General features: G+C 48.9%; 2 protein-coding genes across 4 annotated transcripts; one reads left to right on the top strand and one right to left on the bottom strand.

The window, feature by feature from the left end:
- The first annotated feature begins 6,334 nt into the window (after nt 1-6,334).
- Nucleotides 6,335-35,090, top strand: FHL2 (four and a half LIM domains 2). 3 transcript variants are annotated; one of them, XM_055122348.1, is made up of 6 exons: nt 6,335-6,564; nt 17,306-17,484; nt 27,339-27,513; nt 30,953-31,122; nt 33,317-33,503; nt 34,436-35,090. In XM_055122348.1, exons 2-6 carry the CDS (start codon nt 17,329-17,331, stop codon nt 34,585-34,587), a joined length of 840 nt encoding a protein of 279 aa, XP_054978323.1. In that variant the 5' UTR covers nt 6,335-6,564; nt 17,306-17,328; the 3' UTR covers nt 34,588-35,090. The 3 variants fall into 3 exon arrangements, with proteins under 3 accessions (XP_054978323.1, XP_054978324.1, XP_054978322.1); XM_055122349.1 differs by lacking the exon at nt 6,335-6,564 and adding an exon at nt 6,704-6,969; XM_055122347.1 differs by lacking the exon at nt 6,335-6,564 and adding an exon at nt 6,774-6,905.
- A 4,514-nt stretch (nt 35,091-39,604) lies between these two features.
- CXH2orf49 (chromosome X C2orf49 homolog) lies at nt 39,605-51,761 on the bottom strand. Its single transcript, XM_004617925.2, has 4 exons — nt 51,609-51,761; nt 49,967-50,133; nt 47,067-47,427; nt 39,605-42,993 (listed from the first exon to the last, which is right to left on the bottom strand). The coding sequence occupies exons 1-4, from the start codon at nt 51,705-51,707 to the stop codon at nt 42,937-42,939; spliced, it is 684 nt and encodes a 227-aa protein (XP_004617982.2). The 5' UTR covers nt 51,708-51,761; the 3' UTR covers nt 39,605-42,936.
- Between the last annotated feature and the right edge of the window lie 10,296 nt (nt 51,762-62,057).

The raw sequence follows: 62,057 nt of genomic DNA, 5'->3' as shown, positions 1-62,057 counted from the left end.
ACCAGTGTACACTCCCCACCACCAGAGTCCGTCCCCCGCCCGTGCACCGACTCCCCGCCTTGGGTGTCGCTCTGACCCGCACTGGTATGATGTGGGCTGTGGACAGAATGAGAGAGGAAAGACTGACGCATGCACCAAAAAGCGGGGGAGGGGGGTGCCGCAGCCAAGGCGGCACGTGTCCTCTGCGCCTGTGTCCGCAGCTGCCTGCCCGGGCCTTGGCTCAGCTTCCTCGCCACCCCCCCACCCGTTCAATACCGCCCCTGTGGCGGGGGGACCCGGACGAGGCCCGGTGCACGCGCAGGCCCCCGGCAGCCTAGCGCAGCTGTGCCGCGGTGGCGCGCGCCTCTCTGACGTTCTGGGGGTCAAGGACCCGGTTCTCTGCATCCTGAAGCTCAGCGGCAAAATGGATGCGGAAACGCTCTTTGTCATTTCCCATGGCGTGAAGACCTGCGCTTCGGCAATGTGGACCAAGTGGGGCTTAGCCTAGCCAGAGAGGGTGAATTCGGGTTCGAAATTCCTGCTGTCGATGCGGAAAAGTTTATGTGTCCACAAGAAATTGTAGATTACATTGCAGACAAGAATGACGTGTATGAATGAAATGTCAGGTCCTTTTCCTCACTGAGAAGATAGGAAGGAAGGAAGGAAGGAAGGAAGGAAGGAAGGAAGGAAGGAAGGAAGGAAGGAAGGAAGGAAGGAAGGAAGGAAGGAAGGAAGGAAGGAAGGAAGGAAGGAAGGAAGGAAGGAAGGAAGGAAGGAAGGAAGGAAGGAAGGAAGGAAGGAAGGAAGGAAGAAGAAAAAAGAGCTAGGGAATGCTTTCTGGTGATCCAGAACAGGTTCATGGAGAAACACCAACCTACCATAAAGCACTCACTTTCTCTCTTCATCCCAAGCTAGGCATCTCCCTGAACTCTCCTGCCCCATCAAGGAAGGAAAAGTTAGGTCATTACTGAAAGAAAATTGACAGAACTGAAAGGAACAAGAGAACCTGAATGAACTATTGGAGTTGCTTACGTGGGATGTCGTGATCTCAGATGCTTCTCCCTTTTCATCATCTGGTGCCACTACAAATTATTGATCCACATTATATTATATATTTTTGGGTCAAAACCCAGCGATGCACAGGAGTAATATTCCTGGCTCTGCACTCAGGAATTATTCCTGGCGGTGCTCGGGGGACCATATGGAATGCTGGGATTCGAACCAGGGTCGGCCACAGCCCTACCCGCTGTGCTATCGCTCCAGCCCCATCCACATCATATTTTTATATGTCAGGAGCATTACGATCTTGATGCCTTTGATACTACTGTGTTCCAAGGAGTATCCTCAGTAGTTTAGAGGTGTCATCTCAAGAATACTCCCAACAATTGGCAAAGTATATTGTTAGTCCATTTCCCATAGGGTCAGCCTTGGGGAGAGTTCGTGGTTACTAGACTTCATGGAGGCTCACATCCACACCTGACTCCAGAGAGCTGCACTGCTATAGACAACTACACTTTCTAGAATTTTCTCTCTGCTATTTAACAAAATAATCTATTAAAATGATTATTTTGTCTTCTGCTTTTTAGGAGACATTTTCCTAGAAGGTTTCATGAAAACTTAACTTTTTGAGATTATCTTTGGATATCAACCCTATGGGATGACAGTGATACAGTGATCCTTTGATAAAAGTTTAAAGAAGTCCATTTGTAATTAAGTCCACCATTGCAGTCCTCTTTCCTCTGCTTCTATAATAATCCTTTCCCTTGGTAGTCTATAAATCTCAGCTTAATGAATTTTTTCTTAAAGGAGAATGTGTGGTCTGGGGACATTTTTACTTTTGAATAGATAATACAGTCAATTGCTTAAAATTCCAAATAAGCAGAGTGTACTGGAAAAATTCATCTCCCTTCTTCTGATTCCTGGCCACCAGATTGCCCAAAGAAAACCACCACTATAAGTAAATATTGTCTTCCTCTCTTTGTTTTAGTAACACAAATGTTTGATTACTGTCTACAAAGTGCTCTCTACTTTTCTTTCAGTGCTTGGAGATAAGATACCTCATTCTTTTTTAACAGCGGCATATAGTTGTAATTCTAAAATATATGATAAGGTCTTTGATCTAGGTTGTGACAATACACATGGAGCAAGTCCAATTTTTTGCTTTTGCTAAAAATTCTACTTTTTGAGTAGAATTGTGAACTTTCTTATAGGTCTATCAACTTAATATAGGATCATGCCTGTAAGGGGGAAATGTTGAGTTAAGGGCAGATGGTATTTGTAAAATTGTCATTGTCAAATTCTTCAGGCATTACAAAAGGAGAATATAATAAACTTCCACATACCAGTCAACCCACTTCAATGGTTGCTATTAATCCATGACTTAGTTCACATAGAATTTGTCCTTTCCCACACCACAAATTGTTTTGAAACCACCCCAGAAATTATATTAATTCATTGGTAGATATTTTGGAGCTATTCAGAAAAATCAGTGTTTTGGAAGTGTGTGTCTGCCTGTGTGGGAAGGGAAGGAAGATTTCATTACCAACGCTAAATAAATTAATGACGCATGAAGGTTGTAAAGTCATGCTTGTGTCATATGCCCCAGACCTAATCTTATCTTTTAATAGTTTGTACTTTGACTCGGGTAGGGCGCTTATCTTGCACAAAGCTGACCCGGGTTCGATTCCTCTGCCCCTCTCAGAGAGCCCAACAAGCTACCAAGAGTATCTTGCCCGCACAGCCGAGCCTGGCAAGCTACCCGAGGCATATTCGATATGCCAAAAACAGTAACAAGTCTCACAATGGAGATGTTACTGGTGCCCGCTCGAGCAAATCGATGAGCAACAAATGGGATGACAGTGACAGTGACTTTAACTGGGACTCAATTTACATTCATTCATTGCTCTTGGATTTAGTTTTCTGGGTTTGTTTGTTTGTTTGTTTTTTATCTCTTGGTTTGCACCTTTATTTATTTATGCATTTACTATCCTAAGTAGTCAAATTTGGGGCTAGAGAGAAAGCTAGTAGGGGGGGACGGGGGGGGGGATGGGGTATGGCATTTGTCTTGCCTGATGTCAACCCTGTTCTATCCCCAGCATTCCTCCCCTGAGCCTTTGGGGTAGGGAGGGGGGAAGGGGCTAGAGCCCTGGAGGCCCAGAGGGGAGAAAGCACTGCAGGGGAGCCAGTAATCCCCAGCATGAGTACTGCAGACTCAGAGCAACCCTATCTGCCTCCTCTGGGCCCCACCTGGCTCCAGGGCCTGGGGCTGTTAAACCCAAAATATTACTGGGTGTCTCGTAGTAAGGAAGAGGGACCACTGTTGTGATGCAAAAGCAACGGATTTTATTGCTAGCTGGAGCTAGGGTCCAAGTCCACACTGACAGAGACACAGCAGCTTCCAAGACAAAGACCCTGTCTCTAGTTTTAGAGGGCATGATGCAGCATGTGGTGACATAAGCTACACTCATTCTTTGTGTTAACATGGCACATGGTGATTGATTGAGCCCATTTACTGAGCCCAAGGACTTTTCAGGTGGGGTCACGTTGACTGGTTAGGAATTGTTTGATTTCTTGGAAACGAAAACTGTTTCAGTTCCAAGAACTGAAACCAAGGCCTCGCTGAGTTTTCTTATTTTTGCATTGAATTTTGCGTTGAATGGCATTGCCAATTGCTTATGGTGTGGCTCATTTCTTCAGGGCCTCCTAAAAGACCCTGGGAGCATGGTCCTCACCCCTGTCCCCGATAAAAAATAAAAAAATAACTGGGCAGGTCTATTTCCAGAACTGGATCTTTCTGATCATATGCCCACAGTTCATTTCATGTTACTTGATCCTTCAGGTCTAATGGGGAAACACAAAACTTAATTGCATGATTTCTTTGAAATTAATATACACCGCATATTCAGCATCTGTGGGATACAGGTGAACCTAGCAAAAGTTGCTAGGTTCGTTTTATTAGATTTATTTATACATAGACCTAAATAACTCCAAAAACAAAAATGGAATTATAGGGGGGCTGGAGAAATAGTAACAGCAGGTAAGGAATGTATCTTGCAGGTGGTCTACTTGGCTTCCATCTCTGGCACCCCATGAGGTCCCCCAAAATCCCAAAATCCCCTATCAGAAATGATCCGTGCCAGGAGTAAGCCCTGAGCACAACCAGGTATGACTCCCCTACCCCCCAAAAAACAATTAAAATAAATAAATTAGACAACTCAGTTCCAAAAAACCAAAAAGGAAGGGAAAAAAAGATAGCAGAAAAAAGACAAAGTAGAAACTAATGTTTCATGATATTCTCAATCTGTGTCCAGCCTGAGCACTTGCTTGCACTGGGTGCCAACAGGTGTTGGATCCCCGGCACCCATATGGTCCCCTGAGCTCTACCAGGAGTAACTCCTGAGTGCAGGGTCTGGAATAACCCCTGAGCATTACCCAGTGTGACTCCAAAAGCCAAAGAGATAAATAAATGAATCTGTGTTCTCAAAAGCTTTAGACTAATACTTTGAGAATGACTAAGAAAGCATTCTGTGGTTTCTAGCTACCCCCAACAAATAGAGGCAACTATTAGAGGTGAAAGGCTTCTAGAGAGACGCACCTGGCTCTGACTGTCACGGCCCAGGCCTCTCTACACAGTGGCGGGGACTCAGGTTTTTTTTTTTTGGTTTTTTTTTTTGTTGTTGTTTGTTTAATTTTATTGAATCACCGTGAGATAGTTACAGGCTTTCATGTTTGGGTTACAATCACACAATGATCAAACATCCATCCCTCCACCAGTGCACATTCCCCACCACCAATATCCCGGGTGTACTCCCCCTTTCCCACCCTCCCCCAGCCTCCATGGCAGACAATATTCCCCATACTCTCTCTCTACTTTTGGACATTATAACTTGCAACACAGACACTGAGAGGTCATCATGTTTGGACCGTTATCTACTTTTTGCATGCATCTCCCATCCCAACTGGTTCCTCCAGCCATCATTTTCTTAGTGATCCCTTCTCTATTCCATCTGCCTTCTCCCCTCCGCTCATGAAGCAGTCTTCCAGCTATGGGGCAATCCCCCTGGCCCTTGTCGGGGACTCAGGTTTGAACCCACTTTTGTTCCTGGGGAGGAAACCCGGGAGCTCTGTCCAGCCGTGGCCAGGTTCATTGACCTGCAGGCCTGCAGGGCTAACACCAAGCTGCTTCCAATCCTCTAAGGCACTCGCAGGTTTTGCCACCTGCCCGCTTCCAGTTCCCATCTCTGCGGGCCTGTGGTCCAGGTGTCGGTGGGAGGCTGAAGCGAAGCCATGACAGACGCCATTTTAAGATGAAACTCAGCAGGCCTAGGTTTTGGTGTCCCCTGTCAGAAAGTTCTGACTTCTCAGAAAACATGTCATCCTGGGCAGACAAACCACCCTGTGGCAACAGCCCATCAGAACAGGGGGCATGGGCAGTGGTGCCCAGCCAAGCAGAGAGGGCCCAGGGAGTGGAGTCACAGGACAAGATTGAGACTAAGAATTAATTGGAAACATAGTGTTGGTCCCTGGTCTTAGGGGACAGGACTGGGTCCAGAATTGGAAACATATTGCCAGGTTCCTAGAAAACATGCTGTTATGTAACCAAACCCTATACAAACTACTCTGAATTCAGACTTGGGGGTCTTTGTCAAGGCTCCCCTGTGTTGGATGAGACTCCGACCCTAGATTGAGCTAACCAAAAAGGGGGCTGGCATTTGCATCCTCGTGTCTGGTCTGGTCAATGCGTGAGCGAAACCCCCTTCTGGGACGTATCAGGGGGAGCAAAGCTTCCAGCGCTGGACGCCTGTAAGAGCTTTATGCGGGGGGCCTGGGGTGGGTGAGGGGTGCAGCTTTAAGTGTGGGTGGAGCACGCTCCCTCTTCTGTGTTCCTCGGGCCCATCGGGATAGCAGAACAGCGCTGTTCACTCATTCTTGCGTATTTCGGGTGCGGGGAGCCCCTCCTCTCTCTCCCAAGAAGCCCCCACACTGGCGCTAGCTGGCTGGTACCCTCTGATCCCGGCTTAGAGAGGGCGTCGGCGAGTCCCCCGTGCGTTCCCCAGGCTGCGGACCTCGCCAGCTCCTCGAAGCCAGCTCGGGGGCGGGCTTGGCGGCCCGTAAGCCCACTCCCCGTTCCCGCACGCCCTGAACCCAACGCCCCGCGACCTCCACTCAAAAAAATAAATAAACAAACTTCAGCCCTAACCCGGAAGAAGTCGGAAGGCCGCGAGGAGTCGGGGTTCCGAAGCTACCACCCCGCACCTTCGCTCGGATCCCGCGCCGCCGGCGCCTGGGAGAAGCGCGTTGCCTTATAAGGGCAAGTGACTCGGCGGGGGCGCTGCGGGGCGGGGTCTGGGGGCCAGCTCAGCAGCCCTCGCCGGCGTGCGGCAGTCGCCGGGCCAGCTCCGCGAGAGCTGTGCGTGCACACCAGCGAGAGCACCCCACCGCGCCCCGAGAGGCGGTGAGCGCGCCCCCATCCGCGCCCCGAGAGGCGGTGAGCGCGCCCCCATCCGCGCCCCGAGAGGCGGTGAGCGCGCCCCCATCCGCGTTCCAGAGACTGTGACCGCGCCTCCATCCGCGCCCCGAGACACGGTGAGCGCGCCCCCCATCCGTGCCCCGAGAACCGGAGAACGCGCCCCCATCCGGTCTCCGAGAGACGGTGAGCGCGCCCCCACCCGCGCCCCGAGAGACGGTGAGCGCGCCCCCCATCCGTGCCCCGAGAACCGGAGAACGCGCCCCCATCCGGTCTCCGAGAGACGGTGAGCGCGCCCCCATCCGCGCCCCGAGAGACTGAGACGGTGAGCGGGCTCCGATCCACTGCCCGAGAGACGGTGAGCGAGCGCGCCTCATCCCTACCCGGAGAGACGGTGAGCGCTTCCCCGTCTGCGGCTGGAGAGACCCCGAGCGCACCGTCATCCTGGCTCCGAGAGACGGTGAGCGCGCGGCGAGACTGGCCTCTCCTCTGCGGAGCCCGGGAGAAGGGAGAAGGAAGCCCAGGTGCCTGGGGGCACCCAGTACCCCACTACAGAGGGGGATCGCGCTGCGTCGGGACTTGGCGGGGAGGGAGGGAGCGCAGCGCCAACTCCAAGCGGGAACTGAGCTCCTTGCGGGCCAGGGTGCCGTCGCCTCCGCGGCCCCGCTGCGCCCCCTCGCCCGCCTCCACCCCACCCCCTCACCCCGCTTCCCCGATCCTATCGCGCACACACACCCGCGTCTGCGAGCCCTTCGCGCGCGCCACAACCTCCGAGGCTCCGCGCCCCCCGCTGCCCTGCTCCCTACCCAAGCCGGGAGCGGGCTCGTCCCCAGGGATTGGAGCTGGCGGTGCTTCGGGGTCCCCCTGTGGCCAGGCCAACAGGCCAACAGGCCAACTGGTCTTTGTGAACAGGCTCCTTTTGCGCGCAAGACCGGCTGATTCTTAGATCCCCGCGGCGGTGGCCTGCGCGCCGTCGTCGTCTCAGCGCACGTTTTGTTCGCGCCGCTCGGGGCATTCGGGTCTACAAGGTTGAGAGTGTCCTGGGGGGCGAAGCGGGGCGGGGGTCCCCTCCGCGCGCTGCTGCGAGGGTTTCAGCCGCGACCGATAGATAGTGCATCACCAGGCTTAATCGCCCCAAGCCAGGAGCAAAATTTCCCGCAGCCTTCGCCCTGACTCATTTTCAATAGGGTTTCCGTGGTGTTAACTTTGCCCTGTTTCGAAGTGCTCTTAAGGGGCTGCTGTTAGAAAGGCTCCACTAGGAAAACGAAGGCTTAACTAGGAAAGCAAGTATTGAGGGTTAGGTCCACTGGCAGTAAATCCCCACAGCCCATCCTCACGTAGAGCTGGGATAGACTAGAGCATATCTGGACAGGAACTGGGCCTCTGGCCCGCACCCCCGGGAGCCCTACAGCTTTGACCAACGTTCTTGATTGCTTGGTGCCTTGCTTTCCTCTGGGCTGGAAAGCGGGGTGTGGCTGGACTGTGCTTGCAGGATTGTCGCGAAACAGCTCATCATCTGCAGTGCGTATATCCCTGATAATACCCTCACCTTTCCAGACAAACAGAGCATAGAGATGTCACAATAACCATTACAGGCGGTTTCCCAGAGTCTTGAAAGAACTCTAAGAGCAGACACAGACATCCAGTTGCATAGCAAACACCATGCACTGTGCCCGGTGAAGCGGGGTTCTATTCCTGCCCTGCCCTGAGGCTTAGTTATCCAGAGGCAAGGAGTGTGTGTGTGTGTGGGGGGGGGTGTCCGGAGCTTGGCAGGACTGTTAGATAGTGGGTACTTCCGGTGTGGTTTTATTATGAGAATTTTATCAGTCATGTTTATCACATGAAATTATATTGTGAAGCTTCTTGCTCAAAATGATCCCCTGGAACAATATGCATGGGCTCAGAGCTCATTCTTTCTGGGGACCAAGTTGTCACTGTGACTGGGGGTTGGGGGTGGGGCCCCGGGGACCCGAAGGGGAGAGAAAGGCAAATGAATGGTCCTCTTGTCCTGATTTGTGGATTTCACTTTTAGCCCCTGTGAATGTCAATTGTATGTGACTGGACCATAAGGCATCCAGACATTTGTTTCATGTTTCTGGGTGTATCTGTGAAGCTGTTTCTGGATGAGACTGACAGGGGAATCAGTAGATTGAATAAAGTAGATAACTCTCTCACCCCCTTCTCAACTGGTGGGTGGGTAATCAGTTGAAGACTGCAGGAACAAAACAAGCTGTACAAGTCAGAGTAACTCCCTGCTGCCTTACAGGCTGGGACATCAGTCTTCTGCCATCCCTGGATTTGAACAGAAGGGGCGGAGGGGGATCCTAGAGAGAAAATTAAAAAATAAAATTAAAAAAAAATAAAAGCCTGAGAGAACTCTGCAGCATTTTGGACTGAGCGGGGCTGTTAGTATTTTCTAGCACTCTGACTCACACTGTGATGACAGCTCATCGTGGGTTTTGAGCCTGCCAGCTTTTGTTTTGTGTTTTTGGTTATGTTGCAGGGGTGAGGGACTGAGGGAGGGTGGCCAGGACACCCTGCACAGTTCAGACTAGTCCTAGCACAGTGCTCAGGAGTGGCCCCTGGTGGTTGCCCAGGGAACAATACACTACAGGGTCTGAGGTATGTGTCTTTCCCTTGTACTGTTTCTCCTGCTGAACCTGCCAGATTTTGAACTAGAGCTTCACTGACTGCATTGATCTTCCTGGTTCTCAGGCCCTCAGGCCCAGACAGGAACCACACATGAGCTCTCAGCATTTCCAACTTGCCCCCATGAGGGCCGTCCTCTGAGATTCTTAATGCAGTCAGTGCCTTTGCATAGTGTGATACGTGGGATCATAGACCTGTAAGAGTCTGTATGGAACATTCTGGGCCATTTGCCAGGCCTGTGTCACGTCATTTAGCACATTCTTCCAGAGATGATCAGGGTGTCTTCTTATTGGCATTTTTGTTTCTTGACCTAAACAGACCTTATCCTGGGCCATGTAATTTTGTTCACATGGGTTTGGTATTCAGAAGTAATAAGAGACGTTCTCTCCGCTAAGGAAGCAGCAGTTTATGTGGAGAGCAGACAGAGAGCAGAGTTGAGAGGAGAGCTGGGGGGGAAGTGGTGCACAGACTCTGTCACATTAGATGCATGCATTGCCTCAGATGCCAAAGTGCATTTCAGTTTGGTTGGGTTGCACAAAATGGATCATATGCAGAAAATATTCCTCACTTTCCTCCTTCAGTTTTGCCTATTTAAGTTGAGCTCATCTGACATTCATTCATTCATTCATTCATTCGACAACTATTATTGATGCAGCTCAGCCTGTGTGTTTCCTGCCGGCGAGATGCTGGCAGTCCATGGTGTCAGGTCTGCAGCCCTTTGACGGGAAACACAGGCAGCGTGACATCACAGGGGCCATGAAAGCATCTATCAACAGCCTTAAAACAAAGCCCACAGGCATCAGACCAATTGTCTTCACCCTCTGACGTTCTGGCCGGTGGTTGTTAAGCAGTGGCATTTGCTACCTGAATGCCTGGTGCCAATGAAATGGAAAGTGTTATCAGGGACGCCTACTCAGATGGGATCTGCTTCCAGCACGGTGAGAGGCTCTGCAGGTCGGTCCCTTAGAACTGACTCCCTTAGAGTCTGATGTAGAAAAAACAGGATCTCAAAGACCAGCAGGATGGGACCTTTGCACTGGGTCAGTTCCAAGTAGATGGAAAAATGAAGATCATATTGAAAGAGCTCTATAACCAAGACTCTTTTTGCAGATCTGGCCTCAAGAACCCAGCAGGTTTCCCACAGGGAAGGAAAAACCAAGCACGGGGCATGCAAGCTGGGCCTGCATGCCGAGCAGAGGCTGCCGCATCTCAGGATATGCTTCTGATTTTTTTTGTTTTGTTTTTGTTTTTGTTTGGGTGGACACACCCAGCAGTGCTCAGGACTTACTCCTGGCTCTGTGCTCAGGAATCACTCCTGAAGGGCTCAAAGGACCATATGGGATGCCAGGGATCAAATCCAGCTGTGTGCAAGGCAAGTGCCCTATCCCAGTGCACTATCATTCCTGCCCATGTTCCTGGCTTAAGAGGGAACTTTGCAAGCTCCCTGCCTTTCTTTCTAAGCCTCGGCCATATTGTGTCTCTCTCCTCCCTCACTAACTGCCACCTCTTCCTCTTTCCTTCCTCCCTCTCTCTTTGCCCTCTCTTTTCTGCTGATACATCCCTCTTCCAGAGAGTGATTTTTTGGTTTCTAAAAGACAAAATTCACTTCTATGTGTGAGCCTTGGACTTGGAAAAGAATCATGACTTTCACTGGCCTCACATGCTGGGAGAAAACGCAGCTCAGATAGAGAAGGGACCACCAAGTAAAGGGTGCTAGGAGGACCTGCTCCGGATGGGAGATGCGTGCTGAAAGTAGGCCATAGACCAAACATGAAGGCTACTTAATACCTCTATTGCAAACCACAACACTCAAAAAGAGAGAGAGCAAAAGGGAATGGCTCTACCACAGAGGCAGGATGAGGTGGAGGGGACAGGGTGGGGTTGGTGGGAGGGATACTAGGATCATTGCTGGTAGAGAATGGGCATTGGTGGAGGGATGGGCACTTGACCATAGTATGACTGAAACACAAGTACAAAAGTTTGTGAGCCTGTAACTGTATCTCACGGTAATTCACTAATTAAAAAAAAAAAAAGAGTCGTGGCTTTTAGACAGGCTACACTTTCCACACTTGAGGGCACCTTTGCCTCCCCACATCCCTGGGAAGATGAAGCTAACAGCTTGGGATGATCCAAGCCGCCCCCCCATATCAGAAAACACACCTGAGATTTGCCCCCATGTCCATTGCACAGCCTAAGGCCTCCAATTTTCAAGTACCCTGAGTGTTGAGAGCTTCAAGGGAGAAGCTCAGAGACTGGGAACTTCAGGAACCTGTCAGTTAAAGTCCCCTCAATGAAATGACATGCCAGCAATCACATGCCTCAGCCTGCTGTTATTTAATCCTTTTAGCATTGGGGGTACAGGTCATGGGGGGAGGATGACAACCTTACAGTACCTGTATTGCAAACTACGATACCCAAAGGGGTGGGGGGGAGAGAGAGACAGAGAGAGAGAGAGAGAGAGAGAGAGAGAGAGAGAGAGAGAGAGAGCGCACCTGCCATAGAGGCAGGCTGAGGTGAGGTGGGGTGATGGGAGGGAAATTGGGGACACTGGTGCTAGGAAATGTGCACTGGTGGAGGGATGGATATTGAAACACTATGTGACTGAAACCTAATCATGAACAGCTTTGTAAGGGTCTATATCACGGAGATTCAGTTAAATAAAAATCCTGTAAGGAGGAATCCAAGGATTCAGAACGGGTTATTTAAAAATTTAAAAAAATATATTCAGGCCAGATGGATAGTACAACAGGTAGGGCATTTGCCTTGCACTTGGTCAATCCAGGTTCAATCTCTTGCATCCCTTATGGTCCACCGAGCACCACCAGGAATTATTACTGACTGCAGAACCAGGAGTAAGCGTTGAGCATTGCTAGGTGTGACCTAAAAAGACCGAAAAAAAAAAAAAAGGAAGGAAAAAGAAAATACTTACAAAACCAAGATGCACCATTTTCATCTGAAGAATGATTTCAGAGTGAATTCCAAGACACTGCAAACCTGGGTAGAGTCTTTCTCCCTCAATACCATCTCTCCTGAACCTGCAGTGCAGAATTGGGCTCTCACACAGTAAGATCTTTCCAGAAGCTTCCAGGCAGGGTAAAGAGCCAGATAGGTGCCATTGCATACAGCAAGTTCAGGTTCTCCATGAAGACCCCCACATACACGCTTTGCCTTTACCGTCTATTAGTTCATCCCTGCTGGTTCACGCCTACCTCCATGCCTCTGGCCCTGGGCCCTGGCCTTGCCCCTTCCTGGCTTGTCCTGTCCCAGTGCAGCTACAAGTCCTCTAAGTTGCTACTCTGCCCGCCCATGGGGTTCCTCTGGTCTCCAGCTTGCATCTCTGTGGCAACTTTATCCTCACCTAAACCTAAGGTCAGTGTCTTCAGGAATGTCTTTATCCTATTTGTCCATGTGTTTTCCAGCTTCCATAATATCCGATCCAGTTCCAGCTCAGTAAGTGCCTTTTTTTTTATATTTTTTTAAATTTTACTTTATGTTTTTGCTTTTTTGGGTCACAACCGGTGATGCACAGGGTTTACTCCTAACTCTGCACTCAGGAATTACTCCTGGTGGTGCTCGGGGGACCATATGGGATGCTGGGAATCGAACCCAGATTGGCCTCGTACAAGGCAAACGCACTACCCGCTGTGCTATCGATCCAGCCCCAGTAAGTGCTTCTTGACTGAAACAATAATTAGATCTTGTCTAGGACAGGGATCCCCAGTGTAGGGTGAGAGGTTTTTCCTTTGATGGAAGAGGTTTAAGATTAAAGCTTAAGATTGATTGCATAACTTCAAATGGGCAATTTCTTTCTTTTTTTTTTTTTAGTGAAGATAAGTTTTATTGAAAGAAACTTACTTAGAAAGATGGGAGAAGAGAAAGAGAGGAAATACATGTTCAAGAGAGATCATGGGCATCTCCAGAATGAAAAAAAGAAAGCAAACAAAGAATCATAGAGATAAGCAAACTAGATGTGTATTCAAGGGAGAACACGGGCTTGAAGAACATGCCTATATGCCACTTTTATTGCTATTTTATTGGGTAGCATGCAATTAATGAAGATTTTTTTTATTAAAACACCTTGATTCCCTAAAGGAGAGAGAGAGAGAGAGAGAGTAAAAAAGGAATGCGCCTGCCACAGAGGTGGGGGGGTAGGGAGGAGGGGGTATGGGAAGGGAGGGATACTGGGAACATTGGTGGTGGAGGGATGGGTACTTGATCATTGTGTGACTGAAACGTAAGCACGAAAGTTTGTAAGTCTGTAACTGTGCCTCACAGTGATTCATTAAAAAATTTAAAAAATGAAAGAAGTAAATAAAGTATGGGTACCCCCCAATAAAATAAAATAATTTTTTTAAAACGCTGTGATTTACAAAGTGATTGATAGTTTAGTATTAGACGTACAGTGTTCTAACACCAGTCCCGTTAGTAGTGTCAGCTTCCCTCCATCCGCGTTCCCAAGTTCCCTCCTGCCCCCACCCAGGCAGCCTGCCACCTTGACAGGCACATTTTGAAGTGTGGTTGTTGTCGTCTGGATCTCATGTTTTCAGTGTCGTTGGCTCGAAATGAGATTTGGCTATAGAGCCACACCACTCTTACATCGCGGATACCCTCAAGGCCCCTGCTCCCTGCTCCCTGTTACTTTCTTTCCTCATCTTCTTACACCACCCCCCCAGTGTCCTTCCTTCTCTGTGCTCCTCCCTATACTTTGGGGCCAAAGGTAATCTAGGTGTCCCAGCTTTCCGTCACCTCGTTATTCTGAATACCCCAGGTAAGTGAGATCATCTTGTGTTGGTCTTTCTTATCCTGGCTTCCCTCACTTAACGTCATCTCTTTTAGTCTTGTCCAGATTGCAGCAAATTGCACAAGTTTAATTGTTCCTTTTAATTGTTTCATCTGCAGAGTGTTTCATTTTTATATATTCATACCATATTTTCATAATTCATCCATGTGTTGTTAGACACCTAGGTTGAATGGGTTTTGAAACGCTTCAACAGAGTGGGTGCTTTCTCATGCATGTATGAGCGATTTCCTCTGCCTCCCGGGGTTAGGGCATCCTAGATATTTCTGAAAATCCAGAAGAGGATTTTCTCAAATGTATCACTTCTGCTCCTGATTAGTGATGAGTGCTTGTTTTCCACCCTGACCTGTTGGTTTAAGCAGAAAAACTCTATTAACCTGGAAATCTGGCTGACTTCTCAGAAAAGATAGGTTGCACAAGATCCGTCATCACAAACGGTTCAGCAGACACCAGTAGCCAGTCTGCAGAGCTACATGCTTCTTCCCAGCCAGACCCCCAGAGCAGGCAGTTGTCATGGCACGTTCTTGCTGGCCTCAGTTTTCACACACTTTGAGCTCTCCTTGCTCTACTGGTTCTGAGCTGGCTCCTTAGATCATTTCTGTCCCGCTTCTGTGAACTCGGAGAAGAGGGAAAACCCAGAGAAGAGCTGTGTAAGCATTATGATATTCACCTTAGAAGAAGGTCTCTTTTTCTGAGCTTCTGAACAGGAAGTGGTGCTGTCTAGAGAGTATTGCTATGGTCTGTGGCACACATTCCTTCCAAGCAGTGTTCTCCAAAGCCACATGTGGCTACCCTCGGATTTTGAGGTTTTCTTTGGGGGTGGAGGGAGTTCACCCAGCATTCCTCAGTCCCGGCTCTGCACTGAGTAATCACTCCTGTGGTGGTGCTGGGAGGACTATATGAGGTGCAGGGATCGAACCAGGATGAGCTTTAAGAAAGGCAAGCACCTTAGCCACTGTTCTATGTTCAGCCCCCACCCTTGGATTTGAAAGGCAACTATGCTCACCTCTGTACCACCAACGCCTCTTACCCTTGGATTTGGATTGGGAGTTTGTTTTTTAATTTCTGAGTTTTTCAAATAAGCTCATATGAAACTTCTTTTTCATTTCTACACTTGTGCTTCACCATTTTTTAATCCACAAAATGAGCTCAGTGTCAAAAATAATCTCAGGAAATGTTTCTAGTTTGAGACTTTCTACAATGTTTTGGTTCAGTCTCCTTTTGCTGTTCTTATTTCAGATTCTCTAATCACTCCAGTCTGTGTTTACTAAATAGAGAGTAAGCCTATGATTTCACAAGTAAATGGCAACCTTTACTGAAAAAAAAATATAGGTGCTGGTATGACAGGTTCCAAGGATAGACATTTTGGGGGGGTGGGGGGGAAGAGAAGGGGGGAGGGTGAAGGGTGGTGTTTTGGGTCACACCCACGTGTGCTTAGGGCTTACTCCTGGCTGAGTACAGACTCAGGAATTATTCCTGGCAGTGCTCAGAGGTCCATATGTGATACCAGGATTCAGAGCAGGATTGGCCTGAATTCTACAAGGCGAGTGCCTTGACTCTTGTACTTTCTCTCCAGTTCCAGATAGACACATTCAAGGCCAAGAACTTCAGAGTTACAGGGAAGTGTTGCATCTTCTGCCAGTATAGCTGCTGCAACCCGAGATGACCTTACTACAAAGCATATTTGTATGTTGGACTTCAGAACAATAATTCAAAAGCTCAAGCGCCACATTTTGTGATGTTATCATAGAAATGTCCAGACAGTGTTTTCTTTAACTCCGGAAAGAGTGATTTAGAAGGCTGAGTCTTGCCACATGTGTCCAACTGTATGCTAAAATCTCTTAGATGAAAAAAGTTTTCTAGAAACACAGATAGGATGAAGAATGAATGCCTGAAAGCTGTTCATTTCTTTGCTTACAGCTGTTTAGGATCTAGTTTACCCAGGAGAACAAAATTAATCAACACAATCAAATTTGCTGTTTCTGTAAACCAGACCATAATGTTTAATCTGCATCCTAGGATTTTAGTCTGGACTTCACTCTTAAATGGTGGGAAATTACTGAGGACTGAATCAAGTTTAATTAGAATTGGTGAGATATTACTCCTTCCAATTTTAGCAAATGGTCACTTGAGAAAATATTGCTGAAGTCTGTGATTTTATGGCCATAAGGGACTCATTCCTTCTGGATCCTTCTAAGACATTTTTGTAGGTTAGGCTGCAATCAAGAACACACCTTCTCTTGATTTCCTCTACCCACCCTCATCCTGACTCCTTAGATACATTCTTGCTTATCTTAGAAAAATGCTGTGTCCCTGGCCCAGTGACACATTTCTGTTCCTTTTTGGAAGGTACAAGGTGTAACCTGGAGAGGACGTGGACTATGGACACTGCTCTCCCACTGAGTAATAATTCTTTCTCGTAGAAGCCAAGCTTCCCTTTACCCTGCTCAGTGCCCAGGCCACAGAAGATGGGAAAAGTGATTCACCCTAAGAGATAGTCCTATTCATGCAAAGGGAGATGGTGCCTCCGACGCCAACTCAGGGTCAAGGGGCATGTTCTTTCACCATCTATCTTGGGTTCACCCTTGCCGCTGCAGTTTCTTACTGTTCCACGAGTCACATGGGAAACCTTATCAGGAGATTTCCAGATGGTTTCTATCTTTACCTTTCCACTCGAGGAGGGCATGGGAAGGAAGATGTAAGCAAAGATGTAGACTCTGTCGTACATGGAAAGGCAAGAATGAAGCCTCTGATGCAAACTCCTTACTTGTACCCAGAACTGAGACACATTCAACAACAGTTGGTACTTTCTGAGGAGTAGGCTGCATTCGAACACAACATCACCTACAACTGATTATGGGTGCCAGGAAAATAGTATCATCTGTCATGGCTTGCTCTTCAAGCCTATATTCTTCATTCCCCGTGCATCTTGCTTGCTTGTGTCTATGATGTATCATTGCTCACTTGCATTTTCCACTCTGGAGAAACCCATATTCGCTCTTGAACTCATAATTCCTCTTTCTTCTCCCTTCATATCATCCCTTTTTCTGTTTGCTTGTTTTGGGGCCACACCCGGCAATGCTTAGGACTTACTCCTGGCAGATGTGGGGGACCATTTGGGATGCTGGGGATGGAATCTGGATTAGCGATGTGCAAGGAAAGTGCCCTGTCTCCAACCCAAGCCCCTTCATATCTTTCTAAATAAGTTTCACTCAATAAAAAATATCTGCTTCAAAGAAAATTGTATCTTTTTCAAGCATGAGTTTCTGTGATTGGCCTGGAGGAGTCCGCCTTGCCTTGGCTGAATGACACTCTCATTGGGGTCTGTGCCCCTGTATGTGTGTGTGTGGGGAGGAACGAGGGGCACACAGAGCATGCTCACTAGAACCCTGCTTTTCTCTCCTTTCCAATAGGTTGTGGACACATTCGTGTCAAGATGAATGAACCCTTTGATTGTTACCACTGTAAAGAGTCTCTCCTTGGCAAGAAATACATCCTGTGTGAGGAGAACCCCTACTGCCTGACATGCTACGATACCCTCTTCGCCAGCACATGTGAGGAATGTGGCAAGCCCATTGGATGTGACTGCAAGGTACCCCGCCTGAACCCCTCAGCACCCTAAGATCACTGCTGTGGTACCTACCAATCCTTACCATCCGTTAACACTCTACCTCTTGAACCCTTCAAAAAGCCTTTCTGTTTGTTTTGTTTGTTGCGGGGGTAGGAAGGCACTCCCAGTAGTGTTCAGGGCTTATTCCTGACTCTTCACTCATGGATCAATCCTGGTGAGTCCCAGGGGACCATATGGGATGTTAGGGATGCAACCTGGGTCAGAGGCATTCAAGGCAAACTCCCTCCTCACCATTCTATCTCTCCAGCCCTTACACACACACACAAACACACACACACACACACACACACGAGCTTTTCTGAACCTCTTTTTCCAGATGACTTGTCCCCACCTGATTCCATTGAACTTGTGCAGTGATTTTCCAAATATTTTGGTTTAACATCTCCTTAAGAAAACATTTGTCTGGGGCTGGAGTGATAGCACAGCGGGTAGGGCGTTTGCCTTGCACGCGGCCGACCCGGGTTCAAATCCCAGCATCCCATATGGTCCCCTGAGCACTGCCAGGGGTGATTCCTGAGTGCATGAGCCAAGAGTGACCCCTTTTCATTGCTGGGTGTGACCAAAAAAAAAAAGCCAAAAAAAAAAAAAGCCTGTGTGTATACCCCACACTGTGCCCACTACTGAAAGTCCAGTTCTGTCCCTTGCCTTACAAACACTCCTGCCCATCTCACCTGCAGCTCTTTCTGCTTCCTTCCCGATAACCATTTCTTTGCTTTTGTTTTATTTCTTTTGTTTGGTTTCTCTGGAGACCACCTATGAGTGAAATCATACAATACTTGTTGCTCTGTGTCTGATTTCCCTATGCAATTCCTACCAGAGCTGCTTCTTTTGTTGAAAGTGGGAGCATTTCATCTTTTCCTCATTTCTCTTGGTGGTGGTAGTAGGAGATGAGGGGCGGGGAGCGTGTTGGAGCGTTCCCAAGCAGCATTCAGGGATCATCCCTGGGCTACCAAGGGAGTCAGCCTTTTGAGCTAATTTCCTAGCCCGGGATCCCATATCTGTTTATATCCTAGGGGTATTCTATTGTGTGTATGTAAATCAGATCGTCTTGATCCACTCATCTGTTCTTGGCACTTAGGGCTGTTCCCAGCGGCTCTTACAAGTAGCTCTGCCCTGAACTCAGAGTGCGCATCCCTCTGCATTCAGTTTTTTGTGGTCATTCGACATATATCCACACTGCCACTGTCATCCCATTGCTCATCAATTTGTTCGAGCGGGCACCAGTAACGTCTCTCATTGAGAGACTTATTGTTACTGTTTTGGCTTATCCAATACGCCACGGGTAGCTTGCCAGACTCTGCCACGCGGGCTCGATACTCTCAGCTTGCCGGGCTCTCTGAGAGGGGCGGAGGAATCGAACTCGGTCAGCCGCATGAAAGGCGAATACCCAACCACTGTGCTATGGCTCCAGCCCTGACATATATCCAGGGGTCAAAAACTGGACACTTGGAATTTCTATTTTTTGTGTAGGGTTTGAGGGTTTTGATTTGGTTGGTTGGTTGATTGGGTTGGGTTTCCTTTGTTTGTGTTGCTTTTGTCTTTTGAGAAATCACCAAGCTGCTTTGCATAATGGCTACACCTTTTCGAGGTCCCTCTCCCAGGCATCTAAGTATACCCCTTGTGTTCTACTCGAGTCCTGGTGTGCTTGTTCACCTCCACCCAGCTCCCCACATTGCAGCTTTCTCAAAAGCACCGCTCTCTCTCATCCTGTCCGTCCACCTCATGGGAAGCAGGTACTGCCTGGTAAATATTTGATGAGCGAATGTGTGCTTGAGTGAAACACAGCCAAGTCACAGATGTGCAAACCCACACAGTCACCCGACCCAGTGACACAGCTCTTTAGCTTAGAATTTGCATGGCTCTTTGCTGGAAGGGAGAGACTTGTGCCAAAACAATGAGCACTGGTTTTGCTGTGGAGGATACATCAGTTCCACGGAGCAGCCCCTGGTCATTGGTGGTCACAGGCTTTGAGGCATATTCAGAACTCTGGCCTGAATTTCTTCACATTTCCTCAGTCTGGCTTGGACTGACCCAAAGACACCAGGGATTGTCCATCTATACTTCGGAGATCTCTGGTATCTTCATCTGCACAACAGTACTTCTAACCTGCCTACCTAGTCCTTGCAGAAATTGGTTCAAAATGAGCCAGAGATAGTTTTTTTGTTTTGTTTTTTGGGACACCTGTCGATGCACAAGGGTTACTTCTGGCTTTGCACTCAGGAATTACTCCTGGTGGTGCTTGGGGGACCATATAGGATGCTGGGAATCGAACCTGGGTCGGCCGCGTGCAAGGCAAATGCCCTACCCACTGTGATATCACTCCAGCCCCAAAGATAGACTTAAGGTACTTGCCTTGCATACATCCAACCCAGGTTCAATACCACATGGTCCATTGAGCACTACCAGGAGGACCTAACCACCAGGGCACTGCCAGGCGTGACTCAAAAACACCAAACCAAAGAACAGGAATTGGTACAACAATTTTGCATGAAGCATGAAAGAAACTTCTTTAAAAGACAAGACACACTTCTCAGCACTGTGCCATCAAATATGGTATTTGCTCATGGTATGCATGGTTGCCCTCTACTAGATTAAGAAAATCTATTTGCTCATGGTATGCATGGTTGCCCTCTACTAGATTAACAAAAGTCTGTTTACAAGTTTTGTGCTTTTTCAGTAATGAATTAATGTTTTTTTATTATTTTATTTTTACTGTTTTTTTTTTTTGCTTTTTGGGTCACACCCAGCGATGCTCAGGGGTTACTCCTGGCTTTGCACTCAGGAATTACTCCTGGCGGTGCTTGGGGGACCATATGGGATGCCGGGGATCGAACCCGGGTCGGCCGCGTGCAAGGCAAACGCCCTACCCGCTGTGCTATCGCTCTGGCCCCCTTTTACTGTTTTTCTTTTTAATTTTTTTATTAGTGAATCACTGTGAGGTACAGTTACAAACTTATAAACTTTTGTGCTTGCATTTCAGTCACACAATGGTTGAGTGACATTTTCCACCACCAGTAATCCCAGCATCCCTCCCACCACCCCCATCCCGTCCCCTCCACTCTGCCCCACCTCTCTGGCAGGGCATTCCCTTTTGCTCTCTCTCTCTCATTTTTAAAAAGAGTGATTGATACCAAATGGGATCACTCCGGAATCTGTCCAGTAACTCCGTGGTACTCAGGGTAGATGTCCTTTCTTTTTTCCGTACGCATTGCTTTCATTCTTTTAGGGTTTTCACCCCTCTCCTTTTGTTTATGAATATCAACACATCAATACAGACCAGTTGTGCTGGGCCACAGTTAAGCACCCTTGATGCACATTGCTTATACTGTCCCTTGTTTCTCAGAAAGGCAGGAAGTAGCAAGCGGCCCCCTCAGCTTCTCTCGCTGGGTATTCGGTGGCCATTAAGGAGGGATTTCCATCTTATAGAGAATGAAGGCTTTGCCTGGAGCAGAGTTGAGGATGTACCATGGAGGCTACTGGAAACCAAGCTGCCACTTCATCGTGCCATAGTATATGCTACACAGTAGAGAGCTACAACACCTCCATAGTCCCACGTAAAGTAAAGTGCATAGGCAGGGCTGGAGAAACAGGACAGCGGTGACAATGATGGCACTTACCTTGGAGTTGAGCCCATTTGATCCCCAGTACTACATAAGCACTGCAAGGAGTATTTGTGAGCAGAGAAGCAGGGGTAACCCAGAGCACCACCAGGTATGGTGCCTAATCGACCAGCAGGTCAATCCATAAAATAAAAACAAGATAAAAATGTTCAGACACCTGGCTCCTCTGGGCAAAAACAAAACTTTCTTGCTAGCCTAGTAGTTGAATGTGCTCTTGTCTCCAGTTTGATCTGCGTTCATCTTGCTGTTCCTAACTGACTTTCTCAGCCTTGCCTCATTTTTTCTAGACTGTGGGCATGAACTCAGACACAAGCCATTGATTTCCACACCTACCTCCTCGGCTTGCTGGTGTGGCTATTTGGGTCGATTACCTGACCCCTCTGCACCGGCCTTCACATAAATAAAGTGGAGATAAAACTGAGGTACCCATTTGGTAAGGCCATTGTGAACCCACAGCCAATGGTTGTCTGTGTCATAAACTCCAACCCTCCTCTCTCCCCTTCCTTGTTCTTCCACACACTTTCATTACAGAAGCACCAGTGAACCTTTTAGGGTTCAAAAAATAAGTAATAGGGACAGGAAGGAAGGATTTTATGCATCAGGGGTGATTTTATGAATCAGCTTTGAAGGAGACCCTGTGATAGGTAGCTCATTGCCCTGAACTGCTGCCTGAGGGTGAGGCGTGGATGAGCATTTCTCCAATATGATTAAGTGGAAGGACCCTTGAAACTCCTTCTCCGTCAGCACATACTTTATGAGCAAATTAACAAGAATCCCCCAAATGATGCCAAAATCAACAAGGCTGCTGCAAAGTCAGGAGTTCACCGTCCTGAACTTTTCAACCCAGAGGCAGGGTTTACAGTACATGGCAGTGTGATGTTCAGCTTTGTGGGAAAGAAAGATGTTGACTTGAAACGAGGCTGGGCCATGTCGGGCTTTTGACTCTTTGGAAAGGCTTTCTTGAGTTTCAGAAATAATTAGGTCGTTGACTTTGCGGAGGGAAGCAGCTACAGAAAAAAAAAAAAAGTTTGTTATTTCAGGAAGTCAAGCCAAAGGCCAGGCAGGCGGGCTTTCTGCAGAGGGACTGAGCTGTCAGATCTAGTGCCATTCTCTTCTCTGAAAATAGCTCAGCCCCTGCGGCCTGCCCACTCCCTCAGAAGGACTCGTGTGTGGGTGGGTTGGTGAATGTGCACGCATGCCTCTGTGTGTGTCTGTGTGTGTGTGTGTGTGTGTGTGTGTGTGGTTTACAAAAGTCGGTAGGAATTCTGCTGTGTATGGACAAACTTCTCAGTGAGAGATGAGACTTGATGTTCTAGCTCCACAGTGAGATTACATGCATGTGCATTTCATGTCTATGCAGTCCCTTCTTTTTGTTCTTTATTTCTCTTAAGTCACGCTGGAGCGATAGCACAGCGGGTAGGGCATTTGCCTTGCACGCGGCCAACCCGGGTTCGACTCCTCCATCCCTCTGGGAGAGCCCAGCAAGCTACCGAGAGTATCCCGCCTGCACTGCAGAGCCTGGCAAGCTCCCCGTGGTGTATTCGATATGCCAAAAACAGTAACAACAAGTCTCACAATGGAGACGTTACTGGTGCCTGCTTGAGCAAATCGATGAACAGGACAACAGTGCTACAGTGCTATTTCTATTAAGTGACTCTGAGAAAATGCTGTCATCTCTCTCAACTCTGGAAGGGCTAGAGAGATAGTACAGAGCGACTTGCATGAGGCCAAGCCAGGTTCGATTCCCCAGCATCCCATATGGTGCCTCCTGCCCACCCCACCCCCCGGGAGTAACCACACTGCCATGTGCAGCTCCCAAAATAAAAACAGGAAAATTATTTCTGAAGGGAGTTGAGTAGAAGTGGACCCTCAGAATTAGAAACAAAGCTGTTTGGAGGGTGATAGAAGGACCTCTCAGTGCATGAGAAGCCAAAGGGTTGAAGGTATATCTTGGGCTGTGCACCTTGTCCAGCAGCTGGGACTTGAGCCTCCTCTCCTGGGCACACCTTCAGCCAGCTGTGTGATGTGGATCAGTGGCCTCCCACCATGGAACTTGGTGACTACAAGGAAGTGGGGCACCAATCTCCTCGACTGTTGGGGGATCTCATGAGTCCAGGTGCCACGGAGTGAAACTGCCACTAAATCCTTCTCTGTGCATCCTCACCTTTACTTCTGAGGACTCGAAGGAGCAGGTTGCTGAGAACGTGCTGATCTGACCCTCTCAGAGTGCCGAGCATGGGCAATGTTGAGAATCCATTTCCTCAGGGAAGTTTGGAGTGTTTGGGAAACCTAGCCCAGGGGGATGAGCACGCCAGGGGGGAGTCAGCCGCCCATCAGAGCCCATCAGCTTGGAGAGAATCGGGGGACATAAGCCGCTTCTTCCATGTCAGAACTCCACTCAGCACTCCCAAGACCAAAGTTGCACTGGGAATGTTTCTGAAATGGAAAAATAGAAAAGCAGAAAGGAAATGCTGGGCTTTATCAGACACTGCTTGTGGCATTTTACTGCGATTTATGGCATTTCTGTGAGCACAAGATTAGCCTCGGACTTTTTAAAGGGAGGTGTTCTTTATTTGGTCTTCTCCTTTGTTTTCTTTCATTCTCTGGAGAATTTGGACATGAATTATTAGTAGCTCCAGCGTTTGAAGGAAATCCTCAGGGCCCACATAGTGTGAGCCCTACAAAACAGGATTAAACTAGATGAGACCAGTTTGGTGCTGATAACCAAATTGAAACTGTGTGGAGCCGTGAAAACCAAGTTGAGAAAGGCCACTGATCACTAAGACTTTTATAAATCAGAGTAGGATCAAGAATGCCTATTGAGGCTCATAGATCTAACAAATTGTACTCCAGCCTCTTCACTCTGTGTGTGTGTGTGTGTGTGTGTGTTGTGTGTGTGCGCGCATGTGTGCACGCATGTGTTCTACTCTGTTTCTAAATTCAAGGAAATGTATACTTAAAAGCTTAACACTGGGACTGGAGAGAGTGCAATGGGTAAGGCGCTTCATACTCAGCTGACCCAGGTTTGGTCCCTGGCCCCCGGACATTTCTGGCAGGGCCTCAGAAAGCAGAGCTGGCAATATTGATTGCCTTTCTCTTGCTGTAAAGCCGAGTCTCATGTCCCATGTGTTGTGGGTTTCTTAAGAAGCTAATCCACGAGGAAGCCTTGACATGAATTTATTCCTGTAGACCAGACATCTAGAGAGATCCCGAGAAAGAGAATTCCAGGGACACTTGGGAGCACAATTGATTAGTTAAGAGTTTTTGTATATGATTCTGTGTGGACTGTTTACAGCGAGGAGAGAGAAACCTTCCCACTGCCGTTATCACTGCCTGTTGGAGAATGTTCATGAGTAAATCTAATTTCAGCAAGTGATGCTTTGAAGCAACCATTTTCAACAGGAACTCTGATCTCAATCATAATTAATGCTAACACAATACAGCAGTGGTGACAGAAGCAGGTCATATATCCCGGGTATAGATGCTTTCATTTAAAATTTAGGATAAAATGATTGGGGGACAGAGGTGTTGGGGACCTCAAAAGTGCTGCTCAGGCAGTCCGGGAACCACTTCCAACAATACTTGGCCAGTTGGCCCAGTGGCTGACTTGAGCCTGAGGCTGTGGTACTTCCCAGGCCCTGTGATGCCAGGACCATGTCCTGCCACATGGAGCCAGGGGTCAACACAGGTGGAGCACAAGCTGGCCTGTGCCCTGTCGGCCACACTGTCTCCAAGCCCCTGGAATGTGTTCTTCACATGTTCCAGCTGCCTCATTCATTCAGTCTTCACAGTCATGAATGGTGGCTGCTCTCTCTCCTCTTTGTAACCTGAGCGGCTGCAGAGCTGGTTCACAGCCACACAGCTGATCCAGCAGCAGGGTATTGCATGTGAGCAGTAGGATGAAAGGCATCTGGTGTTTCCAGTGTGTGTTCCTGCATCCCAGAGGGCATTGCTGGCTTCAGCAAAGGTGCACAGGGCCAGCCCAGGCCGTCCAGCACAGTCATGCAGATGTCATTGGCCCCGAAAATCAGGTGCCTTTTGGGACTATAATAGACCCATCCTCAGACCATTTTATCTTATGTAATTGACTGGACAAAGCTTTCAATTTACAGGAACTTGAGTTGGGCCCTCCTTTCCTACTGTATGATATTGGCAAGTTGTCTAACTTTTCTTTTTTTTTTTTTAATTTTTGTTATTGAATCACCGTGAGAATAGTTACAAAGCTTTCAGGCTTAAGTCTCAATCATACAATGATCAAACACCCATCCCTTCACCAGTGCACATGTTCCACCACCAAGAACCCCAGTATACCCCCCCATCCGACCCCCCATTTTTCTGAGCCTCAGTAGTAACATTTACACTTCAAAACAACCCAGTGCCTTGAAGCAACATGGGAATGGTTCCTTTCTCCGCTCTGCGGGAATAAGAAAATCAATACAGGTTGCAACCCACAACTCAAGGCAGTTTTGCTTTATTGCATTGTCAGAATAACTGATAAAGCACAGGCTCCCTCAGATTTCTGAAAACACTCTAGGCCAGGAATGGGGACACAGACGCGGCCCGTGTGCCGAGTCTGGATTCACCTAGGATGAAGGCGCACAGGCATTCTGGAAACAGCAGCGGCCCGGGGCTGAGTCTATCCCGCCCTTCACCTGCTTTCCTTGTGAACGTCAGAGTTATAGCTCTCCTCCCGGCGTCCTCAGGACATGGAGGGCCAGGGAGGTGCCCCGGCATCCTCGCTACTCAGCTGTTCCCCAGCTGTGTCCAGATGACTCAGCATTTGCATGTTCTGAATCCCCAACTCAAACCCTGCGTCACTTGAGCATGCTGCTTCGAGGATCTGGGAAGACAAGCTCCCACCCTGTGGTATTTCAGCAGAGAACAGTTTGTGCTGCGCAGGTTCTGCGTTTCCCACGTCTCAGGGATGCATGAGAGAGTCCAAGAAGGGAGCCCAGCGGGGCCTCGCGCACCCCATCACTTGGCACCGCTCCAGCAGCCACTTGGCAGAACTGTCTCGGGAAGGATGTGGCTGATAGTTCAGACTGCCTCAGTGTGGACGGCAACCCAGGAGAGGGCCCTGCAGACTTGTTCATCAAGGGATTGTGGCTCCAGGACTCAGCAGGGAACGTGAAGGCAGGGGCAGATAGCAAGGCCCTTGCCCTGCCCGTGGCCCACCCGAGGGGGATCCTCACCACCACAGAGGAAAGGGCCCTGGTGGGAAAGATCTCCGAGTGCAGAGCCAGGAGCTCAGCCCCAAGCATAGATAGATGCAGCCCCCAAACCAAAACCAAACCAAACCAGAATCCCCGCTAAGACCTATTTGGAAAATCGACTGCATTCACGGTGAAGCCGCAGTTTCAGAACGTGTGTGCCCTTGAGAATGGACCACGATGTGTTTCCTTTATTTTCTCTTGGCGAGGGTGGTGGCGTGTCCACGCTGCTTCCTCTCTGACTTAGCCCCTTTCTCCCTTTTATTATGTAAACACCATGACTGTCCTGCCCAGCAGACCCCCCTTCTACCCAGCACCTCTGCACCCCCCCACCCCATCTGTCTGTCACATGCAAGGTACACACCTGCCGTCCTGCTCCATCACTTCAGGACTCTCCTGAGATGACTCTAGAGTACCCCTCACCTCCAGCCCCTGCTCCGCCTTCTGCTGCGGGCCTGGCTGAGTCTCGGGCCCCATCCAGCTCCACCCGGCATCTCTCCCACTACTCCTGCCCCGCTGTACATCTCTCTGGGACCCCTGCACCCCTGCCATCGCTGGGCTTGGATGGTCAGGTCCTCACCCTTCCTGCTGCTCCCTGCGGACTGGGGAACTCCCCATGGCTCCGTGGACCTTCTCACCTGGGGCGTCTCTCCAGCAGGGAGCTGGCAGGCCCCGGGCCCCTTGGCTGAGAGTTCATGCTTATTCTCACCTGGAGCCTCTTCATTCTGTTTCTGTCTCTCTCTAACACACACACACACACACACACACACACACACACACACACACACATACACACACACACTCAGACTCACACAAACATCTCAGATCGTTAAGTGTTGCTGCCATTGCAGCAGAGGGAAAGCAGGGGAATCTTATACCTCGCAGTTGCTGGTGAGCCCAGTGCACAAAATACCATCACAGGCTCCGTCACTGCCCCATTGCCCCTTCGATGCCCCCTTCTCACCCTGTTCCCTTGCTCCTGCAGGATCTGTCCTACAAGGACCGACACTGGCATGACACCTGTTTCTTCTGTGCCCTGTGTAAGAACTCACTGGTGGACAAGCCCTTCGCTTCCAAGGAGGAGCAGCTGCTCTGCATCGAATGCTACTCCCACGAGTACTCGTCCAAGTGCCACCTTTGCGCAAAGACCATCATGCCAGGTCAGAAGCGCCACCCTCCCCCTTCACCTGCACAACCTGTCCCCCAGCCATGGCTCAAGACAAGGCGTGGTGCCCTCCTGGGGAGATGGTGAGGGCATCTCCCACCTCACGGAGTTTGCATCTTGACCCATGGACACGTCATTGTGACAGCCTGTGTTTGGCCACAGTGGTTGCTAAGAAGACCACCAAGTGCCCTATCTGTGTCCACTGTTCAGTGAGAGGAGATTGGGGCTGGAGTGAGTAGGGAGCTTCCCTTGCATGTGGCTGAACAGGGTCAATCCCCAGTACCCCATATGGTTCTGCTGAGCCCCAGCAGGAGTTATCCCTGAGACAGAGCCGGGGGAAAGCCCTGAGCACCATCAGGCCCCACACCAAGAGGGTAAAAACCTAACTAGGTCTTGCTAGATGCTTGTGGCTCTTCAGAGCAACAATGCAGAGAGGCCTGAGTTCCTCGCTAGGTGCTGTAAATGCCCACTCGTCCTCTGCCCTACCTGAGCCCGTCTCCAGACCTCGGCCCTGGGGCTCCAGCTTGTCGGCTGCTGCATGCGGAGGCCATTCGTTGAGGTTTTGGGGAGATGCAGGTGTATATTGTGCGGTTTCAGGCAGCAGAGTGTGCAGGCACACCTGTCACGGACACTCACGGAGTCCTGGGGTCCTGGTCCTGGCTTCTGTCTGAGGGATTGTCCCCAGGGGATATTGTGAGAGGCAGCGCTTTGCTGCCACCAGCTGGCAGCTGTGCGTCCTTGCACAGGCTTCCCGAGCTTCTGGGCTGCCTCTCTGCACCTCCCCACCCAGACGCCCTCCTCCCACCAGCCATCGTCCCCACCCGCTCCTCCCCCAGAGGCACAGTGACCTCCCTAAGAACTGGGCCGAAAAGACTGAGCGAGAAAGTGCGAGGGCAGTGGGGGAGGGAGGCGGGGAGGGCGATGAAGTCCTTGGAGGCAGGAAAAGATCCGAGCAACTCCTAGACTAGGACCTGAAATTCGGGCGTTTAAGGCAACTTCCCTTGTTTCGTCGGTCAAACTCTGTGATTTTGAGGGTCACTCTGTGAACCCCCTTCCCTGTGCTCTACCCTACCACCTACTCAAGCATTCGATACAGTGCACCTTTACTTGACTTACTTGGAGGTAGGAACACCCATCTCCCCCGAGCCAAAACGAGTCTAAAGTTCTCGTTAAAAATCTAGCTCCCAAAAAAACTTTACTCAAGTGAAAACTTGACTAAAGCAGCTACACCAATTCCACAAGCAGACGATCCACACATGTGCTGTGTACATACAACTAACTCACCATGTCCCTTTGGGCAGGGGTGGAGATGGATCGGGCCACACCGGGCGGTGCTCAGGATTTACTCCTGGCTCTGCACTCAAAGATCACACCTGGTGGGCTCCGCGCACCCTGTGGGGTGCCCAAGATCCAACCAGGGTCAGCTGCTTGCAAGGCCGGTGCCTCCACTCTTGTACTACCTCTCCAGCCCTTACCATACTCTTACACTAAAACTAAACAAGCCGAAACATCAGGGAGAAGGTGAGAGAAAAATAGGCTTGGCTACCAGTCTGTGTTTCTGGGTTCCTTACCCCTATACCCTCTTTACCAAGCAATCTGCATGTGGCACCTCACTGCTCAAACCCATGCAGTTCCAGGAGACACTGCAGTGGGGTGGGCTGGGGCCCTAATGTCTGCTCTCAAAGGACAGGAAGCTGAAAAACTGGCTCCAAAGCGAATTCCCCTGAAATAATCCTGTGACCTCCTCTCCCCCCTCCCCCACACCCCACCCCTGGACACCACCACCCTGCACATCTTGGCCACATGAGACAGGATGTCTCCTCTCTGTCCCCGAGGCTGTTGGACTTGGCCTTTGACCACAGCCTTGCAATGGGCTTACATTTGCTCTGAGCTAAAATGGGTGTGCAGAGACCATGGCTGCTGCTGTGGGCCTAGGACCCCTTTGTCCCTGGTTCCAATTCGAATCTTGTTCCCATCTCCACCCTTCTGTAGCCAGCCCCATCCTTTAAGTGAGAGCAGCTCCTTTAGAGTAGGCATGTTGGCTGTGCAGCCCAGATGGTCTTCATCACAGCCACGACCCCCCACTACCACTCCGTCACTTCTTGAGCTGAAGCGACCACGGACCACATAGAGGATGGGAGTGCCATGTATTCATACTTGCTTGTGCAGAAGACAACAAGGGACTAGCTGCGGGCTGGACCCAGTGTGTTAGGAGCAGTTTCCTACCTTTTCATCCATTATGCTTCTTCCCCCAAATCCTTAGTTTTAGCTTCACACAGAAGGTGCTCACAGACCTGTCTTGGAAAACTGGCTGTGAATTAGTGAATACTAATACTCTGGATACTAATAATATCAGGCTGAAGCCTGATAGCACAGTGGTAGGGCATTTGCCTTGCACACAGCCAACCCGGGTTCGATTCCTCCGCCCCTCTCAGAGAGTCCAGCAAGCTACCGAGAGTATCTCACCCGCACAGCAGAGCCTGGCAAGCTACCCGTGGCGTATTCCATATGGAGAATGATGCAGAATAACGTCTCACAATGGAAACATTACTGGTGCCTGCTCGAGCAAATCGATGAGCGACAGGATGACAGTGGCAGTGACAGTGACTAATAATGTGAATACTAATACCGTGAAGTGGCTAGTCTGGTCTCCAAAAGAAAGGATGCGAGGGGCATGCAGACTGTCAGACTTTGGGTTTTGTTTGCTTAGGGAGGGCACAATCAGCAGTGCCTGGGGCTCATTTCTGACTCTACCTAAAGAGCACTCCTGGCAATGCTCGAGAGAACATGTGTGGTGCCAGGGATGGAATCAGGGTCGGCTGTGTTCAAGGCAAGTTTCCTAGCCCCCATCCCCTGCCACATGCTATCTCTCTGGCACTTTGACCCAGTGTTTCTTTTTCGTTTTGGAGTTTTGCTTATTTGGGCTATACCCAGCATTGCCCTGGGCTTACTTCTGGCCCTTCACTCAGGCACACAGCCCTGGTGGGGATGGGAAGGGGAGGGGGGCCATATGCAGTAGCAGGTGGAGAACTTGTGGTGGTGACTACATGTGAGGCCAGCGCCTCGCCTCCTGACACTCTCTCCACCTCTCCCTCCTTCCCTCCCTCCCTCCCTTCCCCCCTTCTTTCATGTATGCACGTGTGCCCCCCACCCAGCCAGTCAATTTTATTTATTTGTTTATTTATTTGGGTTGGAGCTCTGCTGTGCGGGTGGGATACTCTAAAATATTAACAATTAGGGTCTGGAGAGATCTCTGTCCAGGGCTGCTCGGTTCCAAAATTGGCGTTCGTGTGTCTCTGGGATCATGGCCGTTAAGGAACTTAATAAGTAGCCGGGGGGGCCATTCGTGGGTGTCATCTCAGGGTCCTGTTGGGTGGGGGAGCGAGCCAGTCATTTCTAACCAAAAAACTCTGCCCTCTCCGGCTCTGGGACAGGTACCCGCAAGATGGAATTCAAGGGCTACAACTGGCATGAGATGTGCTTCATCTGCCATCACTGCCGGGAGCCGATTGGGACCAAGAGCTTCATCCCGAAGGACAATGAGAACTACTGCTTGCCCTGCTACGAGAAGCAGTACGCGATGCGCTGCATCCAGTGCCAAAAGGTAGCTGTGGTCCGCCCTGGCCCCCGGCGCTCGACTCCTCCTTTCTGCAGGGGGCTTGTTACAAGTCTGGCAGTGTTCGGGAATGGGGGTGGGGGAGGAGAGTAGAGGCGTCCCCATGGCCAGGAGACAGATGTGGGCACTGAGGTTGCTTTCAGTCATGATTGAGCTCAGCTGCATTTCTGCCACCCTGCCTTGAGGCGTCTTCCCGGTCTCTGCTTCTGCGGGCGACCTGGTGGTAATGGGAAGGAAGGACTCACACAGTGTCCTGGAGCGGAACTGTCCGTGCTCTGCTTGAACCACCAAGGAGCTTCTAGTTCAGTGAGGAGGGCCAGTGAGACTGGGGGGGTGGGGGGCAGGAGAAAATAAGTGCCGGGAAAGGGTCTGCACGTGGATGGGGTCAGAGATCATCCATCCCGTGGGAACCCTGTGTGGCAGGCTCACTCGCTCACCCAGGCCTTCTGTCCCGCCCCTCCCACGCCCCAGTCCCTGCCCCCTCAGGACTGGCCACTCTTGCAGGACCTCTCCACTGCTCGCTCTTCCCATTGGCTTCTTCTCAAGATCTACGGCAACGAGTTGCTCTTTCTTCCTTTTCCTTCCCCATCTGATCATCCTGTTCAGCGGCTGGAAAGAGGCTGCACTGCCTGGGGGAGCCCATGCTGTGTGTGGGAGCTCACTGGCTCTCACACAAGCCTCTGCCAGCCTGCCCCCCGCCCCCTCACATCATGAGTCAGGCACTCTCTGGGTTCTTGGGGCTTCTTGGGGGGCTGCTGGGAAATGCATCTACTGGCCAGCGTTGAGGACTTGCCCACAAGTGCTCTGGAGCAGAGCACTGTGTACTGAGGGCCGGGCTGGGGCGGGGGACAGGGGAGTTAAAAGCATCTAGGGAAGATTCTCTAAGCAGGGGCAAGTCTGAGTTAGCTGGGTGATGTTTGGGTCACAGGACCATGGCGTCCTGAGGGGGAGAAATCCCACAAGCATACACCAGCACGTCACCGTCCAGCCCAGAATATTCTGCACACATTCAGCCTTTGGGGAGGAATATTGACCAGGAGATTATTGGAAAATAATCACCAGCTGATGGAAATGATGAGTATTCAAAGGAAATCCTAGGCAGTATGCTTTTTGTCTTGGTTTGAGGTTTTGGTTTTTGGTTTGGGGGCCATACCTAGCAGCAGTGCTCAGACTTGCTCCTGGCTCTGTGCTCAGAGATCACTCCTGGCAGCATCTGGAGGACCATATGGGATGCTGGGGGTTGAACTTGGGTCAGCCACACACAAGGCAACAGCTCTGCCCTCTGTGCTGTCTCTTTGGCCCCTGGACACTATCTTCCAGTCTGTCATGAGCTAGTCACCGGAGCACTGAAGGTGTCCAAGTCTCAGTGGACTCATCTCCAAAAGTGAAAACAGTGTCTGCCCTAGGACCCCTCTAGGAGGGCCTGGCGGATGCTGCGGTGCTGAAACAAGGAAACGCCCAGGGTGCAGAGCTTGGGTGTCTCTGCAGCTTCCTCCACTTCTCCTTTCTGATCTGGCTGAGACCCTTTAGCGGCTTCATTCCATTCCATCACCCCTTTCGTTTCCAAAAATAAATATGAAGATGGATGGCAGCAGAACAAAAGCTCAGGGTGAGATTGACGGGGTGCCCCCCACCCCCGTGTGCCCCCTTCCCTCGACAGCAGCTGCAGGCTGGTGTGAGCAGGCAGGCCCTGGTCTTCCCTAGCCCGCTCTTCCTGAGCATCCTCCGGGCCAGCTCCTCGAGTCCGGGGAGGCTTCACCTCTCTCCCACACACAGCGGTGTAGACTGACTCGCGATGGTGTTTAAGAGGCGACATGTGCCCGGCTTCCTAATGAGGATCCACTCTAGGATCCTTTCCCTGACCCTCACCACCCCGACATCACCAGTGATAAATTGGGGACCGCGGGCTGTCTGCAGGCCCAGGGACGACCAGGACCAGGGTCGGGTTCCAGCCTCAACTTGGAACGACCTGATGGCCCTCAACAACACGAGTCCCCTGTGGGAGTGCGAGGTGGAAGGACAGAGTCCTTGGATGGTCCTCAACACCACCTCTGAGTTCTGGGCTGGGGAGCCGGTGTCGGCGGCGGGCAGTGGGGCCGGGGGGGCGGGGCGGGGGGAGTGTCTGGGGGTGAGGACATGTGCACAGACGCTGACCTCTGGGCCGCCCCCACCGCACCCTCAGCCCATCATAACCAGTGGCATCAGCTATCGCGAACAGAACTGGCACAAGGAATGCTTCGTGTGCGCCGTCTGCGGGAAGCCTCTGTCGGGGCAGCATTTCACGTCCCGTGACGACTCTGCCTACTGCATCAGCTGCTTCTGCGACCTGCAGGCCAAGAAGTGCGCCGGCTGCACCAACCCCATCAGCGGTGAGCCTCGGGGTCCTGCACACGGGCGGGGGTGGGGGCGAGGGGGAAGCGGAGGGGCGGAGAAGAGGGACAGCAGGTGGGCGTGAGGAGACCCAGGCCAGGTTCTGAACAGAACTGACTTTCCTGCTTCACTGTAGATCAGAGGGGAGCTTCCTCCTGCCCTTGCGGGGTCCGAGCCAACTCCCATCTCCAGTAGCTGCAGCGTCCTGCTCCCCGCTCACGGCAACTCTGACCCTGACCTGACTCTGTCATCTGAGTTTACGCGTTCATAGTTTGCCATCCACTATGCAAGAATTTCTATCCCCTCTGCCCAACCCCACATCACTTTTGTGAGACCTTTCATGGCCCGTGCAGAGAAAAGAAACACCTCCTCTCCTACACTGCTTTGATAACTTCACACGTCACAAAACGTCTGAGCAGGGACACAGGACACTGAGTGAAGGTACAGGAGGAAAAAATGCTAATCTGCAGTTTCACCCTATGTGAATAAGAAAATAGGTCACAAATAAGTAAATACACAGGGCTAGGGAGATAGTCCAGTGAGTAGGGTGCTTGCCTTGCACACAGCTGACCCAGGTGCAATCTCTGGCATCCCACATGGTCCCCTGAGTACCCACAGGAGTGACTCCTGAGCACAGAGTCAGGAGTAAGCCAGATGTGGCCTAAAAGAGAAAACCAAAGAGTAAACACAAATAGGGGCTTCAAGATGAGAGCACTGGTTGAGCATATTATTTCATGACCAACTTACTCTGTGGTGTTGCTGCATGTCTGTGCCCTGGAGGACCTGTACTCTGTCCCCTGGTGCCCAGCCCCAAATTGTGCCCCACCCCCACCACCCAGCCCGAGTTTCCAGACCCAGGACACTGAAACTCCTCTCTCAGCTCCTGACTCAGTGGCGGCTTCTCTTCACTGGGCTTGTTCTCTGTCCACAGGTGTGGGTGGCACCAAGTACATCTCCTTCCAGGACCGGCAGTGGCATGACAACTGCTTCAACTGCAAGAAGTGCTCCCTCTCGCTGGTGGGACGCGGCTTCCTCACCGAGCAGGACGACATCTTGTGTCCTGACTGTGGGAAGAACATCTGACAGCCTTGACTCCCGCCGGCAGCCCGAGTCCTGGCCTCCACCGCAGCCCGGCTCCACCACCAGGCCCCGACTCTGCACACCCCACCCCACCCCCGCACCCGCCGTGCCTGTGCACGTCCAAGCAGCGCTTTTCCTCCCTGTGCTAGTGCTCTCCCAGGGCTGGAGGAAACTGCGGTAGGCTCTAGGTGAGACCATGATTCTAAAGTCAAGCCAAGCACATGCCAGTCTAAAAATCCTTCCCAGTGTCTTTCCACCTCCCTCCTTCCATCCTTCCCTCTCTCTCTCTCTCTCTCTCTCTCTCTCTCTCTCTCTCTCTCTCTCTCTCTCTCTCTCTCTCTCTCCCCTCCTCCCGTCCCCCACCTCACGCCCCCCCAACACTGTGTATTTAATTTTCAAGTGCAATGAGCATGCCGCGAATGTCGGTATCATGTGTGACTCCCTGTCACAGTGGAAGTCAAGATTTATGTGTCACGTACAATAAAGGCCTTCAGGACAAAACTTTTCCCAGGCATGGCGTGAGAAATCAATCACCACTCGACACGAAGAAGTAATTCTACTTTCTGGCCTGTTCCCCTGATCCTGGGTGTGGATGCAGGGTCGGATGGTCCCTGTTCACTAGTGTCGCATCCCACCTTTCGTTTGAAGCTGGGATGGGGTACGCCAGATGGCTGAGTCTCGTGGTCTCCCTGTCCTAGACCCCCCACAAACCCAGTTTCAGATATCCGGAGGACCCTTGGCAGAAAAGTTCCCAACAAAGCCCTCGGGCAGCACCACGCTGCCTCCCTCACCCCTTCCTCTCTGCCCCGCCTTTTCAGCAAAGCTTTTTAGTGAAGTGAAATCAGAATACACACTTAAGGACTGGACAGATTGTACAGCAGGTCGGGCCCCTGCCTTGCACACAGCCAACCCGGGTTTGATCCCTGAGCTCCGCCAGAACTTATCTCTGAGCACAGTGCTAGGAGGCAGCCATAGGCCCCACTGGGTGTGGCCCAAAGTGCAGATCCAGAGCGGGGTCTGGACTCTTACCTTGCAAGTATGAGGCTACAAGTTTGCCTCCCAACACCATCCCATATGCCGGGGTGAGATCACAAGGGCACTGCCTTGGGGGCCCCTGGGGGCTGAGTGCCAGCACACACCGCTTCCCAGGGGAAATGGTAGCACATCCCGGGCAAAGGCCTTGGTGAACAAACCCCGTGTGCAGGTCCCACTGCCCAGGGTGAGGAAGGGAGCACATCACAGAGAGCACTAGTGAAAGGGGAAGTGGGGAGAGAGATGAAAATAAAACAGGGCAGGGGTAAGACCTCCAGAGGCTGAGATTTAAGTATTGCCTGCCGGAGAGGCCCAGGTTTGGTCCCCAGCACTGCGTGATCCCCTGAGCACTGAGCTGGGAGACTCCAGGTACCACAAAGTATGCACCCAAAACAAACATTCAAAATTTTAAATACGGGGCTGGAGCAATAGCCCAACGGGTAGGGTGTTTGCCCTGCACGAGGACGACCCGGGTTTCCCGGCATCCCATATGGTCCCCTGCACCACCAGGAATAATTCCTGAGTGCAGAGCCAGGAGTAACCCCTGTGCATTGCCGAGTGTGACTCAAAAAGAAAAAAAAATTTTAATATGTAAAGGACATAAAACAAATATTATCAGACCAAACTGTGAGTTTTATAGGAAAGTCAGAACTGTGGTCCTGAATTTAACGGCAGGCAGCAGGTGGCCTCTTCACCACCGGCTCCAGTTCTGAGAGCAGCTAGCTGCCAGGCCAAGAGTGCCGCCAGCACTGACACCTGGTTGCGGTGCCCTGGAGTGCACTGGGTTGAGTTATGGTGGGTGGTGCCTTCTGGGGGTTGCAACCAGACTTGCACATCAGGGGTCCCACCTGGGCCCTGGCACTCACCATCTTTCCAGTAACAGATGCTCATCAACAGCCCACCCTTTCTTGGGTGGGGGGTGCTTGCGCCTCTGGTTGTGTGGTGTGGCTAGAAATGGTTGGGGGGTGTGGAACGCGTGTACCTAACCCACGCGGAACCCAAGCTCTCAACCATACGCAGGTGTCCCCTTCCTCTGGGTCCTCACTGCTGGTTTTCTTAAAAATGGGTATGAGGGGCCAGGCTTGTGGCTCAGTGCTAGAGCATAATAGGCCCTAGGCTCAAGCCCCGACACAAGGGGGAAAAAAAAATTCATTTGGGTGCCAGGAAGAGTTGAAGATGAGCTTGGTGTACAGGACACTTGAGTATGGACCTGGCACCAGATGCCACCAGCACTCCAGGGACAGATCTGCCGGGCCGCAGCAGCACAGCACGTCCTGATTCTGATATTCAGCCTGTTCCCGGACCGGGTACCAGCAGGAGGGGCTTAGCGAGTGACTGGGAGGCCCCGCTCCAAGAAGGGCCTTCCTGGCGACGGCTCGGCCTGCTTATGTGAGTGCTCTGCAGCCCGAGAGGTCCACAGCTGGTACTTTTGCACCTTTTTTTTTTTTAACTTATATTTTATAGTTCACAGTGATTTTTTACATTATATATTCCAACACCAATTCCACTACTATTATTTCCTAATTTCCCAACCACAACCCAAGCCTGCCCTAGGAACAGGCCCTAAAAGATTTCCTTAGAAGAAAGTGTGTGAAGATTACTGCCTCTCACCATGGAGCAATGAAGCCCTTATATAGCCCTTATATAAGAGATTATTGTTACAGGCTAAGCTTTGTGTGTAAATATTTTAATCGAGATTGATTGCCTTCTATTTTACACCCCATTCAGTGTGGTGTGTTACTGCTGGTATATCAGTGGAGTTGAGTGTGAGATGTGGCACCTTTAATATAACATGCCAAATCCTGGGGCTGGAGCGATAGCACAGCAGTTGGGCGTTCACCTTTCACGCAGCTGACCCGAGTTTGATTCCTCCACCCCTCTCGGAGAGCCCGGCAAGCTACCGAGAGTATTGAGCCTGCGTGGCAGAGCCTGGCAAGCTACCCGTGTGTATTGGATATGCCAAAAACAGTAACAATAAGTCTCTCAATGAGACATTACTGGTACCCGCTCGAACAAATCAATGAGCAACGGGATGACAGTGACAGTGACTGCCAAATCCTGCCGTGTATTTGGATAGTAGTGACATATTTTAGTTGAAGATATTCACTAACTAGGAAGACTTCCCAGTATTTAAGTATTCAATAAAGAATAAATGTGAAAGTGTGTGTGGCACTGCACTAAACCATTTTAAGGTTTGTCTTCTTTCAGCATTGCAAATGAACATCTCCAGGCATGAACCAATTATGGCAGTACATGAAAAGGGGGGTGGGAGGGGGGGCTTTCTCCATCCTTGCCCTTCTCTATCTCCCATTCAGTGTGTTGCTCTCTTGAAGATTTTCACTTAAATAAATTTTCACTTATCCAAGCGCTGACTCTGTCGCTAGTTAACTATTTCCAGGCCACATCCCTGCATTTGTCACCACACTGGGGGTTAATCTTAGCTCCAGGGTCGGCCAGTCTGTTTGCTGCCCGCTTCCGCTGCTCTGGGGCGCTCCTTCCCTGCTCTCAGCTGGCAGGTTCACTTGGACCAAGCTTAGCTGTGTGGTAACACTCAAGTATGACAGCTGTGTGGCTTCCCTCAGGGAAAGAAGAGCTTTCCACCTCTTTATAGAGGAAGGTCATCAGGATGACTGACCACAGGTCGGCAAGATGAGGCCAAGATAGCAGAGGCAGGTGAAAAAAACCTCTTTTGGCTTTCTTCTTTTGGCCATCCAAGACAACTATCATAATCAAGCTCTTAGACTCACAAAAAGCCGGTCATCTTCTGTATGAGTGTGTGGGTGGGGGGGGGGGGGGGCAGGTGGTCTCTTTCACTAGCCGTTCAAATTTCCATTTTATTTTTACCTGGGGGGAGGGTTGCTTGGGGGCCACACCCAGCAAAGCTTAGGAGCTATTTATTCCTGACTACGTGCTCAGGGAATGTTCTCGACAATATTCAGGGGGTAGTGCCAGGGGTTGAACCCAGGGCTCTCACATGTGAAGCGTGTGCTCCAGCACTTTGGACCATATCCCTAACCCTCTTCAGATAAAAAAAAAAAAAAAAACGAACATTTTTTTTTTTAAATCCTTAACTCTCCTTTCTGGGGGAGGGGTATGTCTGGCCCACAGCCAGTGGTGCTCAGGCCTTACTCCGGGCTCTGCACTCAGGGATGGCTCCTAGCAGGTTTTGTGGAACCATATGGGTTGTCAGCCAAGTGTAAAGTCCCCTCTGCCTCCATTCTACCTCTCCAGGTCTCTATCCACTTCTTTCAAGTAGCTCTGCACCCTGCCTTCCTCCTTGACTCGGTTTGACTTTCTGTCACTATAACCCAGCACTGCACTGCTCACTTCTCTTGTAGGCCCACCATTAATAGATTTTCCCCCCCTGCCTTAGAGAAGACAATGGACTTTAATAAATGATGGAGTAGGGTACGATTTTTTAGTAAAAAGCACATGAAAACAACCTAAACAGAAATAAGTATGTTTTTGTCCTTTCTGTCCAGACTGAAGGCGGGGGAATCTACCCCAAGGTTTTTCTAATTTAGTCCATTTAGAGCTGCATGATCCATTATTAAAATGTCAATTTAGGAATTAATTGAAGGCAACCCCAAACACACAGATCTTGGTTTGTTCCAGTGAGGAATGGCCACAGGAGCTGGATTCTGGTTCCAGGTTTCATGAAACCTGTGACAGTGATGGGAGCGCCAACGAGGGGGCGGGGCTTTCCTTTTGGGCAGGATCCAGGGTGGGCTGGACTCTGGATCCATCATGATCCCAATCAGCCTGCGCCCAGAATGCCAAACTCTTAGGAAGATACACTTTCAATATTGCTTGTTTAAATTATGGACTTACAGTCTTCTGCCTTCAAAATCTCATTGATATAGTGATAACTTAACTAATAAAGAGATACTTATTATTGAAAAAATGTATATTGCTTGTTTGAAAGAGGGCAAGTCATTAGAGTGCTTCCTCCACTTTTTAAATGAATGACAGACCCACTGAATTATTTTATTCCGTTTATTTAAATAAGGGTAAAGCTACTTACAACTTTTTACATACAAAAATGTACAAGGTTAAACCTTTTCATAGCGAATTATAAAACCTGCACAAGCATTTAATAAAAGAGCACACTTAAAAAAACATTTGACCATTTTGAAGCCTCTAAAGATTACTGAAATTCCACAGTAGTAAATAGAGGACGCTCTTACATACATACAGTTTAATCTACTGGCAGTTTTACTTAATGTAAGTTTTTTAAAGGTCATTGCTATTGAATGAGTCTCTATTAGATCAGCTTTAGAATCTTCTCTCAAAATATAAGTCGACCAAAATATATTTTCAAATCATTAATGCTGAAGAATTTTGATACTAGTCAAAGTACTATGGCCTCATCGGACTAACTGCTCCAGAGTGCCAAAGTGTCTTGGGAGCGGTCGGGGTTAATAGGCTATTCTGACCAACTGTGTTGCCCTCACACCACACACAGTGCCCTCCTGTGACAGGGTCCTGAGGTCTCCCAGAATTCTAAGCAGTCGAAGACCTTTCAGATCTAAGAGAATGGCAGTCAGCCCCTCCACACCCCTCAGTGAACAGGAAGGGTCAAGAAATGGAATTGGCAACCCAAGGCTGAAGCTTGGGGTCTACAGAACAGTAGGAAGCAAGTAAAAATGAGGGATGGAGGGAAAGAAGGAAAACAAGACACAAGGAGAGCAAAGAAGAATAAAGACTGCCAGCAGAGCCTGGAGCAACAGCCCAACGGGTAGGGTGTTCGCCCTGCATGAGGCCAACCCAGGTTTCCCAGTATCCCATATGGTCCGAGCACCGCCAGGATTAGTTCCTGAGTGCATGAGCCAGGAGTAACCCCCGTGCATCGCCAGGTGTGACCCAAAAAGAAAAAAAAAAATTGCCAGCAAAGGCAGGTGGGGATGGAGTGCGTATGTCCGGAATCCACACTCAGTGACCCAAAAGGCTTTATTTACTTACCACATTAATTAAAGGCTCTGGCTGTACAGAAACAGAGAATCAAGGACCACAATATTCATCCATGATAATGAGTAAATAGTAACTCAAAGCTTTCACCTTTCCAATCAAGTCCTCCTTCTAACCTTTATAAGGACACCAAAGCAAAACATGAACATGCAAGCACCCCAATTATGTTTCAGATGCCCAGCCTTCAGTGGGCTTTGCTATGCTGAGAAACATAAGTGGTGTCAATCTACAGGGAGAAATCACAACATCCTCTGTCAAGAAACACATAATATAGTTTCTCACTGCTCCATACCCCATACTCAGATAGCTCACTCAGTTATATGCTGCTATATGAGCACTGATTCTGAATGTTAGTTATATAAACTTCAATTTGAAGCAACAATGTTACACAGTTCAGCTGTTCTTATCAACCTACTCTGTAAGTTAAATGCACAAATTAAAAATTAATTTTGAGTAACTAAAGTCAGTCTCCACTGACTTAAATTTGTCAGATGGCTAACTCTCACTTTAACCAAGAGAAAATAGAGATGGAAGCAGAGGGGACAACCAAATATAAAATGAACTCGTCATTCTACCCTAAAATCTGTACTTCAAAACTGCTTAACATAGATTTATATACAGAATCACAGTGTCCTTCAATAATATGACATACATCAGCCGTGCAAATATTTACCAATTTATAACAATAATTTGGTGCAACATTTAGTAGGTATCAACTTTGTCTTCTACATACAGATTTACAGTATGGATAAAGGCAGAATGGCTAAAAACTATAGGGTTAAAGTTTTAGTACAACATAGTACTTACCTGCAAGGCTGAATGATTTTTTTTTTTTTTTTGGTAAGGCTATTCAATAGCTGAATGAAAATGCTACTTTTTCATTCTTTTGGTGCTGGGATTGAGCCCAGAGTCTCACGCGTGAAGAGACTGCATTCTATCATTAAGCGCCAACCAGCGTCTACATGCTGCTTGAACAAACCGAAAGCGGAACAGACTCCTCTAAACTACTTCACAGGCAAACAGCAACTTGCAAATCACACGGTCACAGGAGGTGTGAAGAATCTTTCGTACTTGATTAGAACACAGAGCAGAAAAGACAGTAACACTCATGAATGCCAGCAATACCGATTTCCTTCTGTTGCACAGCGGGAACGGAACCACCACTAGGAGGAAATTCCAGACACCTGAGCTGATGCAGGGTGTGGCAGCATGTCCCAAACTCTCCTCGGCCGCTGGCAGGGCTCCTCCGGCTGGCACTGCTCTTTTGTCCTCGACTCTGGCAGCAAGAGTCCAGCAGCTCCTCAGCTCACCTACGCCAGATCACAGGGGTTTCCTGCTGGACACTTCGGTTTCCTGAACTCAATGTTCTAGAATTCTGACCTCCTCTTCCTTTCCTCAATTTTCAGCCATCACTTTTTATGACCTCTGCCATGATTATCTTACCTGACCATTTTAAAACCAGCTTCATTTTGAAAAAGTTCTGGGGCTGGAGAGATAGCACAGCGGGTAGGGCGTTTGCCTTGCACGCGGCCGACCCGGGTTCAAATCCCAGCATCCCATATGGTGCCCTGAGCACGGCCAGGGGTAATTACTGAGTGCAGAGCCAGGAGTAACCCCTGTGCATCGCCAGGTGTGACCCAAAAAGCCAAAAAAAAAAAAAAAAAACCCAACATTTTGGAAAAGTTCAAGTTCCTGGGAAGGGCACCCATGATCACAGAGTGAACACAGACCACTGATGGGCTTTCTACAGGGTGGGCTACAGACAGGACTGACCAGTCAGCTCCAAAAAAAAACCCCCAATTCTGTTATGAATTTGGAGGAGCGAGAGTAAACACTTGACTTCCCTTTTGGTTTTTATGGGAAGCAATGTAAGCACTTAAAGAACAGCAATTTTGTCTGTGTGGTTTACATCTTTTTTCTGCTTGCACTACAAATACTTCTTTTATTTTGGTGGACCTTTAGGATCAGTGTGGCCGCACTGAATAAAATATCGCGATGAACTGTTCGATAATGTTTAGGAAAGGTAAAAATTGCGAACTACTCATATAAAAGAAAATCTCCAACTTCCCCAATGATTGGAGCAGACTAAAGAGAATCCCTAAAATCCACTGGATGCTTTTTACACACCTGGAGACATGTGTGTTCACAAAAGAAATTTTTCATCGGGGCAGAAAAGACAAGAGGATTGTTCTTTAAAGAAGGGCCAAGAAGAAAATGAAAATGACTCTAAAAACCTAATTTTAAACTTAACAATTTCCCACAAAAATCAGGATGCTTGTAAATACTGTCGGATATGTGAATTTGTCTTAAAAAACAAGTTAGAATTATTTTTTCACTTCTAGAAAATTTCTTTCATGGCCACGTAACATGCTGTATCTTCCTCTTTGCCTCAGGGGGCTTCAGGTTGTTCTGAAAGACATAAATAGAAATCAATTTTTATGATTCATAGAAACAAACTGTCAGGAAATAACTGAAATGACTATTTAAGACGCACATTTACTAGCATGACTAGCAGAGCAGTGCTGCCACCTGGTGGGAAAGAATGTTTAGATTAGTAAATAAGGAAACTCCCCCAGGTTCCAATTTCCTTTCCATTTTCAGTAAGGTTTTCCTCCTCAGCAGGACACCAGGGCAACTTGTGACCAAAGGTCTGAGGCTTGATGCTGCCTGGGCCTGGAGGTGCTGGGAGGTACCGGGACCACAGCTAGCAGTCTTGGGGTGCCATTCAGGCTAGAAACAGGAATTTGGGGCCACACACTAGGCAGCATGTGTACTCCAGCTCTTGAGCCATCCCTCTTCCCAGCCCCAGCTCCCATTTTTCTCACAGCATTTGTCAGATGTTTCCATCTTATAATCGCCCTGGGCATTTACAAATATGCAGGCTGAGTCTTATCACAGTATCAATGAAATAAATCCGCAGGAGAGTGGGAGTAATGCTTTGTCTGGGTTTTTAGATTACTCGGAGCTCACCGATAGCTCCAGACCCGCTCCCTCCTTCCTAGCTCACATCTCCCCCAATCTCACCATCCAAGATCTTTTTTTTTTTCTTTTTGGGTCACACCCAGCAAAGCTCAGAGGTTACTCCTGGCTCTGCACTCAGGAATTACTCCTGGCAGTGCTCAGGGGACGATATGGGACACCAGGATTGAACCTGGGCAGGCCACATGCAAGGCAGATTCCCTACCCACAATACTATTGCTCCAGCCTCTCACCATCCAAGATCTTAATATGAAGATTTATGTTTTGTTTTGAGGTCACACCCAGAGGTGCTCAGAGCTTGCTCACTGCTCTGTGCTCAAGGTCACTTCCTGGTGAGGCTCAGGGGACCAATGTCACACCAGGGATCAAATCTGGGTTGGCCATGTGGAAAGCGAGCACTTTACCCTGCTGCGCTCTCTCTGGCCCGTTCTACTGGCTCCTAACCCCCATCCCTTCCCTCCCACCCCCCCCACCCCAGGGTTACTGACTATGGAGAAAGCCTGGTGTTATTAAGCAACACATGGAGTCAAACAGATCTCAGTTCAGACTGTGGTCTGACCACTTATTAATTTTGGAACCCTGGATGAGTTTATTTTAGTGTCCTAAGCTTCTATCTGCTGAGATTTTTTTTCTTTTTTTTTAGCCGGAGCGATAGCACAGCAGGGAGGGCATTTGCCTTGCATGCAGCCGACCCAGGTTCGAATCCCAGCATCCCATAGGGTCACCCTGCAGCCAAAAACCTCTGGAACCCAGCCACAGCGATGCTCAAGGCCCTCTCCACAAGTTCGAACGAGCCTCATGCATGAAGGAACCAGCAGAGGAACCCAGGTGTGCGTGACCCGGGGCTGAGATCTCCAAGTCTGCTAGGATCGGGACTGGGCCTCTTCCGCCCAAATTTCCCATTTTCCAGTAGCTAGGCGGTCACACCCAGAAACTGACCCTGGTGCCGTGTAATCCCACCAATGGTCAACATCCAGAAACTATAAAACCAAGCTTTGGGAAGCGACATCTTATAGCCTAGTTCTCCCTCTGGGAGAACCTGGCAAGCTACCGAGTTTCCTGCCTGGATGGGACAGCCTGGCAAACTCCCCGTGGTGTATTCATATGCCAAAACCATATGAACAATGATGGGTCTCATTCTCCTGACCCTGAAAAAGCCTCCAATGCGGCACCATTGGGAAGGACGAGTAATGAAAGGCTGCTAAAATCTCAGGGCTAGGAGAATGGAGATGTTACTGAGATGGCTCGAGAAAATTGACGATCAATGGGATGATGATGATGATGATGATGATGATGATGATGATGATGATGATGATGATGATGATGAAGTTTCTATCTGTGAAACAGGAGTAGCTATTATGCCAAAAGCCTAAGGTTGGTGAAAGGATCCAATTGACTAATAAATAAGCTTGAAGGTAAGGGATTTAACTCAGTAGAATTCTGAGTTTTTGTGTAAACAAGACCCAGTCTCCCCCTTCCCCTAGCCTCCCCCCACCCCCAACCCCACCGCGACACACAGAAATACCGCTGGTGAAAGTCAGCAGTTTTGTTTTGATCCCTGATGTAATCTGAAATGATAATGCCAAAGTATACCATGGAATGCTGAAGACTGTTTGTAAACCCTCAAAAGTTACAAACTGGGGACCAAAGGATGTAGTCGAGTGGTACAGCACTTGCCTTGCATGTGCTCAATCCCCAGCAATACCACAAAAAATTATTCATTAACACCAAAGTGTCTGCAGGTCCCAGAGAGGTGACGCACTTGGTAGAGAAGGCAAAGCTGGGACGTAGGGGACTGAGGTCCTTTAAGAGACACCATGAGGGGCCGGAGCAATCATATATTGGATAGGGCATCTGTCTTGCATGCAGCCGGCCTGGGTTCAATCCCTGGCATCCCATATGGTTTCCCCAGGACCACCAAGTAACCCACATCACATCACTGGATGTGACCCAAAAAGCAAAAAAAAAAAAAAAAAGAAAAGAAAAAAGAGAGAGACATCATGAGTTCCCTGCCCCTTCGACCATGTGGTCCCCAGTAAGCGAAGAGTTGGCTAAGGCCTGGCAGTGGAAGACACCCGCCAATGGTGTGCCAGAGCACTTCCCAGCCTGCAGGACTGAAGCAGCAAATGCCTTGTCTGACCATCCAGTCAGGTATTTCCATTACAGGAGAGACTGAGAGAACAAGGAAAGTAACAAATGCTACAAAGCTGCTGCATATTTTAAAGCGAGTTTACTTTTCTGAGGAACCCTGGGAAGACTATATCTGTACCTATCAATTGGTGTATATCAGAGTACAGATAAACCATCTCTTCAAATAACTACCAAATTTGCCAACATATGAAATCACGTATGTAAATGCTTACATGAAGCAGGGCACAACCTTTACATATAAAAATATATACACAGGGGGCTGGAGTGATAACACAGTGGGTAGGCCGTTTGCCTTGCACACAGCTGACCCGGGTTAGACTCCCAGCATCCCATATGGTGCCCTGAGCACCGCCAGGAGTAATTCCTGAGTGCAGAGCCAGGAGTAACCCCTGTGCATTGCTGGGTGTGACCCAAAAAGCAAAAAAAAATATATATATATATATACATATATATGTATATATATGTGTATATATATATATATACACATATATATACACACACACAAACACAGTAATTTAGTATATCTCCCTCCCCCAAGTTACTTCAGCTTACTACAACTTCCTCCATCCGGAGGCCAGGAAACAGCAGATCCTTACACTTATAGTGTGGTTTAAAGTCCAAAAAGTTAAAGCTAATTAGGAAGGATGCGAGTTGTCTTGAAGTTCAATTACAAGTTGAAATGGGGGATAATATTGTGTAAGAACCTTGACTCCTAAGTGCTCTTAGTGAAGACAATAAGTTATGATCAAACTTGAAAACGCTATTTAATAAATATATGTAGAGAAACATGTTGAAAACAGGGAGCTACTTCACATGGGTGGCGCGCACAGATCAGGTACCTGCTCACAGCGCCAGGAGCACAGTCCTGTGGCCCCCACAGCTTGAGGCCAGAGCGCCAACTGTTAGGCAGCATAAATGCTAAAAGCTGTATAAACATCAGGTGGTAGAAACGCCAGGTCGTATGAAAGTCAGGCTGCATATACATCAGGTTGCTCAGCTGGGCCTGAACCACCAGGAGTGGCCCCAGCTCCAGAGCACTGCTGCGAAGCGCCCCACTTCCCACCAGTTACAATGTTCAAAAAGTTAACAAGTGTGTGACTCCAGGTAAATTCCTAATATTCCAACCCCGCCAGAGTGTCCCTCTACACATCTCAAGCTAAAAGAAACCAAATGCACTTTTGAAAGGATGAGCGTATCGCCATCGGGTCTGGAACACAGAGAAACTAGATGTAAAAACCAGAGAGCTCACCCAAAGTTGCCCAAACAGCTGCGCGCCCCCACCCCCCGCCCGCCGAGACGGGAGACGGATTGCTCGACTGCTCCAGGGAACCCGCAGCCCGTCCCGCACTTACTACCGCCTCAGCTTCTTCCTTAGGAGCCACGCGTTTCAACTTCACGGGAGTCGGTCCAACTGGGGACAAAGGTGGTGACTTCAGAGGGCCCGAAGGACTTCTCCTGTGTGTTAAGTCATGGTTCTGTTTACTGTCACTATCGTGTCCCAGCTTATTGTTCACAGGCAAATTGGAAGACAAGATCAAGGAGGAGGAGTTTGCAAGTTTCTGAAAGGCATTGCTGGTCAAGCCGGCCTGAGGCGGGGGCTTGAGCCGGTCATTATCTCCGTTCTCAGTCTTTCTCACTTTTATACTTGTACTGGTTGAACTTCCATCAAACACAATCAGGGGTCTCTTCCTTAGCCCGTCCACAGAGCCACTCCTAAAACCAAAGAAAAACACCGTGCTAATGAAGAACCAGCGCACTGGAAACCAACCTGAGCAGGGGATGGAGATCGGCGGGGCGGGGGGTTGGGGGGGACGGACATCAGCTTTGCAGATACGAGGCACCGAACACAAAAATCAAAAGACAAAGACCAAAATTAGATTTACTGATAACTCATCTAAGTAGAACTACGGAAATAAGATTTTCTATGTTCATCTGAAATAAAGCAATAGTCTTCTAGTGTTTGAAATTTTTAAGTATTTGCTGACAAGAAACTTAAAGTCACCTTTTAATGTATGTGCCACTTTCATTTTGAAAACACCATCCAATTCTCTTTTTATGGGGCGAGTTGCCCATCCTACCTTGCAGCACGTGGGGGAGCTATGCAGTGCATGTGATCAAATCTGAGTCCTCTATGCAGCTCAACAGCACATCCACATCCTAACTCTGGAGCTTAATCTAATATTCTAATTTTTTTTTGTTTGGGGGCCACACCCTCCAGATAGTGCTCAGGGGTAAGTCGTGAACGGGTTCAGGGGACCATATGGAGTGCCAGGTATGAAACCCAGGTCAGCGTCTGGGTAATTAATAACTTTTTTTAATTCACCAGCTTCTATCTTAACTGTATCCTTAACGATCTAGAGAACAGTTTTAAAAACGTGCTTTGAAATAGAAAAGATCCTGAAAGATTTACATGGGTCAATGTGCCTGAATACGTAGACCAGGAAGAAAGTATCACCACGGGCAGGAGGGAGCTCACTGGGTTGAAACATGCGCTTTGCAAACAGGAGCCAGGGATTCAATCCCCAGCACTCTAGGCTTTGTTGGGAGGGACCGGTGAGCACTGGGAGTAGCCTCCCAAAACTGTGTGCAGCACCCCCAAAAAGGAAAAGTATTTCCTTAGGAAGAATCAAGTCAGGCTTGCTCTTCATGCCTGTGTTCTCCCTGAACACATATTTCACTTGCTCGCCTCTGATTCTCTGCTGGCCTCTTTCCACTCTGGCGAAGGTACACAGTAGCCGGACCAATCAGCATGTGACCCCCAGGTTCACAGGCAACAGACTGTGCTCCCAATCCTCTGATCCGGATGTACATATATTTATTTCCCAGAAGACTAAATGTATACGTATACGAGAGTACTATCCCTACTGAAGCAGGTTTCCCTTCGTAAGTGGAGATTAAACCAACTAACTCAGAGCTCCACGGTTCTCGTCAGTGTGCTCTCTCACTCCATCCTCTCCTATAGTAACAGGCACTGCAAAGACGGTGCCTCCCAAACAGAGGCCTCCAACAAAGCTGTTAATCAGTCACTTGCATCCACCAGCAATAAAACAGGAAAGGACATAACTAGCCCACTCTTAGGACACTCTGGTCATTAACCAATCATACTAAACAAATTAATACGTTTCTATTTTTATGAAAAAAAATTTCTGAAACGTCAAACTTTTCGAGGGCATTCCTGAAACTCTACAATTTTCACTGTGCTATGATTAAGACCTAAAGTCTTATTCTCACAATTCAACAATCTTATTGGCTCTTCCTACAGAGATATCCAGAACTCAAATGATGTTTTTTTGCTTTTTGGGCCACACCCTTAGTGCTCAGGGACCACTAAGGGTGGGGCTCAGGGGACCAAATGGAGTGCTAGGTATCAAACCCAAATTAGCCACACACAGGCCAGCACCGCACCCGCTGTACTATCTCTATGACCCTGATTCTCTCTATATATATATTCCAGTTAGTGGCACTGTCATCCTGTTGTTCATCGATTTGCTCGAGCGGGCACCAGTAACGTCTCCATTGTGAGACTTGTTGTTACTGTTTTTAGCATATCGAATATGCCATGGGTAGCTTGCCAGGCTCTGCGATTCCAATTAGTACCTTCACATAAATCTGCCCAAATCTGCTCACTGCTCAAAGGGAAGAAGCCACCATCTTCACTAAGAGCACTTAGGAGTCAAGGTTCTTACACAATATTCTCCCCCATTTCAACTTGTAATTGAACTTCAAGACAACTAGCATCCTTCCTAATTAGCTTCAACCCTTTGTCCCCTTCCCTCTGCACTCCAGGCCTGCAGATATTTGCTTGGGGTAGCTGTGCAGGGTTCTGCATTCCAGGGCAGGTTGTTGATGTTACTCTCAGCAAGTCTGAGTCACTTAGGTTTGACCAGTTCCCTTCACTTTTCTCTCACTGCTACATAACACACTTTACTTCACCTGTTCCTTTGTTTTTCTCAAAACACTAGCAAGAAATTCTACACAAACAGCTGCTGAAGTAACTTTGCCTGAGTAAACAGAAAGACAAAACTATTCAGTCAGGAGCCCAAGAAAACAGTATGGCAGACAGGGCCTTGCCTCTCACATGGCCCACTTCAGCTTCGATTCCCCAGAACCCCACACGGCCCTCCGGTTCCACCAGGAGTAAGCCCCAAGCACTGCCATGTGCGGCCCCCAAAAACAAAACTACTCAATCAGTGCAAGATGAAAGCCCAAACCACTCAAGAGTACCTTTACAAAGTAAAAATAAAAAGACTACCTTTTAGCCTCACTTTTTATCCCCTCCTGTTCTCTTTTCTTTTCCATCATCTTCCCCCATCGGTTCTTTGGCAAATCTCTCCGAGGCAATGGTATCGCGTGCTGAACGTACAGATCAGTAAGCTCGTCCTTGTTGATGCTTCTGTCATTTTCAACCGCTATGTTCTTCTGTGGGACAGAAAGCCAAGGTGATTTCAAAACAGCATCCTTTGTCGTCAGGACCCCTCTCCTACGGAACAGGGCCCAGGAAGCGGGCCCAGATACCACTCAAGCACAGGGGACCACGCCCCTCACAAGCTGACAGTCTTCAGTCCTGCCCGCTGCTGGAAAGCACTGACTGCTGGGCACACCCCGCCAACCTCTCCGAGACCCAGGACTGGGTAGAGGATTTAGGGGACAGGGCAGGGGGGTAAACCTGACCAGGCCAACAGTATGGCATTAACAACATGAGCTTGACAACGGCGTCCAGAAAGGCTGCAGGGATGCAGACGGGGCAGGAAGACTGGAGGTGGCCTCCAGTAGCTCAGCTGTCCCTAATGCAGCAGGAGGGGTGGGCTTCCAGGAGGATACCTATGGTCTCTCACCCAAGTCCCATCTTCCTACTGTACCCCTGGCCCCCCATCGTTCAAGGGGTCCTCCCCGCGGCCTGCAGACCTTCCTATTGGAGGTCCTCACGGCTGCCCATCTTCCAAGGGGATGCCCATCAGGAGAGCAGCCCAGCTAGGAGCAGGCACTGCAGGGCCGGGAGCCGGGCGCCGTCACGGGCTCCAGCACAGACAGGCCTGGAAGCCTTTGCACTAGGGAGAACTGAAACGGAAGCCCCCAACCCCCGATTTTCTCCCTAGTGACTTGTCAGCCCGGCATTCGCAATCTCCCCCACGCAAGGCCCCGGGAAAGGCGGGAGACCCAGAAGCGCAGCGCTGGCCGGAATGCACAGGGCCCCCCAGAGACCCGAGAAGAGGTGTCTGGGGCGGGGGTCCGGCCTGCAGCCCCCAGCTCTGGAGACAGCGGGGCCGGCACGTCACTCAGACACTTCGCGGGGTGCTGCAGAGCTGGGGCGCGACAACAAGAGTACAACCCGTGGGGCTGGAGTGATAGCACAGCGGGTAGGGCGTTTGCCTTGCAAGCAGCCGACCCGGGTTCGAGTCCCAGCATCCCATAGGGTCCCCTGAGCACCGCCAGGAGTAATTCCCGAGTGCATGAGACAGGAGTAACCCCTGTGCATCCGAAAGAAAAAATAATAACAATAATAATAAAGCACCGCCCGTTCCCCTCCTGCGGTCCGGAACACGCGGGCCGGGTGTCCTGGAGGCCCCGAGCCTCGGGAGCCCCGGGATCGAATCCCGCCCGTGGCGGGGAGGGGAGAGGGGGCGAGGGAGGTGAGCAGGGGCACATTCCACCCCGCATCGCCCCGCCCGCCCCGGGCCCTTCCGACGGACGCGTCTCCCCGGGAGTCCTCGGGGCCACGCAGGACAGGAGAGAGGAACTCGGACCCGGGAAGGCGGCTGCCCCGACCAAGCAGTTAGACGCCCCGGCGGTGCAGCGCGCACCAGGGTTCCCAGCCCGCCCGAGGACAGCTCGGGGCGACCTCAGGTCCTTTGCACCGCCGGCAATGCAGGCCCACCCGGCCCGGCGCGCCCGACCTGCTCGAGAGTGAGGAGGAGGAACTCCTGAGACAGCAGCTCAGGGTGCAGCAGGAGCTCCGAGTCCGTGCAACTGCGACCGCCCACATACCCCGCCATCGTCGTCTCCAGGAGACCCGGGCCGGCTACCCACAAGGCTCCGCGCGGGACGCGTTCTGGAAGTGACGCGTTCGGAGGGCGCCGGGCCGTGTCGTCATCCAGCGGCGCCGCGCGGGGGCGAGGAGGAAGGTCGGGCCCGGAGACGCTGGGCGCCGCGGGTGTTGCTGGAGGACGGGGAAATGCCAAGGCCGGGGCGCTCGCGCCTGGGATGGCGGGAGCCGAAGGGGTCCCCAGGCGCAGCCGCGGTCTGGCCCTTGCCACCCGCCGAGTGAGCTCGGTCCATGCCGCTGCCGCCTCTGTCGTTCGCTGCCCCGCCGTCAGCTGGACGCGCGGCCCGAGGTTCGAGCGCGGTACGCCCGCGCCTCCGCGCCTGTCCGCCGAGACCGCCCGCGAAAATGACGAGGAGCCGGGAGCGAGCAGGACTTCCCCGCGCGGCCCGAGTCCCCGAATGCTCCTTCTGCGGGGCAGTGACTAGGTCAGGGAAGGAGCAGGTGGCACACAGAGGTCCAAGTCCCTTCCCTCCACTTTAAGGAAAAGGAAAGAACAGGTTTAAACAGATGTAGCTAGGGACTGGAGCTATATAGTACAGCGCGTAGAGCGTTTGCCTTGCACACGGCCGACCCTGGTTCGATCTCCAGCATCCCATATGGGCCCCTGAGCACCGCCAGGAGTAAGCCCTGTACATCGCCGGGTGTGACGAAAGGAAGGAAGGAAGGAAGGAAGAAAGGAAGGAAGGAAGGAAGGAAGGAAGGGAGGGAGGGAGGGAGGAAGGGAGAAAGGGAGGGAGGAAGGGAGGAAGGAAGGAAGGAAAGACTTTTTTTTTTGCCCCCTCGAGGGTTGTCACTGGAGAAAGAAAGAGAAAAAGAGAGAGAGAGAAAGAAAGGAGAAAGACCAGTTGTAGCTATTATTACATAATCCCGAATAATGAACTTTTTCTTTTTCTTTTTTTTTTTTTTTGTCCCCTCGAGGGTTGTCACTGGAGTGGGCAGTGGGGAGGCATGCGGTTCCAGGCATGGAACCCGGGTCTCCTGTGTGCAGAGCCTGCACGCAGGCCTTGCACTGGTTTCCCCAGCCCTCCTTGGAGTTAACTTACTGCTCTGTCATCCCTTGTGGAGGAGATACACAGCCCCAAATACTGTGCACGTTTAAAACACATAAACATCTATGTTTATATACAAGGAAAGCCAATGTATAGATGTGTTTTAATAAGGACTTAGGGTTTGCATCCTTGATGTTATTTGTATTTTATGGGGACGAGGCACATCCAGCTGTGCTCAAAGCTTATTCCTGGCTCTGCTCAGGGGTCACTTCTGGCAGTGCTCAGGGAACCCTATGGGGTGCTAGGGATGGGACCCAGGTCATTGACATGTAAGGAAGCGCCATATTTATTACATTATCTGTCTCTCCAGCCCCTCAATGATGTTGTTTGTTTTACTGGGAATTATTGTACTGGCCACAGAATATTAACAATCTGACAATGTCATAAAAGAGACTTTTAAAAAGTTTTAATTTTTTTCTTTGGTGATGAAGGATAGTTTTTATTGAGATTTAGACATGAAGGGGGAGGAGGAGAGGAAGTAAGTGTTCAAATGAATATGGGCTCCTCCAGAGCAAAAGAAAAAAAAATAAGGAGAGACAAGCAAGTGAGACACAATATTCAAGGGAGAGCAAGGACTTAAAGAGCAAGCCTAAAAGAGTTTTTTCTTTAAATAGGATGCTATGCTAAGTGAAATGAGTGAGAAGGAGAGGGACAGACATACAAGGACTGCACTCATTTGTGGAGTATAGAATAGTATCACATGAGGCTGACACCCAAGGACAGTTGTTACAAGGGCCAGGAGTATTGCCCCATAGCTGGAAGACTGCTTCATGAGCAGAGGGGAGAAGGCAGATGGAATAGAGAAGGGATCACTAAGAAAATGATGGCTGGGGGAACCAGTGGAGATGGGAGATGCATGCTGAAAGTAGATAATGGACCAAACATGATGACCTCTCAGTGTCTGTGTTGCAAGCCATAATGCCCAAAAGTAGAGACAAGAGTATGGGGAATATTGTCTGCCATAGAGGCAGAGGAGGGTGGGCAAGGAGAGGTGTACCGGAGATATTGGTGGTGGGTAATGTGCACTGGAGGAGGGATGGGTGTTTGATCATCGTGAGATTGTAACCCAAACAAAAAAGTTTGTAACTGTTTCACCGTAATTCAATAAAATTTAAAAAATAATAAAATAAGATGCTAGAGGCTGGATCGATAGCACAGCGGGTAGGCTGTTTGCCTTGCATACAGCTGACCCAGGTTCAATTTCCAGCATCCCATATGGTCCCCCGAACACTGCCAGGAGTAATTCCTGAGTGCATGAGCCATGAGTAACCCCTGTGCATCGCCAGGTGTGACCCAAAAAGCAAATAAATAAATAAGGTAATATAAGATAAGATGCTAAATGGAAAAGACAAGACAGGAGTGTTTTACATTTTACTTTTGTTTAGAAACTGAGGCTCAGAGCAGGAAGGAAGCAGATGGTCCAGTTCTTCCCTTGGAGTGTTAAAGAACCTCATCTGCGGTGAAATTTCTTGCTCAACATTAAGCTGAGGCAGGTACTTGGATGGCCTAATTTGGGGAGCGGGGTGATCACACCTACTAGGCTAATCCGACTACTGCATTGGGGGCAGCACTCCAGCCAGCGCTCCAGAGAGGATAGGACCTGAGGCCCTAAAATCTTTAACTTTAGAGTTAGGTATATAAAGGTGATGGTTTGCTATACCCAAGAAAATTATTCAAATTTTGTAACAGTATGAAATTTGCACGCCTAGTAGTAGTATCCCCATTCACCACATCAGAAGGTACAATTTTCAGTGGTGAAGCAGCTGCTTTGGAAGGAGTCTGGACTTCAAAGCTAGAACCCCGTTGAAATTCTGTTCTGCATAGAGACTCGAGTGGAACAGTTACTCAGTTTTCTCAGCCTATCTTATTGGGAGAAAAATGCTGTGTTAACACCGTTTCCTTCTTTTTCTTTCTGGTTCTGGGGAATCAAACCCCAGTGCTTCACACATTCAAGGACTCTACCACAAAGCGATATCCAAGCAATGTCCTAAGTTTTGTTTTGGTTTGTTTGGGGGCTACATCCGGCAGTGTTCAGGTCTTACTCCTGGCTTGGTGCTCAGGGATCTCTCTTGGTGGGGCTTGGGAGACCATTTGGGGAGACCGGAGACTAAACCTCGATCGGCTGCTTGCAGGGTAAGTGTTCTATCTGCTGAACTATAGCTCTAGCCCCTCAAAGGATTTTATTTATTAGCATTTGTGTTCGATTCCTGTAAATGACAAGAACAGCGATAAGAAACACTAGTGTACACTGCCCTACCTGACATCCTCTCCTTTCCTAGCCTGATGAGTTCTTCTGAGACAGAGTACATCCATTGCCTTTAAATCTCCAAGTTGCTCATTCACACTGTTCTGTCACTAAGGAGGTATGTGATAAACGTTCACTGTATGAATGAACATACCGAGAATTTGTGCTGTTGATGTCTCTAGTAGTGTAATATTTGAGATATTTATGTTATCCATATTTTGTCATTAGTTGTCAAAAGTCTGTTTGAGCATACTTGTAATTAAAAAGTTTAAAGTGACTAATTTAAAAATGTTTTGACCCATATCTTAGCAATATAGAATTATGTTCTGCTTTGTATTTCCAGTAGCTACTACCTTCAGGGACTGGAGCAATAGTATGGTAGGTATGCCTTGCACGCTGCTGACCTGGGTTCAATCCCTGACACCCCATATGGTCCCATGATCCCTGTCAGAAGTCATTCCTGAACACGGAGCCAGGAGTGGTCTCTGAGCAGCACTCTCAGGTCTGGTCCAAAACCCGAAAATAAAGTGGTACCCAAATATGCTCAATGTGAGTGCATAACGAGAAAGATTATAAATTAAAATAATAGAAGTCTATTTTAAAAGTCTCTCTTTTGAGAGAGAAGAGAGGTGTCTACCATAGAGGCAGGCTGAGGCGGGGGTGACTTGAAGGGGTGGGGAAGGAAACTGGGGACATTGGTGCTGGAAAATTACACTGGTGAAGGAATAGGTGCTGGAACAATCTCTGACTGAAACACAATCTTGAACAATTTTGTAATGCTTTATCTTATGGTGATTCAATAAATTAAAAAAGAAAGGAAAAGAAATACTGGAGGGATGGTTGTTGGAATACTGTATGATTGAAATCCAATCATGAACAGTTTTGTAAGCATCTATCTAACAGTGATTCAATAAAAAATTTTAAAAACATAAAAAGAGGGGCTGGAGTGATAGCACAGCGGGTAGGGCATTTGCCTTGTACTCGGCCAACCTGGGTTCGTTTCCAGCATCCTGTATGGTACCCTGAGCACCGACAAGAGTAATTCCTGAGTGCAAAGCCAGGAGTAACCCCTGTGCATTGCCAAATGTGACCCAAAAAGCCAAAATAAATAAATTAATTAATTAAATTTATTTTATTGAATCACCATGTGGAAAGTTACAAAGTTCTCAGGCTTATGTCTCAGTTATACAATATTCAAACACCCATCCCTTCACCAGTGCCCATATTCCACCACCAAAAACCGCAGTATACCTCACACCCCCTGTCCCCCCACCCCCGCCTGCATAACTGATAAATTTCACTTCATTTTCTCTTTACCTTGATTACATTCCATATTTCAACACAAAACTCACTATTGTTGTTGGAGTTTCCCCCCCAAAAAAGACAGCCCTACTGCCAAGTCAGACCTGCCAAAAAGGAACTGTTTCACATTGCTGACAATTAAGAGATATTAGGTCACGTGGCCAGATTTCTGTATAAAGTCCAGGGAAAATTCTGCCAGAAATTGCATCACTGTAAGCTTTTACTTCCCTTTTGTGGTGCTCATAAGATGGAGAAGCCTGGAGAGAGAAACCCTTCCCCGCTGGCGCCACATGGGGCAGTGGCTCAGTTCAGTCTGGAGGCATTTCTGCAAGCTGCTCATGTCCAAAGTAGTTCAGTTGGCCTCTGGGATCGCGCTCGTGCAGCAGCGGAAAGCTAAATAAATAAAATTTTTTTAAAAAAAGAAAAGAAAAGGGGCTGGAGCGATAGCACAGCGGGTAGGGCATTTGCCTTGCACGCAGCCAACCCGGGTTCGAATCCCAGCATCCCATATGGTCCCCTGAGCACTGCCAGGGGTGATTCCTGAGTGCAGAGCCAGGAGTGACCTCTGTGCATCGCCAGGTGTGACCCAAAAAGCAAAAAAAAAAAAAAAAGAAAGAAAGAAAAAAAGAAATACCGCAAAATTTAAAACACTGCTAGAACAATAAACAATGTGAATAAGACTCTTAAGTTTTAATATAAATTGAATAAAACAAACAAAAAAAGTCTCTATTTCATCACTGGATATAACACCAAAACAGGCAAACAAAAAACATGGCATCAGGGTCAGCTGGATCTTAAGAGCCGGCCCAAAGTCAAAAGTTCAAGGTCTAGAAAATGCAAAAAAAATTGAAAGCCTTTCTTAAAATTCTCTTAAGTCTCTCTTAAAAGTCTCTTTTCAAGATAACCTGGTTTAATGAGTATCAGGACATTTTAAAACAACGATAGAGAGGCTGGAGAGATAGCACTTGCCTTGTATGAGGACACTCCAGCTTTAATCCCAGGCATCCCATATGGTACCCCAAGCCATAAGCAGTGATCCCCGAATGCAGAGCGAGAAATAAACCCTGAGCACCATCAAATGTGGCTCAAAGCAAAAGAATCTATTTTTTAAAATGGGTCAAGTATTTGCTCTTTGCATAGAGAAATAGCAAGGCAGTGATGGACATGGTTGTCCTCAGGAGTTTAATTCATGCCTAGTAAGAACTAGAGAAGCCTAGAGTTAGTTTGAGAATGTTAACTCTGTGAAGTAGATGACCAGCACCAAGTACTAGTACCCTAAAACTATATTCACATGTTCAGCTGGAACCCAAAGAAAATCAATATTTGTCAATTAAGTTAGCAAATTCTTTGAAAAAAAAAAAAACATGGCTAACTTTAGACTGTTAGGAAGCTAACAGTCACCTACAGAGACAACCTAAAAAATTGTAGATTCACCAATGCAATTGCTTGCAGGTTTGAGGGAAAGTTACACAGAGGTGTCACATGTGAAGCCAACTTTCTGGAAAGTTCCAGGAAGAGCAGATGTTTCCAGATGAATCCACAAGCTTGTGGCATTTCACACATACAATTTCTATGGTAAACTCTTAAGGAAGTGGCTATTTCTGAGTTGTCTATTTTCCCCCCTTCACATATTCACTCCGAATTATTAAAAAGTATTAAAAAGCGTTGGTCTTAACCAGAAGTCCATGAACCAGTGCCGGTCAACACCTGTGGAAATGTTGAAAACCTCCAGTCTCCCACCTTGGTTAGTGTCACTATTCCGGGGTGGGGGGTGGGGGTGTCACTGCTCCATGCGCCATGACCTGAGGATCCCTTTGATGCTTTGGGGACTGATCATCGTCTCCCTCCCTCCAGCCCCCCCTTGGCCCCTGTAGCCAGTGGAAAGACGCACAAACAAACCAGGGCAACCAGGTTGGTTGGTAATCAGTGCCCATTTTTTCAAGTCTCACAGTGCTATAGAGAAGTTATAAAGAGTTGGGGGTATCAATTACACATAGGTGTGATTGAACATTATCATAACAATAAACAGATGCAAAGCCCTTACTTTAGGGAAAGTTTTAGGGGATTAACCCAAAGACAAAATTTTATCTCAGGGCTCAGCACTCCAAATTACTAGGAGATCCCCCTGGGGCAGGATTTCATCTAAGGGTGTATTGTTTTCTCCTTTCCTGAGCTAGTAATCCACTCAATCCTATTACATTTACTTCTTACTAATATTTCTAGTCGTTTTATATGAACACAGTAAGAGATATATTAAGCTTAAAGGGTGGCTCTTCCTGGGGACATCTCACTACATATCCCAGACCACAGTCCTCAGGCCAGGTTAGTCTTTCCTAACCTCAGCAGGATCCTTATTCAGTTACTTCTTTTTGGGTCATGACAGAGTTTGTGCCATTATCGGGGTCTTAACTTATTATACTTCTTATGATACTTAGTCTGTCTCTTTTTGATGCCAGGATAACTTACAGCTTTCCCTGGGTCACTCCAAGTTCCTTGCTGGGCCCCCCCCTTCTAGGGTGTCAGGAACTAAGGGCAACTGAGACTTACATGAAGTAAATATGATGAATGCCCAGAGTAAATATTATTCGGAGTCAGTTACAAAAGGATAGCATTAACTGTCTTCATGTGTCTATACAAAAAGGACATTGCTCTAAAGTATACGATGTAAAGGACATAAAGGGAAGAAAAAAAGCAATATTTTACTTACATATACAAAATCCAGAGCTCTCAGAAGATTTGACCTACAAGTTACAGGGTCTGATCTGGGGATATTTGTGATTAACAGATAGGGGAAGAAGAGCACAAAGGAGAGATAAAAGATAAACATAGAGGATTAGGAATACCTGATGGAATTGGGTGTGCCTTGGAAGCACTGTGAAGGGTGTTAACTCAATAAACTTAAGCTCCCTTCAAGAGGAAGGACAAACCAATGTTACTTCTTAAAATGCTTAGAACAGTAATCCACCAAATTGGAACTGCTGGTCTGTGGCAGGGTATGCTAGTTCACAGGTGTAAATGAGGAAAGAAGGTTGTTTAAAGTGGAACATAAATGTTGTTCTATACACTATGCAATCAGTAGATTTAATTTTTTATCTAATCACTTGGTGTATAAATTCCTAATGCCTAATCACATCTTAGATGTCTTAAAGTACCATTTGAAGCCAGCTACACTCCTCAATCTCACTTTTATTTTTTTTAAAGTTTTTGGGCTACATCAGATGCTCAGAGGTTACACCTGGCTCTGCACTCGGGAATCACACCTGGCGGTCCTCAGGGTTCCATATGAGAGGACGCTGGATATCAAACCCAGTTGGCTGCAGGCAAGGCAAGCATCCTACCTGTTATACTATCACACTGTTCCCCACTCAGGTCTCACTTTTACTGAGTTTCTTGATAGCATCACTTCTCTTCTGCTTGATTTAATCTCACACTCTTGTTCATCAAGTTTGCTGATGCACACCAAGTTCACATCACCTTCCCAGACCAACACAATCACCCACCAGAGTCCCGAAGATCCCTATATTGTTTACACAAACTCTGTTTTTGAATTCTTGAGAATTCACCTTGTCTTGAGAGCTTGTTTAGAGGTTCTAGCAGGGGAGCGCAGCTACTCGTATACCCTCGACTGAAGACTGGTCCATCTCTATTTGGGGAAGGCCGTCCTCTTCGACCGAGCGCGAAGCTTTGGGAGGGACGCACATAGAGCAGTGGGGGAGGAAGGGGACACCCACCTAGCCAGCCAGATCAGCCGAATCAACCCTGGAGATCAATGGGGTGACAGATGTCACAGCCAGATCACCCTCACATCCTGCACCTTGTCTTATATCTCTCTAAAATGGAGACCTGGCCAGTGTGGATTCTAGACCTGACTGGGCCCCACGTAGCTGACGACTATTTCTATAGTCTCCACGGTCCTGGGCAAATTAAGAACAGCAGATGGGGTTTGCTCTGTGCTCTCACACTGACTCCCCTGGTTGCTGAATTTTTTTGTTTGTTTGTTTTGGTGTTATACTTGGCAGTGCTCAGGACTTGCTTTGGCTCTATGCTCAAGGGTCACTTCTGAAAGGGCTCAGGGGACCATATGTCTAGTGTCAGTGATTGCACTCAGGTTGGCATGTACAGTGCTTTACCCACTATACTATCCCTCTGGCCTTCTTGCTTGCCTTTGAAGCACCATTGTTGCTCTTGACTCTACACTTCTAGGAAAAGTTTCCTTGTCCCCTGAGGCTGAGACAGTGACTTTGATTCCTCCAAACTATGTGGGGATAGAGCATGTGTGTGGCCCTGAAATTACTCTAGGAAAGAAGGCAAAGTTGAAAGTACAGAAAGTTGTGGTATTATTTTCTCAGTAGTGTACATCATAACATTTCAGAGTGAGAAGATTCATTCTTCTTAATTAATGGTCATTTGTTTCATTTGACTTTTTCTTTCTTTGGGTGGGGGAGCCACACCTGTGCTTAAGGGTTGCTCTTGGCTCTGCACTTAGGAATTACTCCTGGTGGGCTCAAGGGACCATACAAGGGGCAGAAGATTGAACCTGGGTTAGTGCATACAAGACAACACTCTACCTGCTGTGCACACAAACAACACTCTACTACTGCTCCAGTCCCTAACTTTTTTTTTTTTTTTGCCTTTTTTGGGTCACACCCAGCGATGCACAGGGGTTACTCCTGGCTTTGCACTCAGGAATTACTCCTGGTGGTGCAGGGGACCATATGGGATGCTGGGAATTGAACCCGGGTTGGCCGCGTGCAAGGCAAACGCCCTACCCGCTGTGCTATTGCTCCAGCCCCTAATTTAACTTTTTTGGGGGGAGATGTTGGTGGGGAATCATTTGTTTTTCTCCATTTGAAACCGGAATATCACAGAATACAATCTTTTTTCTGCCTTCTTGCTTTGTTCATAAGTTTGGGAAGGGGACATGGTTATACATCCTTGGTGAATTCTATAGGTAGCGAAAACCATGGACACACTTAGGCTTTTTATGTGCTCATAATGAGCACTGTCAACTCTGGGTATAAGTCTCCAGGCCCTTCATCATGACACTGCATCTTGGCTAGATCTTGAAGAGAAGCTGGTGGATTTCTGGTAACTTCATTGTATACTGATCCAAAAGGAATAGCAATGAATGGACTTTTGTTAAGGGGATTGGGCAAATCAGCTCAGATTTTCTTTATACTTTCTTCCTCAAGTATAGGGTCCCCAGGGTGTGCTTTCAGAGCTTGGCCACCCTGGTTGATCCCCAGAATGGATTGATTTACTCATCCATCCAAACACCCAGCGAGCGAGCCAGCCAGCAAGTAACTCCAAAGCACTCACCTACCTACTTACCTACCCATCTGTTCATCCATCCATCCGTCCACCCACCCATACGTGGTACCACCACCCATACATGCCCCCCTGCAAGTAACTCCCTGAGTATGGACTTATCTATCCATCCGTCCATCCATCCATCCATGCATACATGCATCCTTCCATCCTTCTTTCCACCCTCCCACCACCTTTCTATTCATCCATCCTTCCACCCATCCATGCAACTTCAGCAAGTAACTCCCCGAATTATCCATCCATCCATCCATCCATCCATCCATCCATCCATCCATCCATCCATCCATCCATCCATCCATCCACCCACCCACCCGTCCGTCCGTCCTTCCACTCCTCAGCAGGTAACTCCCGAGTGCGCCCCTGCGGGGTCACGTGG

This window comes from Sorex araneus, chromosome X (assembly GCF_027595985.1).
Source record: "Sorex araneus isolate mSorAra2 chromosome X, mSorAra2.pri, whole genome shotgun sequence".
NCBI lineage: Eukaryota > Metazoa > Chordata > Mammalia > Eulipotyphla > Soricidae > Sorex > Sorex araneus.
The sequence above is the reverse complement of the archived record's forward strand: the minus strand, read 5'-3'. Positions and strand labels throughout refer to the sequence as shown.

Bases quoted from the DNA above. Each gene is read 5' to 3' on its own strand.
- CXH2orf49 (XM_004617925.2), bottom strand. From the start codon at position 51,707: ATGGCGGGGTATGTGGGCGGTCGCAGTTGCACGGACTCGGAGCTCCTG. The intron at 47,428-49,966 runs GTAGTCTTTTTA...CTTTGGTTTTAG, and splicing joins ATAAAAAGTGAGGCTAAAAG to GAGTGGCTCTGTGGACGGGC. The intron at 42,994-47,066 runs GTAAGTGCGGGA...TATGTCTTTCAG, and splicing joins AGGAAGAAGCTGAGGCGGTA to AACAACCTGAAGCCCCCTGA.
- FHL2 (XM_055122348.1), top strand. From the start codon at position 17,329: ATGAATGAACCCTTTGATTGTTACCACTGTAAAGAGTCTCTCCTTGGC. The intron at 27,514-30,952 runs GTCAGAAGCGCC...GCTCTGGGACAG, and splicing joins CGCAAAGACCATCATGCCAG to GTACCCGCAAGATGGAATTC. The intron at 31,123-33,316 runs GTAGCTGTGGTC...CCGCACCCTCAG, and splicing joins GCTGCATCCAGTGCCAAAAG to CCCATCATAACCAGTGGCAT.